The sequence below is a fragment of the Malania oleifera genome, chromosome 3 (assembly GCF_029873635.1).
Source record: "Malania oleifera isolate guangnan ecotype guangnan chromosome 3, ASM2987363v1, whole genome shotgun sequence".
Lineage (NCBI taxonomy): Eukaryota > Viridiplantae > Streptophyta > Magnoliopsida > Santalales > Ximeniaceae > Malania > Malania oleifera.
The window spans coordinates 24,750,387-24,822,475 of record NC_080419.1 but is presented as its reverse complement, the minus strand read 5'-3'; the positions used below and the strand labels follow the sequence as shown (position 1 = coordinate 24,822,475).

Sequence of the window (72,089 nt, the reverse complement as noted above, 5' to 3'; positions counted from 1 at the left end):
TCCAGGGAAGTTTTCAGTTATTATTATGAATGTACAGTTTTATAGAAATAGAGAATATACTTATATATATTAAAAGTATTATGTATAGAAACCTAAAATATAGATATGTTAAGCAACATGGAAGAAGGTGGTGGTTTATATTACTTATACTGCATTTACAGATTTAGTTATACATAATTATATATAAACAAATTTTCATAGTATTGTAACTCATTTGCCACACACTAGTAATAGCATATTTTTTCTTACTGAGCGTCGTCTCATCCCATTACTTTAACATTTTTCAGGTGATCGAGCTAGGCAAGTAGATCAGGCTCGCAAGTAGAGAGGCTTCAGTCTTGCCCTGTCAGTAGAGTAAGTATTTTTGGGAGATTGATTTCTGTATAGCCCTAGCCCAGTTGAGGGTATTTTGGGAAACAATCATATATGTATAGTTTGGGAACATTGTAGCTCTCTGGTATTGTACATATTTATATATGGTGGTGGTTGTGTGATTTTAGCTTCTTGCTGCTTAGGTGGATGACTAATTTTATATAGGAAGGTATTAGAGAAATGGAATTTCACAATAATTATTAAAAAAAAAACCCCGTTAATTTAGTAGGTCGTTTCATCTTAGTTCAGTTAATGTCATTCTATATGAAGTAGTTGACATAGGCTCCATTCCTAGCACTAGTTCAGTTAATGTCATTCTATATGAAGCAGTTGACATAGGCTCCATTCCTAGCACCAAGTCAATATTAACTTCAATCTCCTTTTGGGAGTAACCTTGATAAATCATTTGGGAAGAATATCTGAAAATTCATCACCTATGGGTAAAGAAGTTTGGGATTCTTTTACTCATATTTTTTTTTCATTTCTGCTACAAACCCCAGACATAAGCCCAAATTCTACCATTTCACAAGCACTCTAGATGTCAAATATGAAAGTTTGTTAGTTAGAAGGAAACCATCACTCCATTTGAATCTCCGAGTACTACTTCCTTTCGGAAACAATCAACTAGGTGTATGATCAATAGATAACCACCAATGGTTAACCTCATTTTAAACAGAAAACTTGCAATGATGACTCATACTCATCAAGGTTCATACCTGTTGAGACATCCCAGACCAGGATGTGTAATCATTAGCCTGTCAGGTCAAATGTATAAAAGGCACTTCAAACTCTCATCATAACTTTGTAATTCATTTGAGTAAAAATTATATGAACTCCCGAATATTCCCTCGAATTCTAGTCACCCAATTTCTTTTCAATGCCAAACCAATACACAGGCTTACATCTTTAAATCAGGGTCAAATATCATTTTCCTACCAAATTGGTTTCCTAGATTTTTCTTACTTCCAATAGTTTTAAGATTCCACTTCTAGCCTATGTTGGAAAATGTTGAATATCAAAATATAGTTGGAAGATATCCTTAATGAAAAACAAGGATTGCAATTATGGCAAGTCCAAGTCCTGGTATACTGATCCAAACCAACCCTGATCTTGTTCCAGCGACTAGATAAATATGCAATAAACACGTGTCTTCATTTTTGGTACATAATACAGTACTAAGGACGTTGTTTAGTCAGCTATGATCAGTGATTGGACATTGTTTGGTAGCATAAATCTTGTGTGAGAAGGACCAAGAAAGAAAGGGTGATATTCATTTGTACTAAAAAGTTGCTAATGGTAGAAGGATCAGATCATGAAGATGGCTTCAAAAGCTACAATGAACTGCAGATCACCACAAAAGATTTCACATTAAGTTGTATACGAATCAAATCCCAACCGAGCCAATGCCTAAGTAGTTAAATTGGTGTCCCATTGCCAAGTAGGATTCACAAAAGATAGAGTGAAAAGATAAAGCTCCAGGACCTAGCATGTATGATTTTCCTTCTAGATAGCAGAATGCTAAAAGTCCAAGTATCATTATGATTTTTCTTCTAGGTAAGTTACTAAAGATGATTCTGTTAAGTGTTATTTGGTTCATAGGATCCTTCGGAATAGTTGGCAATGTGATGCTCATGACATCTTGTTCTCCTAGTTGTTTTCAGGCTATGATGATAACATCACTTCCTAGGGAATAGAGAATTTCCCCAACACATAGGAGTCCAGTTGTTGCCCACTTAGTATCTTACATTCTTATGGGCACCTTAATTTTAGGATTAAACTGTTTCCACTATTTTGGCCGACTTATGAAAATATGAAAATATGTAGTCGATGCACATTCTCATCGACTCATCTTTCTTTTTCACATACAATATCGGCGCTTCTCAGGGTTACACATTGGGCCTAATAAACCCTTATCTAATAATTCTTGTAACTGTTCCTTTGACTCTTTTAGTCTGCCGGTGCCATTCTATACGACGCTTTAAAAATCAGCACTGTCCTCAGAACTAGATCAATAGTAACCTCTACCTCATGACCAGGAGGTGGTCCCAACAAATCCTCAGGGAATATATTGGGAAAATATTTCACTACCAGGATATCCTCTAATCTCAATTCCCATTTTGGTGACGCCCTCAGGGTGCCTGATTACCTCCTCGGTACTAATGCTGTAAAGATGGATAGTTCATTGTCGCACGACAGTCCTGCGCCATATGTTCAACCTGACCACACCGATAGCAGACAGTTGGTCGTCCCCTGTACTTGCCCCAATGCCTTTGCTGGCATCTAAAATAGATAGGACACTATGAACTCCCCTGACGAGCTTGAGATCTCGTATCTTGTCGCTGACTCGAAAAATTACCAGATTGCCTCCATGAGCCCTGACTAGTGCTAGTCTGAAACCCCTGAGGCATGGGCCTCTTCTTCTAGTTTGCGGCTCTCTCCTCCCCCAAAATACTAGCCTCAATTGGCATGGCCCTGTCCACTAGTTTAGAGAAACTATGAGTCAACAACACCTTCACCTGTGCACGTATTTTCTACCTCAGACCTCTCTCAAACATCCGAGTTTTCCTCAGCTCATCTGGGACCATATAAGGAGCAAAACGAGATAGCTCCAAAAACCTGGCCGCATACTACTGTACAGTCATAGGTCCTTGGCCAGATATAGGAAATCCTGAGCCTTCGCCTCTCGGGTGGCAATAAGGGAGTATCTGTTGAAGAAGACCTCCCTAATACAGTTCCAGGTGATAGATGTATGCCCTGGACGCTGTTCCTCAACCATCTTCACCGATCTCCACCACCTCTTCGATTCCCCTACTAATTTAAAGGTGGCATACTACACCTTCTGCTCCTTCATGCACTCCCACACATCCAGCAGTTCATCTATTTCCTGCTCTTCAGCAGCGACCGGGTTTGCTTCTCCTACAAAGATCGGAAGATTCATCCAGCTAAACTACTAAAAAGTGCAGCCCCGACTAATTGGTGGCTAATCCCACCCTTTAGAGTCCCTTCGGTTCTCCTTCCTAGCCTGCCAGGTTATACTTGGTAGCACTGCCGGAGCATCATCATCATCCTCACTGGAAGTATCCACGTGATTATCCCCTCCAGCTACGATGTTATTTCCCCTAAAATCCATCCCGAAGATAGGGGAGAAATCGACTTAAAAACTACTCATTTATCCTAACTGAAGCAAGTATGAAATGAAAAATTACTAATATGTATGAATTCGCAGTTTAAAGATTCATTCCCCTAGTTCTGTCACAAAATTGACAAGATACTAGTCTCCAACATAACACTGATTCCACACACGTACTCGACTGCCCTAACGTCCCAACCTAAATTTATGAGCTCCAGTCCCTCGACCCAAAAACGAAACCATCAATGGATTTACCATGGTTTTCCTAAAATCGTCATCCCAGAAAAACACAGAAAACCATCAAGGAACTCCGCCTCTAAGCTTCCAGACCAAAACTCAACCTAATCTACCCACTCTCATCCTTATGTTATCTCAACTTATACTCTGGTAATTATCAACCATCAATGTTTGCAGAACCTAGCAAACCTAGGCTCTGATACCACCTATAACGCCCCAACCCGCCACGTGGACTCGGGGTGCTACTTTAGTGATGTCTGTGTACCTAATACTAAACTCATTATATAAAATGCAGTGAAAAAAAAAAATACAATCTCCAAAAAATCCATTACCATAGTTCTATACTACTTTTATATACAAAAGGTTCCACAATCCTTAATACAAACCAACGTACTATACTTATGCAAAAACCAATTCAAACTACACTCACCACATACAAAAAACTATACTACCATCTCAGCCCCTCTAGCCTGCTAAGAACGTTTCCTGAAATTTCCTAAAAGATAGTTTGTAAAGTAGGGGTGAGACACAACTCAATAAAGGAAAGACTAAGATAATGTTAGTGTGTGACCAAAATGCATTTAGTGTACAAAAAATAACCAATTCATTAAATAGATAAACATATTTATGAAATTATTCTTATTTTATACTCACACACACAATTAGCCGAGGATAAGAAGATTACACGCTCATACAAGTAGCTTCCCTTTACTCTAGTACCATTACTGCTACCAGGACACTCACATTTCTCAGTAAGCCTTTAAAATTATCTTATTAATTAACTATATTAACATAAATTAACAAATATGCATATAAAACACTCCCTGTGACAAACACGCCATTTACTTCTCCATGGCAGGGGTTGTACGACCCAAAGGCTGGACTAATATCTTAAAGGATCCACTCAGACAATAGTCATCTATACTTTCCGCTAACATACTCTGCAGATGTAGTTCCAATTGCTGATCCAATTGCCCTCACCCAGGGGGTACATTCTCCTCGTGTAGGCAAATTGGACAAGGCCACCTTACACCTCTCAGCACAGGTGTGGGCGCACACAACCACATAACAATTCACTAGCAATGGTATCATGCTCACAATACACTGGTCTCCAGGGTTCCTAAAGCATATCATGCAATTTAGATAATAGAAATCACCATTTAAAACATTAATTCACATATATTTCCTGTTATTCCAAAAATCCAGCCCCTGGCCACAAATACAATCTGGCTCACACCATTTAAATAAAACTCCGGCCCTCGGCCGTTATATCAAATCCCTGCATTATTTACAAGCATTCCCAGTATTTCGCAAACAATTTCAGTATTTCACAAACAGTTCAGTATTTCAAAATCCTAAATCCAGATATATAATAATCTATACCAATTAAATCATCTACCACACGATTTCCACATCTTAACATAACCATATAAACAAACAAGTTTTCCACCGTTCATTTATTCAAAAATACCATACCATATCTTAGGTTTATAAAATCCATTTCGAACGGTTGGTTTTCAAAATAACCTTTAAATTCTTAAAAAAATAAATAAATGTATGTATATATATATATATATTAAATTCTTAAATAAATAAATAAATATATGTATATATATATATATATATATATATATATAAACATAACAATTAAATTGATTCAATTTCCATAAAATTACTAGCTTAACTTAATCCCCTTACCTGATTCTTGAAAAACCCGATAAAATCCCGACTTACGCCCCACGACATTCAAAGCCCCTGAAACCCTGAAATTTAAACTTTATCATATTATTCGTCACAATCCTTAGAGTAACTTTCCCTAAAATTCTCCTACGTTTTGAATACCCTAAATTAAAAGCCTAAATTGTTAAACTTACTCCTGATTTAGGATTTGTGCCCTGGAGCTCCAACTCGAAAACCCGCTCTAGTTAGATTGTAGAGAATCTCCCCACGAATTTCCTGATAATTTTCATTCGTTAATTGGCCTTAATATTTAAGAAAAATTGGGTAAGTGTGAAAATTAGCCTTACCCCATGAGATATGCCTACGCCACTCTCACGATAAATCCGTTCCAGTAAGAATGTCAGTGGTGGAGGTAGGAATCCAACGATATCTTCAAATTTTTGATCAGCCGAATATTGGAAAAGAAATTGAGGAGAATGAGAGAGGAGACGAAGAGAGACAAGAAAGTGAGACTGAGAGATACAGAGAGTGAGAATCAAGGGAGGCATACCTATTGCAAGATTGAAATTCAATCCTTCCTGAATCTTTAGGAAGGATTGATTTGTTATATATATACAGTTGGCCTTATAGGTCACACCTCGTTTTGATAATGACAAATACTTAGGTATTTGATGATTTTCAAGTGTATGTGCAGGTTTATATGAGCATTTCAATGAATGACACTTAAAGCAAGATATGAAGACCCTGAAGATTCTCATTCATATTGTAAATTCAATTAATGTAATATGAGTCTGTAATAGTAACTAGGTATATGGTATGTAATAATTACCTCCATGTCATGCATATAAGATATATTGTAAGCTCAGTAAAACCCTAGTATGACTCTAGGTCCCAACACTCATGCACATATATCATACAAAATTTAGGAGTGTTAAATATAAATTGAATTGAACATTATAGGGAAGTTTGAGAGAGCTTGAGTGACCGAACCCTAGGAGTTTAAAACTCCTCGGGCGCCCGAACTGTTGAAAAGTCAATAGTTGACCTAACTCTCGAGCGACCGAACACAATTTGAACATATCTTCCCTGGGCACCTAAATCCTCTGAAAGGGACCCCTCACCAACTTGGGCTACCGAGGAAAACAATTCAAAAACAGGCCCGGGTGACCGAACCTCTGAGTTCGGGCTACCAACCCACTGACTAGGCACCCAAATTTACGAATAGATGCTATTGACTTTTGTTCAGGCTACCGAACCAGGACTCAGGCTGTCGAACTATTTTAAAGAGTTTTTAAAAATGAATTTGTTCAGGCGACCAAACCTCGATTCAGCCACCCAAACCTTCTTGGGTTAAAATTATTTTACCCGAGGTAAACATAGGTTAATTTGGGATTAATATTTCCTAAGCATTTTAGAACTTTTCTAATAATACCCTGAATGTCCCAAACAGTTATATTTTTTACCTTGTCTATAAATATAGGCTTATTTGTGAGGATTATGATGTAATTAGCAAAACCATTAGCCAATAATCCTCTTTACTCCAAAAATCCTACTTTGCTCAAATACGCTCAAATACTCATTCCTTTGATACATCTTGGTATTGTAAGAGTTTAGTGAGTGTGCTTGTAATTGCTAGATAGTGCTAAAACTCCCATTTGCTTGATTGATTTTTTGATATTCTTTTTTGGGAGTTTGGCTAAGTTTTATCCCACTGATTTCATATTATAAATCTTTTGTTGGGATAGACTAGCAAGCTTAGGGGTCTTTGCATAGTTGTTGCAAGACTCCCATAGCTTTGATTTTTGTTGTACAAAAATATTTTCAACAAGTCAAAATATTTTTCAAACTAGTAGTGTGTTTATCTCATTGAAGAAAATTTTCTTGAGTTAGTTTGAATATCTGATTGATATCTTTGGAATCTTGATTAGCTATTAAAATTTTCTTTACCTAGTTTCAATAATATTGCTTGTATTGAACACTCTTGAACATTCCATTGATTATACCCTATTGAGTGTTGTTTGCACAACTATTTATATCACTTAGCTTACACTATATCCATATTATTGATGTGTATGTGACTGTTTATATTGCATATATATATGCTTTGCATGAAAAAATAATCACAGTATCAGTCTTATTGTGAACATACTATTGTATTCCCGGCGTGGCCTGAGGGGGCGATAATCCAGTTTGGTAAGGATTGTCTGAAAAGGTTGAGGTTAGCCCTATGCTAATTGACCTGTTTGTTTAGGTGCCACTCCACCCGCTTAAGTGAACATTATAGTGGTAATCCTTATGCTTGTTAGTTAAGGCGGGGATGTAGGCAGTTTACCAAACCTCGAGAACATTTTTGGGTGTCATCTTTATTTATAGCTTTCTCGTGCATGATTGGTTAATTTAATTGTGCTATTTAAATTCCACGGTACATTTAAATTGAGTTAATTTATTTGCACTAGATTGACCTTAAGCTAATGTAATATTGCTGCTAGGGGATTGACCTAAGGCATCAATTTTGAAAATCCTAAGTCACCCCCATCTTAGGATCACGGTAAAGCTAATATATACTTTATTATATTATAATATAATAATATATTATATTATGTTAATATATTATTATATTATATTATATTATTTAAGTAATAATAATTATTATTTAAAATTAAAAATTAATTAATTAATTTTTTAATTTTAATTTTATTTTTATTTTACTATTTTTATTTTTTTTTCATTTCCATGTTTATTATTTTTGGGTCATTACAAAACCTCTTTTATGGGTATAAGAGAAGCAATTTGGATTGAATTTGATTGATCAATCAATTTTAAATCAAAATGGTTAATCAAATTTATTATCCAATTTAAGATGATCAATCATATCAATTAGTTTTTATTTTTGATTTCTTAACTGTTACTCTTTCGTGCGTGTATGCAGATGCCAACATAGAATTGTAGCATTCAACCATCCCATTTTTTTTTTTTTCTTTTCAATGTAGAAGATTCAATTTCCATATATATTCTTGTATTTTCTCATTTATTGGTCGAATTTTTGTTATATAATCCTCGAACAAAATGGGGTGTCTAGAAATGCCAAAACTAAACCCAAAAGGATAACTAAAAACTAGAAACGCAAACTAAAAACCGAAAAGTAGCAACTTGGTTAGTTAATATTCCTAGAACTAAAACAAATTAAAAACTTGATAAGAAAAATTGTTCATTTTATTCTTGAATCAAATAACAATAAAAGAATATGATTAAAATAATAAAATCACAAGGTAATATAAATTAAAAATACTATAATAAAAAAAATTATTATAATTATTATTCTCCAATATTATATTTCAAAATTCACTTTTCAAGAACAATCTTATTGAACATATATGACAATTGAAATATAAAGAAAAATTGTGTAAATAACTTGTATTATTTTTAAATATTTTTTGAAGTTTTATGGATATTGTATTTTAATTATATTTTAAATTCATGTAATTATTTTATTTTAATTTTAAATAAGAGATAGGGATAAAATGAATGATTTAATTCAAAAAACTTAATTTTGAACACTAAGATATTTTGACAATACGTTGTCGAAACAATTAAAACAATCACTGAGATTATTGACAAATTAAGAGAGGTTACATCATTAAACCTAAAAAAGAAATTTCATAATTATTTAAATCATTTTAAAAACAACATTATCGACATAATAGAAATTAATATACATCAAAGTACTTAAATGTTGTATTTGATTTTAAGTAATATAACACTGTCATGATCTTCTTTACCATAACTAGCTGAATTTTTTTAATTACATTCCTTAATATTATATAATTTCCATGATTAATTTTAAGAAAAATCAATATTTTTATTTTATAAATAAAATAAAATAAAATAAAATAATTAATGAAATAAAGATTAACCGTTTAACCCAATTTGGTTCCTATGTATAGTCAAATTTGTGCAAATTTCCAAACCGAAGAGGGAGCACGGGAGAGGCAAAACACACCAGATTGACCATTTTGTTATAGACAACACGTGTTAACTTACCGTCTCGTGGGGGCACTTTTTGATAAATGTACCCCTGTTACGACCCGAAGAATAATGGTATTTAAATAATAAAAAGAAAGGGAAATGGAAACCGAAAATAGGAGGAGGCAGTCGACGACGTTGCATTTTGGAAAGGATAATCCTGAGAAATTTTTCAGCTCCTCGTCGACGAATACAGGGGACTCGTTGACAAGGGTATAAGAGGACCTCGTTGACGAAGGCAAGATTCGTTGACGAGATGACGTGGCTCGTCAACGAATCCAGTCCTATAAATATCAAAAACTTGGATTTTAACTTCAAAATTAAGAAAACCTCTCACTCTCTCTCTCTCCCTACGGTTTCTCTCTCTTCTCTCTTTGATTTCGGGTCAGATTTTCACCGGTTAAACGATCTGAAGCCACCACGACACTCCTAGGGAAGTTCTATCCAAATCTACCGGAGCAGATCGTTGGTGAAAGCAAGTTGGAAACTATCCCAAATCCAGGGTAAGACTTTCTACTCAGTATTTGGTTATTTGGCAGTTGTAAAAAGTATTATACGCGTAGAAATACTGAACTTTAGTTCTGGGAAATGCTATTTCCAGGGTGTTGAGTTGGGAACCCTACTGGTGCAGGACATATTTTCTTAGGGTTTTTCAAGAATCAGGTAAAGGGATCAACTAAGTTAGTTCTTTTTAAGAAAATGTATGTATACATAGCATTTGATTTCAAGAAGAGTAAATATGTCCGTATATATGATTTATATTTGAGAAAACGCTGTTGAAAATGATGGTACGTTAAATATATGAAAAACTTGTTCAGTGTGGCATGAGTAGAAATTATTATGAAATATTGCTTTCTAGAAATGTGATTATGATACGGATTTTTATAATGGAAAACCGGCGTATGGGCCGAGATTTTTATATATATTTGCCGGCGTACGGGGCGAGCTATATGTATGATTTGCCAACGTACGGGCTGAGCCATGGATAGGATATGCTAACGTATAGGCTGTGCTATATGCATGATTTGCCGGCGTACGGGCTGAACTATGGATGTGATTTGCCAGCGTACGGGCTGTGCTATGACATGATTTGCCGGCGTACGGGCCGAGCTATGGTAAAATGTGAAATACTGGCGTACGGGCCGATGATTTTTCATGATATACGTATATATACAAAATGATATGATTGATCTAATAATTAATGATATGAGATATCCATGTATCACAGCTTCAGTATATGTTATATGATATCAGAACCTGGTTGGCTTGGTCTAGGCTAGCACTTGCACGGTACCGTTGCTATGTGTCCATGGTTATCGTGATCATGATATTTGTGTTAATGCCACTGTACGGAGTGGTATGAGATTGGATGGTCGATATGGTTTTTAAGAAGTGTGTGAGCGCCCCTGGTGTACGGACCAGGTCAGGTAGACCCATCAGACTTACAGACTATACTTTTGATTTGGCAGTGGTCGGCCAACCATTGTTAGGTCCCTCTTTCGGGCCACACAACTCAGTCATGTGGGGGTAATACATGACAACAGCCAACTAACCTACTAGGAATGTTTTTATATTATTATTATATGAGATGATATATGTTTATGAAAATGCAGTATGTTCTGCCATGTTTTGATGATATATATGTTTTCTCAGATTTGACAAAACAGTTATTGAGTATGTTCTGTATGGTATATGTATATCATGGAATACTCATGTTGCCACACACTGGTATTAGTTTATTTCCCTTACTGAGAGGTGTCTCACCCCGAATTTCATAAATATTTCAAGAGCCCCTGATAGGAGAGTGGGTAAAGCCCTGCTAATCTAGTACGGTAGATCTGTTCTTCCAGAAGGGTAAGTATTTTGAAAGGGTCGGATGTATTTTTATGGAAATGACCCTAAAACATATTTTTTGGTTGAGTGTTGTGTATATATATACAGTAATTGTAGTAACTCTGGTATTGTGATGTATGATATAATAAGATGTTTATGATTGTATGTTTCCTGCTGCTTAGGCTTCTGCTATGTGTTCTGATGTATCCTTGGTACCCACGGGTTCAGGTGGATTATGATCTGCTGAGTTGAGATTTGTGATATTGATTTTATTTATTGTATAAAAAAAATGTGAAAATTAAGCAGGTCGTCACAACCCCACCCCTGCCTCACGCACGGAGCACGTGCCATGTCTCTCTTCCGCGCACCGCTCCAAACTCCCTCCACTCCTGCATAATTCAACAACTTTCCAACATTGATTTATATTTACAACTACTAAAAAGTGTAGAATTAATTTTAATTTATATTATTCAAAAATATAGAAATAGATACCGTATTACATTTTTGTTTGCATACATTATATACATTAAAAATAACATAAATGATTGAAATTATTTTTAAAATTCCATATAATACACACAATATAATACAATACAATTTTCTCCACTAAAATCATAGAATTAATTTTAATTGATGTTATTCAAAATTGTAGATATATATATATATATATATATATATATATAAACTATTATTTTTCTATTGCAAATAAATTTATATCATGCGTAAAATGTCCATAATATTTTTAAAATTTTATATACAAGATATAATTTTTACAAATATTATATTATTCATATGAATTTATCAATAGTTGTCAATTATGTTGAACAAATAACATAAAATAATGTATTTAATTGTGATATTATTATCTAAACTAATTATCAAACTACATATATATGACAATTAATCTCATACACAAAGAAGTTACACCGAAATATTATTTGTATTATGTGTTTTAAAAGTAATATTTAATGAAATAGTAAATTCCATATATATTTTTCTTATTCACCTTTACTAATGATAAAACTGTATTTACATTCAAATTTTATATTAAAATGATATATTATTATAATTTTATATTGTTATAATTTATTTTAATATTTGGATTCTCCAATAATCAGTATCTATTATCAAATTAAAGATTCTTATTATTTTTAAATAATTTTTATTTTTTAAAAAACATTTAATCATTTCAATTTCGGGAATATATAATTCAAACTTTCAATTTTTTTTTTCTTAAAACTTACCTCGTGTATTCGACAATCAGCCGCAACGCGCATGGCCGCGCCTAGTTAACCAAGAAACGAAAGCTGAGGGGTTTGGTTTGGCAACATCCAGAGATTAGGATAGCTTTGAAGCTCATCCGACGTCATTTTGATTTGGACTGTGCACGTTGCGAGGGGAGGCTACGGCAGCTTTTGTCCATAAATATACCCAACCACCCCTCTTCTCCGTCGCCGCTTCACTGGAAATAGTTCGCCGGAGAGAAATTGGGCATTTCAGACATGGGCAGTGCTGCAAAAGCTAGAACAACGGTGGAGGTTGGAGCTGATGGGGTCGCTCTCATCACCATTATCAACCCTCCCGTCAATTCCCTCGCTCTCGATGGTACTCCTTTTCCCAGACTTGTTCTCGCTTTACTAGTTCTTGTGCATCCACTTTACTTATTTCACCAGATAGGATTAATTGTATGCCTTAATTTGACTTTTCCTTTCTGGATTTTTGATTTGTTTGTTGGGTTTGTAACGAAGACATTAATTTTGCCCTCATGAGTGAAATTTTCGTGTTTTTCGCCTCAATTTGATCTTCTTTTTTTTGTTCATTATGTTCGCCTGCCTCGTTTTTGAATGACTTTAGTGGCAACTGTGGCATGGTTTTGTTCAATAGTTACAACACTACGAGAATCTGGAACTCTAGGTGAATGTGTATAGACGTAGAAATGACGGGGAAGAGTAAATTGTTAAATTTCATTAGCTGAGAAGAAGATCACAACTTGCCAAATGTTTGAAAGGGTCATCTGGATTCATTTAATTGCACCAGCAATTCAACGTTCGAGCTGTGCTCAAATCTTGCTTGATTTTAAAACCAGTGATTAATTTAATATTTTTGTTTTTTTTGTACTTCTTGCTGAGGGTTTTATTATAATTATCCCTAGCATGAGGCTTTTTTCCCCCCAAATTGCCAAAGATAAGTTTATTTCTCTTTATGCAAAATTTGCGAGACTTGTATAATAAAATGATTTGATATATTGGTACTTCTCTTCCAACACATGTTATGCATTTGACTTGTTCAATCTTCATATGATACAGTGAGTGTTCTTTTAAATTTGGTATCAAAATGTTACTTTGGCGAATTTAACTTTATTAACTGATGTATAAAATTGATAAGCAAAACTGATGAAATTAAAACAAAATATAAAAAAAGGGCAGCCTGGTGCACAAATGCTCCCGCGTATGCGGGATTTGGGAAAGGGGCGGACCACAATGGGTCTATAGTACGCAACCTTATCTTACATTTTTGTAAGAGGCTGTTTCCATGTCTCGAACCCATGACTTTCAGGTCACACAACGACAACCTTACCGTTGCGCCTAAGCTCCCCTTCAAATTAAATCAAAATATGAAATATTGTGCCCCCAGAGCGTAGCTTAGTTGGCAGGGCGGATCTTGTGGAGTGCCGCTTGACGGTTAGCAGAAATGCCTCCCGGGTTCGATTCCTGCGGCGGGCTCCTGAATTTACCCCCCTCGTGGTGATGTGGGGCCATCTCCATGGGGCGTGGGATTAGTCACGACCGGTGTGGACCGTAAAATGGACGTTGACAGGCGTGGACACCCGGCGATATTAAAAAAAAAAAAAAAAAAAGAAATATTTAATTGCAACAATTTTGAGAGGTTCATTATATAATTTGACTAGTAGAACTATGAAAACTGTTTGAGTGGGGTTAGGTCTAATAGTTAATAACACTGTTTAATAGTTTACATGACTACTTATGTAATGCAATTCATGACATTTGGAAATAATATCTGGACTATTTAATCAGGGTTTTGTTATCTTAAAATTGACAATGATAATTAACAAGCTGAACTTATTGAATTGGATGGATTAGACTAATCAAATTATTGAATGGTCAAATTGAATTAGCAAATTTAATCCGTTTAATTCATTTATTTTGTTGGCTTTAACTGAATAATGCTTGCCACTAGTATGTGATGTGGTGATTGTGTATGGTCCTAGGAAACTGCTGGGTTTTCATCAAGCTTTCTCATGTTCTTTATAAAACATGGTCGCTGTAATATAATTCATTTATTTTTCATTGTTTTAGAGCAATTTTTTTTTCCGAAGGATCAGTTTTATATATTTGTTTATTTGCCCCTTCTCCTTCTCCTTCTCCTTCTCCTTCTCCTTCTCCTTCTCCTTCTCCTCCTCCTCCTCAGTATTACAGAGCTTCAAAGACAATTATGAGGAAGCCCTACGTAGAAACGATGTGAAGGCTATTGTTATTACGGGTAAATATTAAGAGATTCCTGTTCTTCAAACTTTGTTGGGCATGGAGGTAACATTTTATGAATACTGGAGCAGGTGCCAATGGCAGGTTTTCTGGTGGTTTTGATATCTCAGCTTTTGGCTCACTCCAGGAGGGGAAGAGTATGTTTTCTGTTCTATGTGTTCTGTACTTTTGGTAATGCATTGCTTCATCCGTGCTAAAGTTCAAATTGCGCGTTTTCATAGTGGTGCAAGCAAAGCCTGGTTTTATATCGGTGGAGATTGTTACCGAGACTCTAGAAGGTATATGGTGCTCTTTGTTTTTCTTTTTAATTTTCTCTTGTTGATACTACTATCATTTATTTTTTTTGTATTTGCATGTTTTTTTTTTGTTTATGATTTACATGGTTAATTTGCTTTTCAGCTGCAAGAAAACCTGCAGTTGCTGCAATTGATGGCATTGCTTTAGGTGGAGGACTGGAAGTTGCAATGGTTAGTGCCATTATAAAGAGTTTATCATTGATGGCTTTTTTTAAAAAATATTTGTTGATTTGCTAGGCTTGTCATGCTCGGATTTCTACTTCTAGTGCCCAATTAGGTCTTCCCGAACTTCAGCTTGGAGTAATTCCTGGATTTGGAGGTATGAATACTTTTGTTTGAATATTAATGTGGAGGTATCATTGATATTGTTTTTGTTATTAGTTTATGAAGGGTTCTCAATGTAACAAAAAATCAATTTTTTTTTTTCTCTTGAAGAATAATTAATTTTCTCATGTTAAGTTATCTACTTGGCTATTTTTTACGCCCATAGCTATTCAATGTGGATATCAGGGGTGAATATTGTGTACACTGGTTTTATTGAGAGAAGTGTTTTTAAATTCACATATTTATCCAACATGTTGTGTAAAACCCCCAAATATGCACAGCGGAATACATATTTGTATAAGGATCAAACAAACAATGCAACAATCTAATGGTGAATACAGAACAATTCCACAACCACAGCAAGTAAATGAAAGCAATAACAATAACAATGACACCAGGAATTTACGTGGTTTGGCAATGCCTATATCCACGGGAGCAAACAGTAAGGATTCACTATCTTCTTAAGTAAATTACAAGAGCAATACAAGAATCGTCTCAATTCTCTCAACAACCATCAACTAACACTCTAAACACATCCAATAGGACATATAAATAGAGTTCCCAGAGGTTTTCCCTCCAAACCTCAACCATACTAACGTTCTCCATTCAAAATTTGAAATTTGCGCTGAGTGTCCTAAGTCAAACCGTTGACGGTTTCAGACAAAATGCAATTGTCTGAAAATCCTGCTTTAAACCGTCAACGGTTAGAGCCAATCCGTTGACGGTTTCCCTTGCTGCTTCTTGATTCCCTTCATGCTTTCCCTTTGTGTATGCTATCCACTCAGTATGTGAGCACAATTCACAACAATATCCACCTTGGCGAACGTACACCCCTTAGGAGAAACCGAAAACATGAACCCGTTGCTCCACTTTGAACTTGGGACATTAGGTTGGGACCGCCTCCCGTCTACAAATAGAGACAAACACCAAGTCCAAGCAACGCCGTTTGAACTTGCCGATGGCAGCTTCGACTTCTACCATCAACTCCGATACAGTTGTAGATGCAATATTTGAAGATTTCACTCTAGACTTCCAACAAGCCCTTCCCACAATAGTAAATACAAAAGTTGCTGCAAGCCTTCTATCACCAAAGCTGCTTGCATAGTTTTCAACAAATCTCACAACTGACGATCCATTCTGTTGCCTGTCGACACCCCATTGCACAATCATGGGGGACCTTTGACATATCCCGGACATCACAACCTGTTCTTGGGTATCGAGCGGTAGACATTTCATATTGATTCTCCACAGAACCTCCCTGAGATGGCAAACAAAGTCTCCCTGTAGTTCTGTCCATAAAGCCACCCTGACATAACACTAATCTCCCTACTGTCTTGTCCACAAAGCCACCTTGAGATAACATTAATCTCCCTGCTGCTCTGTCTATGCAAATCTTCAAACCAAGACCCTTCTTGGCCGTATCCAACATATTTATGTCAAAAATTTTCAACAGAGTTCCCAATTGATCAGCCTCAGTCAAAGCCTTTCCAACCAATAACATGTCATTCACACGCAACATATACACCACTCCCCTGCATCCTATCACCCTCTTCCACACTGGAAGCCTTACCAACTCTCACACCTGGTTCTTATGCAGTACCTTTATTTCCTGTGCCATGACACTTATCCGTCTATTTTTCCCTTTGCTGTGCACGAAAACTTGAAAAATAGTAGGAACCTTGCTGCTGGTAGCAATGAATGCATAAAATACTAGAATACCAAATTTATACCTGAGTGGTGGTCTGATAGTGCATCTGGGCCCACTGTAATCCTACTGGTCTTCCGAGCTGAAACTCCCTGCAATATGAACAATGTCATCTTTGCCCTGAGTCTGTAGCTGCACCTGCTTCACGTGCCCATTTATACTGTGACTCACAACTGAGTAGTCTACCGCAAAAAATTGCCCAGAATTCACCTGCAACTCTTCCATCTAGTGATACCTTTGGCGATCGGTAACACGAGAAACGTGCCATACCCATTGACTTCACTAAGAAGTACCCTGCAATTCCTGCATATAATCTGCCTTGCTCACAAAACTCCTTGAACAAAACTTGTGTACTCAATCCCAATGTCTGACTTGAGGATCTCTTTTCCGGTCTAGTACTCCACCTCAACCACAAGTTAAACCTGATAAACACATCAACATCAGGCTTGTGCCACATGAGATAAACCAAGACCTTTCGTGATACACCCATGAAAAAGATATGTCTGCCCCATGATGCGATCCTCACTGGTCCCCAAACATCTGAATACATCTAGTCACTCATATGCTCTAACCGCATATGCCACAGAACATCTGACTTAGATTCTATAGCTGCAGCTCCACCTACAACTGTAACACCCTGCAATGCATAAATATTTCCTCCTACTTTTTCTCCTTTCATCACTATCGAGTTGCCTTCACACACTTTTATTTCCCCACTTTTAGACTTGTAATTATATCCATTACAATCTAAAGTGCCCAATGAAATTACAGTCTTCCCTAGACCCGGTACATGCCTTACATCACATGTGGTTTTTACAACACCATCATACAGTTTGATTTGACACTTCCAATACCAAATATTTTGCATGAAATATCATTTCCCATCAAAGCACAACTAGTATTAACTGACCTGTAGGTGTCAAACTATTTTTTATTTGCTGTCATGTGATAAGAGCATTCGGTATCTAGGATTCAAGAATCATCCATAAGGCATTCGAACCCGATGAAACATATAACATATCACCATCACTGCTTCCTGAGTCTCCTTCCACTACATTTGCAGATTTTGAAAAACCCATAGACATGTATCGACTTTTCAGTTTTTGCCAAACTGATGTCGGAGATTCTTCATTCGTGACGTGATACAACACGTCATCAGCCAAACAAAGTCGGATGGTTGATACTATTGTTGCCCCCAATTCATTCCAAGTTGCTTCATGCATGCCTTCCGGTTGAATTCCGTATAAGTCCTTCACCATGCCTTACTATACTATAAGATCCTTCACATTGCTCTGTCACAAACCGAAATTTCCGGTTCCATCAAACTTGACAATGTCAAATTTCACAGTTAAAGATGCAGAGGCCATTACAACAATGCTCTGATGTCAATTTGTTGTGTAAAACCCCCAAATATGTATAGCGGAATATATATTTGTATGACGATCAAACAAACAATGCAACAATTTAATGGTGAATATAGAACAATTCCACAAGACAGCAAGTAAATGAAAGCAATAACAATAACAATGACAATATAGAACAATTCCACAACACAGCAAATAAATGAAAGCAATAACAATAACAATGACACTAAGAATTTATATGATTCAGAAATGCCTACATCCATGGGAGCAAACGGTAAGGATTCACTATCTTCTTGAGTAAATTACAAGAGCAATACAAGAATCCTCTCAATTCTCTCAACAACTATCAACCAACACTCTAAATACATCCAATAGGACATATAAATAGAGTTCTCGGAGGTTTTCCCTCCAAACCCCAACCATACTAACGTTCCTCATTCAAAATTTGAAATCTGCGCTGAGTGTCCCAAGCCAAACCGTCGACAGTTAGAGCCAATTCATCGACGGTTTCCCCTATTGCTACTTGATTTCATTCATGCTTTCCCTTTGTGTATGCTATCCACTCAGTATGTGAGCCACAATTCACAACACAACAAGATGCTTAAAATCCCATGTAAAAACTTAGACTTCCTTATTTTTTTTTTTTAAAAGAGGGCGGCACCTCCTAGCTTTATTAGAAAACCCCTCACTTATGGCGGAGGAATACCGTGGTTCTAATCTTGAGACTTTGGGACATCAAAAACACACTCCAAGACCCTAAAACTAACTTAACCAACATAATCAAAACCAATAAACCAATGACCAGCAACCAATCAAAAACTAAAAAACTAAAAAATTATAAAGTGGAAAACAAACAAAACTCCGAAAGATAAACACAAAACATTACGAGCGCATAGAAGGAAATCCCAACAAATCCAATCGAATCATTCCCCTGACTTGCCATGGAAGATCATCCTGACAACTATATGATCAAGAAATACCAGATTCACCCTGTTTGGCAAAGAAATCTGCACTTTTATTCACCTCCCTGTAAACATGATCCACTTTAAACTGTATGCCTCTCAAAGCTAGCATAAGCTCTTCTTACAAATCCCATAATTTCCAAACTGAGCACTTCCCAGAATTTAGCTACTGAACCAACAAAGCAGAGTCACATGCAATCTCCATTTGATCAAATCCGAGTTCTTTACATAAATTAATCCCTAAAATAATCGCCTTCAATTCAGCCATGTTATTTGTTCCATAACCCAATAATGTAAAAACTTAGACGTTAACGCAATATTTGTTATATAGGGATGGATGGAATTAAATATGTTAGTCCTGTTATGGCACCCAATTGAGCTGAATCTGGTGTGATTGAACACTTGTGCAAATATTAGTTTAAAAACAAACTATCAAAGCAGTCACCCTACCACTTACCAATCACCAGCAAGACACCAAAATTTTATAGTGATTCGGTCTCAGACTCTCTCATGATCTACGCCTGCTTCTCGAGAGACTAGTTTGCACTTAGCACACACATTGTCAATCCAATAAAACAGATAGCTATCCATCCCAAGGGACAACTAATACAATGGATATAGGATGCAACGGATGCTCAACCCAACACATTCTAATCCAACAATGGACAAGTAAATAGCAGAATTCAATAAATCAATAAATCTCACGATATAAACGATACTTACGAAGCTTAGAAGATGACATATTGTCTTAATGATGCTGGAGATCAACACCTTAACACTATTGTAGTGTGTTACATGATCTTCTTCATGAGTCGACTTATGGATGTAATGAGCTATGTGATGAATCGACTTTTTAGCAGCTTATGTTCTAAAGAAGTTTCAGTGTATTCAATCTCGAATGAATCACTCACGATCAAGTCTGCTTGTGAAGATGAAAAACACTGAATGGGTTTGCAAAGCTTGCTCTTTTAAATCACTCAAGATAAGATGCACAATGCAAGCTTGAGGCTTTGCATTGAAGAACACTTTCAGCACACTATGTTTGGTCTCCATTGTTTTCACTTGTGCACTTAATGCTGCAAAATGGAACTTAAATAGACAAGAGTGCTAGGGTTAGCTGTTAGACACAATAATGCTTCATTTCATGTCTGAATATAGGTTCCAAATCCTAGAAAATCATGGTTTCCCTGAATATATAGAAACTTCCAATAAAGATCGTGTTCCCTTTGTTTTAGGTAAGTAAGGGAAGATATTGCCCAAAAGCTAAGGTCAAATATATTTAAATTTAAATTGCACATGTTCATCAACAACCAAACAAATTTAAAAATCAACCATTTGAGGATCAAGAAATCTGCTTTAACCATATATATGATAAAATTCACATTCTTGTCATTTAAAAAACATACATAAATACATCCATATATATGCAAAAAGTTAGTGAAAAACAAGAAAAAGACAGTTTTACAAATCAGTTCTGTTGGTTTATGAATCTGCTCGGGTTCTGTCTGGATTGTCACAAGTTAGTTTATGCTTAGCATGAGTCTACTCATGCTTTACTGGCAAAAATTATACTAAAATGCAGATCTGTTTCAATTTTCACATTGGTCTCACGTATAATGAGCAACAAATACACATATAAATCATCACAACTAAATACTTTGGAAGCATTAAAACATCAACAAAAAAAAAATAATTCAACACAATATATAAGTTTTTTTTCATCAAAATCAATTCCTTAGGTCAACTTAATGGAATGGAATGGAACTGGTCACTCTATTTGCAAAATTTTAGGCTAATCTCTTGAACACTTGTGAATACCTGCGCATGTAATTTCACAATAACTTTTTAAATAAGAGACGATCCTATTATGCAAATGGTAGAGTGACATTGCTCTGTTTCATTGCCATTTTTAAATGAATTTTTTTTCCAATTTGTTGAGAATCTCATGTTCCTTAATTATCCTAGGGACGCAACGGCTTCCACGCCTTGTTGGCCTCACCAAGGCCCTTGAAATGATGCTGGTACATTTTTTTTTTTAATTTCTTTTGTACTTTTTTTCCTTTTGGGTATCTATAAATTTAGACATTGCAGCCTGATTAGTAAAACTACTCTCTCTCTCTCTCTCTCTCTCTCTCTCTCAATAGATGTCAAAACCAATTAAGGGGGAGGATGCTCTTAGTTCAGGCCTTGTGGATGCTGTAGTTTCACCAGATGACTTGGTCCGAACCGCTCGTCAGTGGGCCTTGGATATTTTGGATTGCAGAAGACCATGGGTTCGTAGTCTTTATAAGACTGACAAGTTAGAACCTCTTGGCGAGGCTAGGGAAGTGCTTAATTTCGCAAGAGCTCAGGCCCGAAAGCAAGCTCCCAATCTCAAACACCCGTTAGTTTGCATTGATGTCATTGAGGAGGGTATAATTTCTGGCCCTGTTGCTGGGCTTTTCAAGGTTATTATCCATCTGAAGTCTTCTTCTTTCTCTTCAACTTACCCCTGACAGCCAATCATGTGACAGCATGTTTGACAATTGCAGGAGGCTGAAGCTTTTCAAGAACTTTTGCACGCTGAGACCTGCAAAAGCTTGGTCCATGTCTTCTTTGCTCAACGTGGAACTTCAAAGGTGTGAATGAAATCTGAGTTGCTCAAACTGTTGCTGATTTATACAATATAATTTAACCAATGTTCTCGACAATAGGTTTCTTATTGGATGAATGATCTTAACTTGCTTTCAACTTGGTAATATGGTTGAAATCTTTAATTTTAAACGGGCATTGGTCTTTTGGTGTTGGTGAAATTAACCTGGGAGATGCATTGAATTTAAGAGGATAAAACACCTATATTATCATACATACAAGTTATTATGTTATGGCATTCATACATCTGTTGTTTGATCTTGTTTTATCTGTCATAAACAGGAATGGTGAATTTTCAGTTTAATTGAATTTTTACTTATATTGGAAATGGTGCCTTCCCTGTTGGTTCTGTATTTCTGCTGTGACTTCTGAGTTGAAATTCAGATGCTGATACGATAATCTGCATAATTATGGGTATAGTTATCTTAGTTGATCTAAATTTTTGTTACAAATTAGTGATTAATGTTTTGATTGGTTAATCTGTTTCCTAGGGTTTAGGCTAATTCAAATTAAGATTTTTGAAGCTGAAATTTTGATTCAGCCTCATTGTCACCTTCATGCCTTCACCATTTGACTCCCCTAACACTTGCTGTCCCAATTATAATCAGGTTCCTGGCATCACTAACCTGGGTTTGGTGCCAAGACGAATAAATAAGGTTGCCATTGTTGGTGGAGGTTTAATGGGCTCTGGGATAGCAACAGCATTGATTCTCTGTAACTATCCTGTCATCTTGAAAGAAGTAAATGAGAAGTTCTTGCAAGCTGGAATTGATAGAGTCAGAGGTGAGGGTTGAATCTTGCCGACATTACTGTTTGAAAATTTTCTCTTTGCGCTAGGGGTGGGCTTTTTAAGTTTAATTATGAATATTACAATCTGATGACTATTTTTTTTTTAAAAATTTATGTGATTTTGAATTTATGTTCCTTTTTTTTAGCCAATTTGCAAAGCCGATTAAAGAAAGGGAAAATGACTAAAGAGAAGTTTGAAAAAACTCTCTCTCTTCTTAAGGGAGTCCTTGATTATGAAAGTTTTAGAGGTGTTGACATGGTCATAGAGGTAGTACTGCATTTTAATTCTGTTTATCACACTTTCATTTTTCATTTTAAAGCTGATGAAAAAAGACTCATTTGTTTCTGGGCTTTGTGAACAGGCTGTTATTGAGAATGTCTCTTTAAAGCAACAAATATTTGCTGATCTTGAAAAATATTGCCCACCGCATTGTGTACTTGCAAGCAACACTTCTACCATTGACTTGAATCTAATTGGTGAGAGGACCAAGTCACAAGACCGGATTGTTGGGGGCCATTTCTTTAGGTAATAATTGGTTCTTATGTTGTTTTTCACCTTTTCTTTGATACCTCTCTCTATTCCCTCTCCCCCTCCCCCACCCTTTTTTTTTTCTTCTCTTTGATACTAGTGTTGCTTTGTGCTTTTGATGCAGTCCGGCTCATGTTATGCCGTTACTGGAAATTGTTCGCACTCAGAAAACATCTCCCCAAGTTATTGTTGACTTACTAGACGTTGGGAAAAAGATAAAGAAAACCCCAATTGTAGTTGGGAATTGCACAGGCTTTGCTGTAAACAGGATGTTCTTTCCATACACACAAGCTGGTCTTTTGCTTGTCGAGCACGGTGCAGACATCTACCAGATTGATAAGGCAATTAACAAATTTGGAATGCCTATGGGTCCATTCAGGTGCTTTACGCATCAACTGTATTCTATTTTATCTAGATATCAACAGTGCTTTTAAAAGTTAGAATGGTCCATTTTTTGACATTAAACTGGCTACAACACCCTATCTCGCAGATTGGTTGACCTTGTTGGTTTTGGTGTGGCAATTGCAACTGGCGTGCAATTTATTGAGAATTTTCCTGAGAGGACTTATAAGTCGATGCTAATACCACTTCTGCAAGAGGACAAAAGAGCAGGTAGAATGTTCTGTCCTTCCGAACTTCAATGAATGTTGAAAAAATTTTACCAGCATGAACTGAACTCATGCAGATACTTGAGAATTTTTTGTTCCACCCTGGTACTTGTTTCAGGTGAAGCTACTCGCAAAGGGTTCTACATTTATAATGATAAACGTAAAGCAAGCCCAGATCCTGAAATGAAGAAGTATATCGAGAAGGCAAGGAACATTTCTGGCGTAAAAGTTGACCCTAAGGTTTCTCTCTCTCTCTCTCTCTCTCTCTGATTTCTGGCCATGACCATCTGTGACTCTTGCCAAGCTAAGCTCAAGGAGGATCTCGATGCCTAAGGGCAAGGTCAAAGGACAGCTTTGAGGTTCCAAGTGTCTCTGAAAATATAACTTTTAAGCGAGAAAACATTTAAATTTAAATCTTCGACTCTTTCCAACCTGCGTTTCTGTACATGTATTATTTATACATTTTTATATATTTGGGGTCTACTGTTGCTTTTTACCCTGAAAAAGGCTGTAATGATTTCTAAGTTTGCATGCCCAAGTAAAGTGTGTTTTGCACTACAATTATTTAATCTCTCTCTCTCTCACAAATTGGTGGTTAAATGTGAACACAGCTAATGAAGTTATCAGAGAAGGACATTGTGGAAATGATATTCTTCCCTGTGGTGAATGAGGCCTGCCGAGTTCTTGCTGAAGGGATTGCAGTCAAAGCAGCAGACCTTGATATAGCTGCTGTTATGGGCATGGGTTTCCCGCCCTACAGGTTTGTGGGTTTAGTTGATTGACATATTTCCGAACTCCCTGAATTTCTCTGTAATTTATAGAGGTACTTGCCTTTTTCAGGGGAGGGATTATTTTCTGGGCTGATTCTCTAGGGTCTAAATACATTTACTCAAGACTGAAGGAATGGTCGAATGTGTTTGGAGGATTCTTCAAGCCCTGCCCCTATCTGGCTGAAAGAGCTGCCAGGGGTGCTCCTCTGGTGAGAGAACTTTTGGTGCATTTTATAATTTGAGTATGACGATGCGGATTATTCATTTTGGAATCGTGTGGATTTTGATAAAATGCAATTTGAATTACATTCTGTCAAATCCTCACAATTCTAAATTCAAGGCTCAAACACCGAACATCATTTTACCCTATCACAAAGAACTGTTCTTGCAATTAGATAGTTTTATGGGGTTTCTTGGGTAGTCTTTAATAGCAAACCAGATGGCATGGAAATGTCTGTGTGATTACATGCTTCCTGATCTTATGGCAGCTTATTCTTAAAAATGGGGGTAGATTATTCAACCAACCGTAGCTTGTCTTATAGCTGCTATTGCTTTTCTGATGTGTTTTGGTTCCATCAATTGCAGAGTTTGGTGGAGCAAGTGAAATCTAAGCTCTGAGACTTGAGTTGCTCCTCGTGTTATCCTCTCAGATAAACTCTCTTCCTATATATCATCTGTTTCCCCCCCTCATCTTTCTTGCTCTGATGGTGCAAGGGAAGGGTCAAGAGGAGCTAAATAATGCATGGGATGGAAATTTGAGTCTATCAAAGAGGGTTTGGCATGCCAGAACTTCGATGGTAACTCACCACCATCATAATGTGAAGTCTATTCTGCCATTCTCAAGAATCTGTATGTGCACTTTTTAAAGCCCTTGTGATTTTTTTTTTTTTAAAATTACAATATGGAAATGACCTTCAGAATTGTGCATGGTGTGCGATCGACACATGAAATTAAAATAAGAGTAACACAAAAGAAGCATTTAGGAAGGTGAGGATATGTTTGTGCCTTTCAATTATATCAAAAGAAAAAGAAAATTAAAAGAGCAGAGTAATTTGTACGATTTGGTTATGACATTGTCTTTGAGTTTTAATTCTCGGTTATGATATAAGAAAATGTTTGATGATATGGGCTTCGGTTACCACGGGCCATGTGTCACGCTCTGAGTGGAGGCAGGTCCTGTCACGTGGGTCTATGGTGATATGAGCTAGCGCCATTTAGCATCATTGACAAAAATGATTAATTAAAAAAATTTTCTGGAATTGCAAAAATTTAAAACTCAACAGTTCATATGGTCTGGATGAAACCTCTTTGCTGTAATCACAAAATGAGACAATTCTATTAATAGTCTAAATTGTAATAAATTTAGCAAAGCCTTAGGCATAATTGTATTGTGTTTGTTCAAATTCACACACAAGCAGTATACGGTCTTGAAATGATGAATGAAGAATGGCAAAATGTAATGACTAAATATATGATTTTTTTTTGAAGTTTTTAAATTTTTTTTAGATCTTTAGGGTTCATTTGGATTAAAAACTACTTGCGGAATGGAAAGAAAAGAAAATTAAGGAAAACAAACTCATTTTTTCTTATATTTTACTTATCTATTAAATACTTTCAAAAATTAAAGTTTGTTTTAATATGACTAAAAATTAGGAAAACCTAAATATCACTACCGTGTAAAATTAAAATTTTGTTCATGGATTTAGTATATTTTTTTTATTTTCTTTTGTACGACAACTAAACTTAAAATTGTGAATCCCTTGAAATTTTTTTTCCTTTTATTAATATTTTTTGAATTCCAAATGGGTCTTAAGACTTGGTAAAAATTATTTCCTTGACATTTTAAAAAAAATTAATGATTTTTTTTTAGATTTGATTAATAAAAAATGTAAATTTTTCTTGATATTTTCAAAAAGATAAGATTGGAGTGGAAATATTTTTTTACATGAAACCAACACGTGACATACATTAAGAAGATATTAATTTATTATATTTCAATTATATAAGACACCCTTTTACACAATAAAATTCCAAAATTTAATTAATCAAAACTGATTGAACTTTTAAAAAGTTAAATGTTTAAAATTAAAATACTTTTATCCTATGTTTGGCTGAGGATTTGCATTTGGATATGTATAGATTTGAACAAAATTTAGTATAAAATTGTATTGAATTTTGTCCAAACTTATTCAAATGTAAATCGAAGAATTGAAATAAATGCTCCCAAACATAGCGTTAAAAAATAAAATAAATTTTTAAAATTATTTTACATATATTAATGTAATTTATAACGGCTCACCATTTTTTAAAACTTTTGGGTTTTTTTTTTTTAAATCAAAAAATTTTACTAAATTGACACCCTACGCAATTCATCATGCACTCCATATGGGCTCTTACGCTCCGCTTGGATCAAAGATTTTAGCTCAGAAAAGAAAATGAAAAAGGAGAGGAAGAAACTCATTTTCCCTAATTACATATATATATTTGCAAGTGGGAAAAATAAAAACAATAAAAATTGAAGTTCAAATCTTTGGGTGGATGTGGTGACTAGGGGGACCCTTTCACTTTCAACTCATTCAATGAAGCTCAACAAACTTCAACTACCATGCATCTGGCTTTCAAAATTATTATTAATAAATAAATAACAAAGAAATTAACAAATAATATTTTTGACAAGTATAAATATTTTAAATTATTTTTAAATTATTTTTTCAGTATTTGTGTTAAAAAGGTAGAAAATAAAGACTTCCTATTTTACAAAATAATTTTTCATTTTTATTTCTGGATCTCAAAGTAGTTATAAAAATACATTTTATTTTTTATTTTTAAAAAATTATATAATCTAATATTTGAGATCATAGGTTTTGGGATATAGATTTGAATTTATGTGAATTTTAAAAAAATCAATATATTTAATATTATATTTTGTCATAATATATATAAATCCAAATTTAAGATTCAAATTCCATTCTATTTAACACGAGTAAGAATTAGAAATCTACAAAACAATGGAAACATATTTTTTTTTCAAATTTGTTTTCATATAAATTTAGAAAATTAAGAAACAAGATGATTTTAAATTATTTAAAAGTAAAAAATAAAAATAAAACTATATTCACAAGCAAATAGAGTCAAGTTTTTCTTTTCATTTTTTAATTTTTTGCAAATAAATGTCATAAAAATGAAAAATTGGAAGAAAAATTAAAATTATTTTACACTGCTAAATGATTTTGAAATATTTTTTACCTATATCTCATGGTTAAAGTGGAAGATGGGCTGCCTAGCTCTCGTATATGTGTAGTTCCAGTCTAATTTGAACTCCCAATTGATGAAATAATAAAAATAAAAAGTAAATTTTTTTATAAAAAAAACTGGTCCTATATTTAAGAGCCTTGAGTTTTGATATTAAATTTAAATTTACATAGATTTTAATAAAATGGAGTATAAAATTATACTATTTTTTTAAAAATTTTATAAAAATTCTAAAAATAAATATGTAATGGTCTTAGTCCAACTCTAGTGAGATATTTATATAAATTTAAAGTTAATAACTTTAAAATTCAAGCTAACAAACACTATATTAGAGTTATTTTCATTTTAGTGGTTTGTCCAAAATCATCTCATTTTATATGATACGATAAGAAAATTAGTTGATCAAAATAAAAAAAAAATCTGAAAAAATTAAAATAAATTTATAAATTTTGTTTCTAAATTTAAATAAAATTTTTCTAAATTTATATAAAATTAGTTTAAATTATGAATTTTATGTTCTCGAACGTATGGTCATATGTGCTTGGCTGTGAGATATAGAAACGAATGGTTCACCTGAGAGGAGACATGATGATGTTAAATGGGTCAGCAGCTGACCCGCTGCCCGGAAACATTATCACGATTCAGGGGAGGCACCCACTTTGTGGTAACTAATTGGGTTACCCTATTTGCCTGTCGGATCCATCTCCCTTAAGTCCCATCTCACGTCATATATAAAATTATTTAAATTTAGGCACGTGACTGATTTGGGACCCATCCACCTACCCAAATTAACACCTCAAATAATTTAGACTATGTTTGATTGGCCGGATATCGAATCCCAATAATAGATTAATTTTACTAGGCCTTAGAAAACTAATAATATAAAACATTAAATTTTACAAATAAAATAAAAATAAAACTACGATTCACAAATATGATGAGAGACAGATATCTCGCTCTCTTTAAGGAGATTCAAGTTTTCTTCATTTTTCATGTACTTAATAAATAAGATACATATATATATATATATATATATATATATATTAAGTAGATACAACCCTAAATTCAAAGTACATTCATATAATTAATCTTTTGCATTTATGAGATACATAAATGTCTTCTTTTCCAAGATAACAATCAAATAATAATATTATTATAATTCATAAACAATATAATAATAATATTAAAATACACTAACATTAAGTTAATTATAATTAGTAATATAAAAAATTATATTATTACTATGAATCAAATAATGATGTGAAACATTTTATAAGTTGGTAATAAGGTTTAGATAAAGAATAATCATCCTAAAATTTTATTATAGCGATATATATATATATATTCATTTCTTATTACATGTTGAATACAATAATTAAAAATATATATAAAAAATAATAATTTTCTTTATTTTCAAAATTTAAACTATATTCTATTTTATTCCGATGAGTGGCTATTCTACTGAATCAATTTTCAATTTTCAAGTTCCAAGTTCCAAGTTTCAAGTTCTAAATTTTTAGGATTTTTAGAAAGGAAATAGAAGAGTTGTAGAGATAATTGAAGAGGATATTTGGCATGTAATTTTTTTAAATGTTATTTTTTAATTGCTTGTTAATTAACAATTTAATTTGATGTTTAAAATTTGAGAATCAGAATTTTAGATTCAACTTATTTTAGGAAGAACGAGGTGAAAAAAATATTCAGGATGAAAATGATTCCTTCTTTTTAATCAATACCTAATTACACACATACATTATGTATGCTCTCTACATTTTCAAGTTTAATATTTAAGTTTAATTCAATTTATTAAATTACTTATATATTCAAATATTTATAAATACTATAATTGAAAACAACTTTTATATATATATATATATATATATAAAAGATAAAAGACATTTTAAGAACAATTAATAAGAAGAAAAATATATACATGCAATCAAAATTTGTTTCGTGTTCTCTTACACTATATTTGGAGAGATATTAGATTTGGATTTGTATTCAATTTTAATAAAGTGTAATATAAAATTATATTAAAATTTACTTTTAATCCATTCAAATCCAAATTTAAGTTCCAAAATTCATACTTTCAAACACAATGTTTGGTCCATTTTCGACTAAAAATTTTGATTGGGGAAAGAAAAGGAAAGAAAAATAAGAAGTAAATTCATTTGTAACTATGTTTTCTCCCAATATCAAACACTATTAAAAATGAAAAAAATAATATGATTAGAATTTAAAAAATGTAAAAATTAAAATTTTGTTCATTAATAATTTTTTATATATTTTTTTCCACTTTGCTTAATAATCAAAAGTAAAATCTTTCCTTTTTTTTTTTTTATAAAAAAAATAATATTTTTCAAGTTCAAATAGGCAATGTGATGGATTTCTCATCGGCAAAATAAGGAGAGCATTGACCCCCAGGGTGTGGTTTAGGTGGTAATATGAGCTGTGGGAGAGCCTCTCATGAGGTCAGGTGTTCAAATCCTCCTGAACTCATTTCCACCACTGAAATCCTAAATTTATCCTCTCTTTGGAGTTGTGGGGTCAACTTTAAGGGGCATAGGATTAGTCACGTGGACCGTAAAAAGGACACGTGGATACCCGGTGCGTAATCCAAAAAAAAAAAAAAAAAGGAGAGCATTGAAGCGAAAGCTACGTGCAGAAGCAGACAAGAAGGGCACTCAGTGCAGTGCTGGTTGAATAATAATTCATGATCGGGTCAATTCCTACTTTGTAAAAGCACAGTGGCCAGGGCTGGCTCTTGACAATATGGGGCCCTAGGCGAATAATTTATTCAAGGACCCTTAATATTTTGTTTAATTTTTATTTTTATTTAAAATTAATTTTTCTAACTTTTTGAGATGCAAAATCACTAATTAAAGTTTTATATTCAGGATTTTCAAGTATTAGCTAGTAGTTGGTTATTTAATTTTTGACCAAATAACTTACAACAAAAACAAAATACTCTATCTAAATCTTTAGAATATATAAGCCATTTTCTATCATGTTTCTCTCCATTTGATAATTTTCGAATATAATACATATTTGAAAAATATCTTGAATTTTCATCTTTTGGAAAAATTAAATCATTATCCCTAATAGGACATTTTTCAACTAGTAAATTTCGTAATTTGATATCTATATTTTCCCAATATTTTGGATCATAAATATTATCATCATTATTTATTTATTATTTCTTCTATATTGTTAAAATGTCTTTCAAAAGAAATATCATTAATGAACATTTCCTGTATATCAATGTTATCTTTATCACTATTATTATTATTATTATTATTATTATTACTATTATTATTCCATCTCTGAAATTGATTGCTCGTTTTTTGGAGGATTTTCATCTTGCTCATTTATATTTTACTTAGAATTAAAAATAAATTTATCAAGAGCTTCCTTTTGAGATAACACTAATTTTTTTTTTTTTTTCTTTCTTCGTTTTTCATATCTGGAGTCATATTTTCTCGTTGACATAATTAAATTTCAAAATTAACACTAACTATAAATTGACAAATTATGTAAACAAATAAAAATAAATTTAATAAATCTATAGAAATAGTAGATTGAAACAATATAACTTGATTATTATTATTGCAAATCGATCGGTGAGCAAGACTTTAGAGATATCGGATTCTTGCCGGATACAACGCTATAATCTCAAAGCTTCCAAAATCTAAGAAAAAATAGAAAAAAAAAAAAAAATTCAGAGTGAAAATAATAGAAAAATAATATACAAACATTAAAATAAAAATTAGAGTTGATGAAAATTACATAGAATCGGAGGGCTGAATATGATGAACACAATAGTTTGAGCAAAAATCATAGAAAAACCAAGAGATGAGAGTGTGAGAGATGAAAAAAATTTTTTAGAGAGACTAAGAGAGAGAGATGAGAGTAATAGATAATTTGAAATACAATAAAATTGTTAGTTGAGAAATATAAGACTTGAAAAAAAAGAATTAAATTGTATTTATTTTATATTTTAAAATATAATTTTATTTTTTAATAATTAATTGGGAAGTCAATTATGGGAATAGAGTATAATAAATAATATTAATATTATTTAATTAAAAAAAATTTTGGAATACAAAAATAATATTATTATATTAAAAAAATTGAAGGGTCCTAAAAATTTGGGGCTAGGCGCCTGCCTCAATTGCCTAAAGGCAGGGCCGCCCCCGACAGCGGCCCTGGGATTTTCCATTCAGCACAAAACAAATATCCTTTCTGATCCCTTCAAACGATCCTATCTTCTGTATGTTAGATGATCATTCCCCTACGTGGCTCTTCCTAGCTAGCTTGCTTCTCCATCAGTTCATAATAACTAGTAGTAATCATATAGCTACTAGCTACTGAAGATGGAAGATCTGTTGAGCTTTCTCATGGGAGTCATTGGTGAGATCCATCGGTCTCCACCCATCATCATTTAGACTACCACTGCATTCATTCGTTTTCCCTTTATTCATATCATGAACAGCTTCTCTTGACTATTCGGGTTTATATATTAACCTGCAGCGATTTACGTGCATGTATATATGCTTAATTTCAATTCTTCTTGCTGCAGGCAACATCATCTCAGTGCTGGTCTTTCTCTCTCCCCTGTAAGCTTCTCTTTCTCTTTCTCTCTCTCTCTCTCTCTCTCAAATATGGATATGAGATCGAAAAAGAGAGATAGAGAGGGAGCTTGAATTATACATGAATTAACAATATAATCCATACATCCCATCATATATAATTATATTGTTCTACAATATTATGAATGAGCTAGCTATGTGTGTGTATATATATATATATATATATATATATATGTAGAAAGACGTTTTGGCGAATAGTGAAGCAGAGATCGACAGAGGAATTTGAGAGCGTGCCATACATATGCTCACTGCTGTGTTCATCCCTATGGGCTTACTACGCCCTCACCAAGTCCGGCGAACTCCTGGTGGCCACCATCAATGGCTTCGGCATTGTCGTTGAAACTACCTACCTCATCTTGTTCCTCATCTTTTCACCTCGCAGGATGAGGGTATCTAATTTTTTTTATTCGTCACAGTTTATTGATTAATTAGTTAATAATAATTACTGAATTGATCATTATAATTAAACTTAACGTGCCTCTGTGCGTGCATTATATATGTATGTATATATATGCATATAGATGAAGACTGGGATTCTGGTGGGAATATTGGATGTGGGGATTTTAGCAGCGGCAATAGGAGTAACCAAGATGACTTTGCAAGGAGAAAAACGTACTGAGGCATTAGGCTTCATCTGTGCTGCCCTAAACATCCTCATGTATGCTGCCCCTCTATCTGCCATGGTATGTACCTAATTAAGCTTAATTAATTGTCTTTATTATCAGTAGCTAGAGGCTTCCAGCAGTATTTTTTTTTTTGTGGCCCGAAATCCCAACTTGGGCAAGCCTTTTAGACCCACCCAAGCAGCACCAAATCAGAGTATGAAAACATTACTGATACATCCTTCGTAATTTAATAAATAACCCACAAGCCAGCAATCGAAACCGAAACCCTAGGGGATTGGAGCTTGAGGCCTTTTATTGTATTTATGCATGCACAATGCTAAATCACATAAAAATTCACACCAAATCGTAACCTCTCACTTGTGTGATTGCCGACCATCCCCTAAAGTCTTTTTTTTTTTTTTTTAATCTTGAACAATATGATTCGCTAATTAATAAAATTGATCTTGATCAATAGAGACAAATCTTGATGTTGAAAGTTTGTCTCATGGCCTAAAATAGAAATTGTCTAATTTACCTCATGGGCCTCACAGATGCTGACTTATTCATAAGGAAAAATTTTCCTTTACTGAATCTCAAAATCGAGCAAAATCAATTTTGAAGCCCTCTTTTCACCCATCACCCTAACCCCTGATCTAGATGTGCTTGTGATGTTTATTTGGTTCAAACCATTTATCTTAGATATTACATACGGTACGTATTCTCCTTAATTTAGTTCATGCATCTCGTACCCTTTCAAAATTATTCAAGTTGGAGCTCCAATCTTATAAATAAAAAATTTTCAGACTCTCAATTAAGATTTCCCACCTTACTTTTTACATCATTTGATTCAAATCCAAAACCCCAGTTGTAAATTATTAATTAATGGCATGTCAAGCAAACGCACTTTTTGAATGATTATTTTTATATGGTTAGCCTAAGTGACAGATGTTATTTTGAAAGTGTCTTAAATATTTTTCTTTTTGCTCCTAAGAAAACAGTGGTGACGACCAAAAGTGTGGAGTACATGCCATTCCTTCTCTCATTCTTCCTTTCCATAAATGGAGGGGTTTGGACTTTCTATTCTCTCCTCCTTCCTGATTACTTTCTTATGGTAAGTCCCCCCCACCCCTTCCTACCTGTATAATCATATATATAATGATCAGTCCATTGCTAATTATATACAATTTTATTCCTTGCATACATTATATTATATTATATTGTCGAGGCTTCATTAATTACTATAATTGCACATCAGATTCAACTATGCGTATTACTTGCACAATAGAAATGTGATAGGCACGGTAATTAATCTCCTTAATGCTCCAGTAACCAGTTAATTAGTGAATTTAATTAATACCCCCCAAAAAATATCTTCAGGCTCAAATATGTTATTATTAATTATTATTTAAAAAAAAAAAAAGTCAATGGAGTAAGATATGGTGTTGGAAGGGTAGGACCCTTCCCAGCAGAGAATACTTATTGGATGGGCCAACTGGCCAAGTTAAGTCGGCCAGCCCAAAAAAAATCTACTATTAATGATTCGCGTATGATTACCATTCAATTATTGGAGGTGGGCCTTTTGAAGACTTTGCTGATGAACACGGGCCCGTTTGTTGGGCCCATCAAAATTTTCAACTGACCACCTTGACTCTTTTTTTTTTTTTTTTGTCTTTTTCTCTTTTAAATTTTTTTTGAAAGCCTACTTCTACTTCTATTTCATATTTATTTTCAATTTTCAAAATTTGAATATGACATTTGTAACATGCAAATTTTATGTTTTACTTATTAGAATAGTTTTGTTTCCTCTTATGTGACATCGTGCCTTATATTTATTGTTCAATACATATGCGCATGTGTACACACACACTCACATATATATATATATATATACTATTCAGTACGGGTAGACACATAAAAAAAGGGTTCACAATGACAATATAATTTTTTTAATAATACTCCAATATATTGTGATATATATTGTAGTGCAAATCAATGCGCAACGGAAACAAACAAGCTGTTCAGATCATACAATGCAACAACCAATGATGAATAATACGAAAATACAATCACATAGATTGTATGAAAGTAATTAATCAATGACACAAATAATTTACGTGGTTCGGTAATACCTACGTCCAAGGGAGTAAACAATTGTAATTTTCACTATCTTGTGTTCAAAAGACAAGAGTTACAACATACAACATTATATATATGCTAACCCTCTTCAACCCCCGAAGGTTTTCCCCTTGAAATCCCAATCTATTCAACTTTCCAATTCAAAATTTGAAAAACAACACTGAGTAACTGAGCAAAACCGTTGACAGTTTCAGACATACCATCGACGGTTTATTCCAGAGACCAACCCGTCGATATAACCGTCGAAGGTCTTTGCAAAACCATCAATGGTTTTCTTCCTGAGTCTGACTCCGTCGATGAAGCTTTGCAAATTGTTGATGGTTTCCTTTACAAACCAGCTTCTTTCTTTTCTCACCATGTTTTCTTTGTACATGTGTTCCACTCAATATATGAGCCACATATTACAACAATCTTTACCTTGGCGAATATACACCCCTTAGGAGAAAAATGAAAACATAACCCGCGACTCTACCTAGGATAATAGGTTAGGACGCCTCCCATCTAGCATTTGGATACGTTAAGGAAGTCCAAAAAAATGCTTGAACTTATTCGTGGTAACAGACTTTGTCAACACGTTTGCTGCATTCTTAGAAGTGTGAACATTTTTAAGCAAGAGTTCACCAAAAGAAACCAATTCCAGGATCCTATGAAACCTCACATCTATGTGCTTGATCCTCGCAACTCTAACTATCACGACCCAGCTGAAGTCCACATTACTGAATACCTAACTCCTTGACCAATCCTGTAAGCCACAATGCTTCCTTGGTAGCTTCGGCCATCGCCATATACTCCGACTCAGTTTTAGATAGTGCAACTAGAGACTGTATGATGTAGGACGGGAATGGTCAACCTATGTCCCACGGTTCTGCCCTCACACAAGCACACACACTTAAACACTTTAAATTAAGAATTTAATTATCCGAACATAAACACAATAAATCATGCTTTATTTCATATGCTCAAGGATTTTGAAAATGTGTATGACTTGTTTAGCAATTAAGTTCCAATTGGTTCTTTCACAAAGAAATCAAGTTATATGCTGAAAAGTTGCTATTTCAAAGATTCAAGAATAGAAGTTCTATGTTAGCAAACTAATATTCATACAATTGATTTTAACTAGCAAGTACCAATATTGCAATCTATGGATCAAATGGATTATTCAAAGATGTGATTTTAATCTACTAGCAAGGGTTCACAAGATATAGCAAAGGATTCAAACACAAGTACTGAAGTTACTAAGGGATTGATTTGGATGTCTTGATGTTGTTCCACATGTAGTTAGGTCACACTGTAGGTCCTTCGTACAAGCTTTGAATCACAAGATGAACGCAGCAATGAAGTGTAGATGATGATCGTCGTGTGGTGTATGAAGGTGCTAGCCGTGTGGTGTTGATGTGGGCCGTGAGAGTATTAGATGGAGGAGGGGTTGATGGAGTTGTTGGATAGTTTAGTGGTCTCTCATCACTTGATCTCTAGAGAGAACGCCGTAGCCTCACACTAACTCACAAGGAGAAGGACAAGCTTTACAAGCTCAAGCAAAGAAATGTTTCTTCTATATTCAACTTCAACTTCCTCTTCATATCTTGTTCTTACAATAAGAAAACTATTTATAGACATAGCCTAGGAGACAAAGCATTAAACACTTAACAACTCTTAGCAACTTTCAACAACAACTCTCAATAACTTTCAACAACTATTAACCTAACACAATTAATACTTACTAAAAAAATAAGGAATTCCAACTCATAAGCATACAAGTCAAGTTTAGTTGTCTTGCATTATTATAATTCAAATTTGAAATTTAAATATATTTCAAAAGGAAGGCCAAAATCGTGTGGGGCCCAAAATCCATGTGGGGCCCACATGGGTTTTGCGTTGGACTTTACTTCAATACTTCACTTTGGTCTTCAAGCATGATCTTCAAGCACCTAATAATCTAAATAACATATCCACGAAAATATAAATTAACACAATAACAAAGTCTTCACATAAAAAAAGTCTTCCATCAAAGAAGTCGAAGATCTTCAATTGATCCCATGTGTTCCTGCAAAACAAATATAAACAATAGTAGACATCTGGAGGTCATCCACGTGTCACCATGTCAGAAAAGGAGTGGACATTGGGAGGTTCTCCATGTGTTATCATATCAGTAAAAGGGATACATAAGGTATGTTGATCCCCATTATCTCTCCCAGGCCCAAAAGAATTCTTCTCCGAAGAATTAGAGGTGATGTACTGGGAATACAACTCCGAGGTGTGATGAAGGAGGTCTTCTTTAAGTATCCAACTCCTCTCCGAAAGTGGCTTGTCTCTCCACTTGACAAAGAACTTTTGATATGATCCTACTCGTGTGAACGTTGCCTTATCATCCAAGATCTCTTCGATCTCATCAAGGTTTTTTGGTATGGGTAAAGGTGGAGACAAAGATAACTCTAGAGTTTCTAGTTCAAGAGGATTAGGGAATGAAGTAGGATCACCTGCCTGGTTAAAATTTGAAGGCTCCACAAAAGTTGCTGCTTCAAGAAAAGGGGTTAGATTTTTAACATTAAACAATCAATAGGAATATTAAGGATGTAATCATTAGAACTAATTTTCTTTAAAACTTTGAAATGTTCCATGTTTTTAGTATGCAACTTTCTTACCCTTTTTAATGGAATCCACTTAGGACGAATGTGGAACATAACCATATCGCCTTCTGAAATTTTTTGTAACTTGCGATATATGTCAGCACTAGATTTATAATGTTCATTATTCAAATTAATTTTCATTATTATGTCAGAGTGTAGATCATGTATGTTCTTTGAAAATGTTTCAGACTACTCTCGCACTTTGGACTTAGATGGTAGATTAGGCAGAGATGAATAAGGAACAAGTGACATGTTGAATCTCTTTTATGGAAGGTAATTCACTAGGTGGCTTAAAGATGACATCCTCAAACTTGAAAAGTATAGGTGATACTTCCAGTGGTGTTTCCTTATCAGGTTGGGGTATCCCAGTCTCCTTAGTAACAACCACAGACACTTCCTGTGTATCTTGACTTTCCTACTCAAATGGCTCTTCACTTATGATATTCAAGGTTTCTCCACTAGTTTCTTTCTTTTCCTTGTTCTTTTTCTCACCATCTTCCTTATCAAGTGCCAAGTTCCTAGTGGGACATTGTTTGGGAAAGTGTCCTTGTTTATGGCACTTGAAGCACACTGCACTGCCAGAACTTGTGTGAGAGGATCCAGTCATGGGTGCTTTCCCTTTGTCCATAGGTTTTTGGACCGTGGGATTGCTCCCTCAGGAAGCAACTTGACCTGATTGTGTTGGTTGAGACTTGTTATGGCTCTGTACCCTTTTAGAGTGTGGCTCATTTGAAGGGTGGCCAAATCGTTTTCCTAGAGGCCCTTTATTCATTTGCTCAAAGTCATGAGCTAAATTATAGGCTTGTTCAAGGGATTCAATGTGATGGAGAAACAGTTCTCTCCTTAGTTTAGGCTTTAATCCTCTACAAAATCGAGATATCTGTTGACTAACAGTCTCATAGACACCATATCTTATAGACAACTCATAAGATTGACTCATTTATTCTAAAACAGTCATGATACCCTGTTGCAAGCTGTAAAGCGTATCCATAAGGTGTTCTCTATAACTAAGGGGCACACACTTCTCCCTTAACCTACCCTTCATTAGATTCCAATGCTCAATGGGTCTATGATCTAACCTCGCTTCTTGTCTCTCAACATTCATCCAATGGAGCTTGACTTGCCCTGTTAACCTCATTTTTGCAAACTTAACCCGATGAGGGTCAGTCATTTTATACCAATCAAAATAGGAATCTATCCCAGTCAACCAATATTGGAAGAATTGAGGGTCCATCTGCCCATCATAGGTGGGGGCTTGTATCTTTACTTGCTTCATTACATCCTCGTAAGGATCACAATGGTCCCTTAGGTAAGATCTCTTAACATGAAGGTCATCAACGTCATAGTCCTCATCATCCCAATGTTGGGCATAAAGCTCATGACGTGGGGGGTATCCTAGCAATGTCATATTGGCGAATCACTCGCCTTTGTGGAGGGAGGGAAGGTCTTTCTCTAGGAGTCATAAGTGGCTCTCTCTCAACATGAATCCTATGACCTCGGTAAGGATTCCTGACTTGAGTAGACATCCTAGGGGTTGGGAAAGGATTCAGAGAGCACTAGAACAGCCCTTTGGAATGGTGTTTGGTTATAAAAGGTAAGGTAAAGTGTAAACCTAACATAACTAAGACCCAAATATCCAAAATTCAGAGTATAGGTGGGCTGTTTTGTGCAAAATCATCGCCCTTTTTTCTGGAAACCCGAGAGCTGCTAATGGATTTTTACCCGCAAATACCTTTCAGTATTTAAGGCATAACTTTTGCTACGAAACTCCAAATAAGATGATCTTGGTGTCAAAAGAAAGCTAAGACAATTCCACAACTTTTGGCTTTAACGTTTTTGAATATGGGAAGGTTTTGATAGTGAAAATCGCACATAAATTTGGCAGATGGAAAATGAAGATGTTGGGACTTAGAGGGTTCGCCTAATTTGAACTAGTCTTTGATACCAAGATGATGTAGGATTGGAATGGTCAACTTATGTCCTACGGTTCTACCCTCACACAAGCACATACACTTAAACATTTTAAATTAGGTATTTAATTATCTGAACATAAACACAATAAATCATGCTTTATTTCACATGTTCAAGGATTTTGAAAAGACGTATGACTTGTCTAGCAATTAAGTCCCAATTGGTTCTTTCACAAAAGAATCAAGTTGTATGCTGAAAATTTGCTATTTCAAAGATTAAAGAATATAAGTTCTATGTTAATAAAATAATATTCATACAATTGATTTTAACTAGCAAGTACCAATTTTGCAATCTATGGATCAAATGGGTTAGTCAAAGATGTGATTTTAATCTACTAGTAAGGGTTCACAAGATATAGCAAAGGATTCAAACACAAGTACCAAAGTTACCAACGGATTGATTTGGATGACTTGATGTTGTTCCACACGTAGTTAGGTCACACTGTAGGTTTTTCGTACAAGCTTTGAATCACAAGATGAACGCAGCAATGAAGTGTAGATGATGATCGTCGTGTGGGTGTATGAAGATGCTGGCCGTGTGGTGTTGATGGGGGCCATGAGAGTATTAGATGGAGGAGGGTTGATGGAGTTGTTGGATAGTTTTGTGGTCTTTCACCACTTGATCTTCGAAGAGAACGCTGTAGCCTCACACCACTCACTCACAAGGAGAGGGACAAACTTTACAAGCTCAAGCAAAGAAATGTTTCTTCTATGTTCAACTTCAACTTCCTCTTCATATCTTGTTCTTATAATAAGAAGACTATTTATAGGCATAGCCTGGGAGACAAAGCATTAAATACTTAACAACTCTCAACAACAACTCTCAACAACTTTCAACAACTATTAACCTAACACAATTAATACTTACTAAAAAACAAAGAACTCCAACTCATAAGCACACAAGTCAAGCTTAGTTGTCTTGCATTATTACAATTCAAATTTGAAATTTAAACATATTTCAAAAAGAAGGCCAAAACCGTGTGGGGCACATTGGAGCCATATGGGGCCCACATGGGTTTTTAGTTGGACTTTACTTCAATACTTCACTTGGGTCTTCAAGCACCTAATAATCTTAAAATAACATATCCACGAAAAATATAAATTAACACAATAACAAAGTCTTCACATAAAAAAAAGTCTTCCATCAAAGAAGTAGAAGATCTTCAATTGATCCCATGTGTTCCTGCAAAACAAATATAAATATTAGTGGACATTTGGAGGTCATCCACGTGTCACCATGTCAGCAAAGAAGTGGACATCGGGAGATCGTTCATGTGTCATCATATCAGTAAAAGGGGTACATAAGGCATGTTGATCCGCATCACTGTACCATGGACCTCCAACAAATAGGCCCTCACACAAGGGCGAATGCATACGCTGTTGTAGACCTCCCATAATCCAAGTCCCTGACATAGTCTGCATCCATATATCCCACAATTGACGGATCACTCTGTTGCCTTTCGAACATGATGTCATAATCCTCAAGTATCTAAAAATCCACTTGACTGCATCCCAAAGTTGTCAACCTGGATTTGAAAGAAACTTGCTCACCAAACTGACAGCTTGTACCAGATTCGGTCTTGTACATGTCATAGCATACATCAAGCACCCTATTGCACTAGCATATGTGACCTTTGACATGTCACGAACATCATCATCCATCTTTGGGCATTGTGCGGTAGCTAATCTAAAATGATTCGCCAATGGTGTAGTTATTGGTTTTGCATTATCCAAGCTAAACCTCTTCAGTACCCTCTTAACATAGCTACCTTAAGATAACCATAATCTCCCTGCAGCTCTGTCCCTACGAATCTCCATCCCAAGAATCTTTTTGGCTACGCCCAAATCCTTCATGTTAACCTCTTTGCTCAACAGAGTTTTCAACTGATTAACCTTAATCATAATTTTCGCAGCAATGAACATGTAATCCATATAAAGCAATAGAAAAATTAAGTGAACCATCATCAAAACTCTTTACATAAATGCAGAAAAAATAAGTGAATCATATAAATCAGCTTCTCCAAATCACCATGGAGAAACACTGTCTTTACGTCCATCTGCTCCAAATGCATATTAAAATGCGCCACCAATCCCAACACTACCTTGATGGAAGTTGACTCACTCTGAAATGAGCAACACAAAGGCTATTCCAAGTATCAAAGTTATGTCGTGTAATAATTAGTCCAAAAGGCCAGATCATCTCTTCAGGGAATGTAGATCAGTTTCAAACTCGCGTTAAAACAAAAAGAAGAAAATAAGAAACTAATTTTACTAAACACAGTTCAGATTCGTATTTTTGGATTGTTGAGAGTTTGTGACTAAATTAAAATAATGTAAAGCATAAACTAAAAACCTAACACGCATAAGATAAATGACAAGAAAAGAATAACGATAAATAATCGCCTGCACGTAAACGACAAAAACTTAATAATTGGACTTAACGACAATAATAAACTAACTCAACACCTTAATAACTTATATAAAATAAATAGATCCAATAATATCTAAACATAAACTGAACTTAATAATGACTCAACTAAATGAAAACAAACTAAACTTAACAATAAATAAAGCTCAACTAAATAAATAAATTAAACTTAACAATGAATAAACTCAACCAAACTCTTTAAAAAAAATAACTTAATTTAAACTAATGAAATACCCAACAAGATATTTAAAATACAATGAAGTAGAATAATAAATAACAAAGCTCCAACAAAGTATTTAAAATGACATTAAATTAAAATAAAACAACTAAATAACAATAAAAGAAAGGGTGAGAATGGCCCCCAGGGCTAAGCTCAGGTGGTGGAGCGATTTCCAGGGTGTGCCTCTCACGAGGTCAGCAATGAGCCACCCGGGATCGATTCCGCTCTGAGCTCCTGGTTTACCCTCCTCGTGGTGATGTGGGGCCGGATCCACGGGGCGTGGGATTAGTCGCTGGCCGGTGCAGTGGACAGTAAAACTGACACTGTTGACGGTAGGCGGATACCCGGACGAATCCAAAAAAAAAAAAGAAAGGGTGAGAATGAAAGAGAGAAGGAGAGAGTGGTCGTGGAGTATGGAGAGTTGCAGCTCCTGCGGCGCAAACCCCAACACCCCAGTTGCGACTACCCTCTTTTGCTGCCCCTCCTTCCAACCCTATGCCAAAAAGCAACCCTAAAAGCTAATTAAAACCCTTTTTCCATAAATGCCTTGGCAGACCTTCATTCTAGTGCATGCCTCCCATGCGCATGGGCCTCTCCGAGTATGCATAGGCTGGCCATCCTTCAAAGCTTCTCATGCACGGGCCTCAAGTCCTTCCTTGTTCACGCATGCACACACAGCTCTCTAGTCTAATTTCTTCTTGTGCAACTCCAGGCGTTCTCACGCATGGACCATGCACACATCCTTCATGTTCACGTGAATGACTCATGCAACCGACATGCCTAGTTCCTTGAATGCTCACAGATTGCATGCATGACAGTTGACGCACGGCCCAGTTCCCAAGGAGAAGTCCACAAGCATGCATTTGCAACCCATTTCGCATGGCTTCTTTGATGAAGCTTGCGGCCAAAGCTCGTGGCCATGGCTCATGTAATTTCATGCATGTTACATGCACACACGACTCCCGTAGCTCACAATCCCTTCACGTGCATGGTTCCTTGGTTCTTTTTCACGCACATGGCTCGCGTACACAACCTTCTTTGCATGCATGACCTGGTTTCTCTCACGCACGATTCACGTACATTTTAATTTTGACTTTAATTTTCAAAAATTATCCTATAATAATAAAATATGAATATCTGTAAATTTATGAAAAAAATAGGATAATTATCTTAAAATTATCAAATGAGCTCAATGATTAAAATATTGGACATAATTAAGTATTTACTTAAAATTATAACACTTAATTGGTGCATTTAAATACTTAATTATGCAACTTTGATGCGTAATCACACCCTCCAACTAACGTTTTGCTAGTCTCTAGCAAGTAACGTGAATGCATTCAAACCAAGGGAGTAGCAACCATAATTCCAGTACTTTTAAAAATCACATGCCATGAAATAAGCTTAGTGAATTTAGGAACATAGGAAATAGATTAACCCAAGTTAAACATCAGCTGAGAGACTTATACACCTTTTAGTAAACCAACCAAGGTAATGGAATGTAACAAAGCTCACGTGCATGAGAATAAGACTAGAATTCCAAGATTGATTACCAAACGATATTAACGGTTTCAATTACAACAATTAATCTGAGACAACAGCACGGTCTTACTCTAATTCAAAACCATTGTATTGGCGGCTTCCACATTATTACACTTTAAAAGGCACCCACTTTCTTGTTTAGTTAGGATCTTGGTAGTAGGTAGTCATTTCCAATGCATGAATATACAATGGTGGTTTTCACGCTACTACACTTAAGAAGGCACCCACTTTTTTTATTTAGTTATGACCCCGATAATAGGTAGCCCTTTCCAATACACAATTGTTTCCTCTATGTATTTCTTTTCTTATTCTTTCCTCTCTTTTTCTTCTTTTCTTTTTGCAATTGATTCCAGACTTGTTTCTTATTTTCATCTGCTTCAAAATTTTTCTTTCTCTCTTTTTCTATGCCATTAGTATATGGTTCATTAGAGTCTCAAATAACTGAAGTATATATCAACCAAAAATAATCTAAGATAGTCTTTCTAAGTCTTCTGACTTGTGTTGTGTGTGTAGAAAAACTATCAATGTCCTTCCCTTGGTTGAGACTAAGTGAAATGAATAAATTTCTCCTTTGATTTAAATTTTGATTTGCACTACATCCTATATGTTCCATGTCCTAAAAAGGAAAAAAAAATTGGCATGAAACGTTCACAAATAAGGAATTCAGCATGCTCTGAGCTCAATACCAGCATTTCCTAAGGGTGGACTAAATTGACATGAAAACATCACATGCAAATATCATATTAAACTCTATCATATGACGACACTTAATATCACATACAAATGCTTTCCCTCTAACTAAAATGTAACATTGTCCTCAATGGTTGAAAAGAGAAGCAAAAGAATGATACTAAGGGAAGTAGAAGCGTACCTGGGTAGAGAAGTAAGGGAAAAGAAAGACTGATACTAAGGGAAAATATACCTGAAAATAAACTAAAAATAAAAAAAGAAAAAAAAATGAAAATAAAGGAAAGAAAAACATCATAGTATGTCTTAAGGAGGTTCGAGAGGAATTTCATCTGGTGGGTGTAGGTTTATAAATTGAACTGGCGAGTCTCCAAATTTGAGTCGCCACAATGAATTAGTTTTGTTACTTACATAGAAGTTAGCCTCAAATAAATCTTTGCTCTTCAAACTCGCAAACAAAACATTTGTAGATTGACTTCCTTGTATTAACAAGAAAGGATCTTTATTCAGTAATTCACTTTTTTAATAACCAGTCTCTAAGGAAAAGGTGTCGGAACAGTTACCTTCGGTTCCTCAGAAACATCAACATTAGAATTTTTACCTGGTTCTTTAAAAGTTAAACTCTTACCATTCTGTTCAACCTCCCTATCTGGTATACCAGTCACCTTACCACTGCGGAGATTTGCTTTTGTATTGCCATCCTTGACATTTACTCCAATAGAGGATGATGGTTCCAAGATTGCAGCTTGCACTTGAGTATCTAGTTGGGCTTGAAATGAGATTCATCTTTCTCTAATGCACTTAATGTTGTGTTCGGCCTAGCCAAATCAGTCCTAATCTCGTTGATGGCTTGAGAAGTCTACGTATTGGTTATGGCCTGCATAAATTGCTGAAGTGTATTTGCCATATGTGCCATACTATCCTCAAAGACTTCTTCGATGGAGCGAGTGTTGCTGAAGAATAGATTTGAAAAATCTGATGTGGCTGATACTGATGTTGAAAGGCAGCCTGATGATATGTCGGCTGAGAAGGTGGTGCATAGGACTAGGGAGGTTGATTCCAAGGTTGCTCTGTACTATTCTTCTTTTCCATCTCCATAACATCCAATCTTCTAGTGATTTCAGTCAGATGTGCCTGAACATCAACATCATCCTTCAGTTCATAGTTCATACTGCCCTCCACCAGGTATTACTCTTAATGGTTGAACTGTAATTGATCTTTTGTCAATCCTAATGTTCCACTGCTGAGCATTTTCAACTAAATAATTCAGAAAACCTAGTGCGTCATCAAGTTCCTTGTCAAATAAATCTCCTGAACACATAGTATGGACAAACTGTTTCGATTTAGAAGTCAACACAGTGTAGAAATAGTTGACCAGGCCCTATGATTCAAATCCATGGTGGGGCACATGTTAACTAGATCTCTAAATCTCTCCCAGCTTGCATGAAATGTCTCATTAGGTCTTTGTAGGAATCGACTGATCTGTTCCTGCAAAAATTGAGTTCTTTGTAAGGGAAAAAAATTTATGCAGAAATTCACGGTCCATATCAGTCCAATTAGAGACAAAATTAGGCCTCAAAGAATTAAACCACATCTTCGCTTTATCCTTTAAAGAGAAAAGAAATAAACGAAGTTTAGTATATTCATTAGTTCCAGATCTAGCAATAAAAGTAGTGCAAGCCAACTTAAAGTCCGTCAAGTGCTGGTAAGGACTCTCAGAATCCATCCCGTGGAACTGAGGTGTCACCAACATCATCTTATGATTAATCGTGAAATTATGTGCATCATTAGGTAAAGCAGTGTAAGTTGGTGCAGTGGTTCGTATGGGTTGCAAAAGATCCATAAGAGTGCGGGGTGTAGGTGCAGCCATATTTTCTTCAAAACTCTTTTTTTTTTCTCTTTTTTTTTTTCATGGAAAAAAAATCAAAATAACGAGAAAAAACACTAGTTTGAAACAAAATCAGATATTACCCGACAACGGTGCAAGAAACTTAACTCACTCTGAAATGAGCAACACAAATGCTATCCCAAGTATAGAAGTTATGTTGTGTAACAATTAGCCCAAAAGGCCAGATCGTCTCCTTAGGGAATGCAGATCAGTTTCAAACTCTCGTTAAAAAAGAGAGAAGAAAATAAGAAAACAATTTTACTGAACACAGTTCAAATTCTCATTTCTGAATTGTTGAGAGTTTGTGACTAAATTCAAATAACGCAAAACATAAACTAAGAACCTAACACACATAAGATAAATGACAAGAAAAGAATAACGATAAATAATCGCCTGCAAGTAAACGACAAAAACTTAATAACTGGACTCAACGACAATAATAAACTAACTCAACACAATAATAGTTTAAATAAAATAAATAGATCCAACAATATCTAAACATAAACTGAACTTAACAATGACTCAACTAAATGAAAAAAAACTAAACTTAACAATAAATAAAGCTTAACTAAATAAATAAATTAAACTTAACAATGAATAAACTCAACCAAACTCTTAAATAAAAATAACTGAATTTAAACTAATGAAAGGCTCCAACAAGATATTTAAAATGCATTGAAGTAGAATAATAAATAAAAAAGCTCAAACAAAGTATTTAAAATGACATTAAGTTAAAATAAAATAACTAAATAACAATAAAAGAAAGAGAGAGAATGAAAGAGAGAAGGAGAGAGTGGCCGTAGAGTATGGAGAGTTGCAGCTCGTGTGGCGCAAACCCCAACACTCCAGTTGCAACTCCCCCCTTTTGCTGCCCCTCCTTCCAACCCTATGCCAAAAAGCAACCCTAAAAGCTAATTAAAACCCCTTTTTTCATATATGCCCTGGCAGCCTTTCATTCCAACGCATGCCTCCCATGTGCATGGGCCTCCAATGTGGTCTTGTCAAAGCGCATGGGCCTCTCCAAGTATGCATGGGCCGACCATCCTTCAAAGCTTCTCATGCACAGGCCTCAAGTCCTTCCTTGTTCACGCATGCACACACGACTCTCCACTTTAATTTCTTCTTGTGCAGCTACAAGCCTTCTCACGCATGGCCCATACACACGTCCTTCATGTTCACGTGAATGACTCATGCAACCAGCAGGCTCAATTCCTTGAATGCTCACGGACTGCATGCATGATAGTTCACGCACCACCTAGTTCCTAAGGAGAACTCCATAAGTGTAATAACCCTAAAAAGGGATATAGAAGATTAGTGGAGTGATTCCAATAATAATAATAATAATAAATAAATAAATAAATTAATTAATTAAATTTTTTTGGGGGAATCACTCCACTAATCTTCTATATCCCTTTTTGATGTTATTATATCTATACTGAGCATCACCACTTCAATTTATACACCACACAGGCCTTCAACATTAGTATAGACTTCACACATAATTTTTATACTGAGTATCACCACTTCAATTTATACATCACACAGGCCTTCGGCATGAGTATAGACTTCACACAGAGTTTCTATACTGTGCATCACCATTTCAATTTATACGCCACACAGGCCTTCGACATCATTATAAACTTCACACAGAGTTTCTATACTGAGCATCACCATTTCATATTTCTTAATCAAATGCAAAATCTATCTTACCATAAAACATAATTAAATGGTCATATCCCCATATCCATATCAAACCTGTTATTTTATAATTTCACAGTAATCTCACTATATACATATATCCATAAACTAGTATTACGTCATATACTCACAATATCATACCATAACAATTTCAACAAATTTATATAAAATTATTTGTTAATTAATCTCATGCCACACGGTTATATGTTAAAATTTTCATTTAAGTAAGTCGACACTCCAATTTTAACCAGGCTACCCCAAAGAAACCTAGCGAAACAGGAGTTGACTTTAAGCCCTGAATGACCCCGAGTTCTTAAATTAAGGCCCTGACCTTTCACTCGAGTCCTCTTGATCTCAATCAAGTCTCTAAAAAATGGTTTAAAGTTGAGTTGCATAAATGGCCGATCCAAGTTTTGTTTTTGTTCTTGAGCCAAGTATTAGGTTGTGTTGTTGGAAAGTTTAATTAATTCCTCTTAGTTGCAAGATTAATCTTCATTCCTATACAGGACCCCTATAGTTCCAAAGATAATTCCCCCTTTTAGGGTATTAGGGTTTAGAGTCTTGGGAATTGTTGATCCCGTCTAAGTCAAGTACCTCTAAATTAGTTGATCTCAAAAACAATTTTCTTTAATTGGAGTCCCCGAAGTTTTCCAAACTCATTGCGGGCTAGTCTTTAAAGTTCTTGGATTTTTGGATTATTGAAGTTGGCAATTTTAAAATCCAAGTCCTAAAGTCTAGCCAAGAATCTCCAAATTAAGAGGGGTCATTCCATTTCAAAATCTCTGTTCCTCTTAATAGGTTTGGGATTTCAAAATTTAAAACCCAAGATTTTGAGTTGAAGCCCTCATAATAAATTGAGTCATCTGTTAATTCCAAAATTCGGTCTCGTCCTTTAAGGTTTGAATTTAATCTTCTAAGAGCTAATTTAGTTGATTGAGTCCTTTTAAGTTTCCATAAGTTCGAAAACTCTGGAATTTGGAGTTAATTGATCAGAATCTTAATTCATTCTCGGATCGGGTCTTGTTCTTAAAAGATGGTTTCATTTGAGGATTAAAGTCATATCCTATTTTATTTGACTGAAGTTGGTCAACTACTTTGGTCAAATTAAGTCGAAATGAATGGTCAAAATTGGTCAAGGGGACGTGTGACTTGGGAGTATGAACAACAGCACAGAGTATACATGTGTGCATAGGAGCATGCACGAATATAAACATGCCAAAGGAATAATGCAGGGGGCATATGAGATAATAAATGTTGCAAATACAAAAGAATGTTCAAAAAGATAATTCAGGGAGTATACATCAGTACACATACATCAGAAAGGAAATACAAGATAAAAATCAAAATAAAAATGTTGAGCCTATCCCTGCCAGCCATCTGGAAGTTTCTTCTCATCCCCCGCCAATCTCAACACTCCACCTGGAACCCTTAAAAACCCTCCTCTCTTTGGTCGCCACTTGGCCAAACCAAGAGTCACCTACATACAGAAGAAAGAAGCAGGTGAGTTAGTTAGCGGAGAGAAATCACAGAATAAAAATGAAAAAAATAAAATCAAAATAACAAGATACTTGGCCATCCATTCTCAGGATGCCACCTAGGGGCACCCAAAAAACACTCCATTCCTCATCTGCTATTTAGACCTTCAGGGTCACCTGTGCACAAAAAAAAGGAGAATTGGTTAGCCGAGAATCTGCAAAATCAAATCAGGAAAAATCAGTCCCACGTGCAAGAAAAATTATTCCTTGACACAGTTGGTTGCAAGGGAATGGCCATGGAATTGGCGCCAAAGGCCCTCTCGGACTCCCTATAAATAGGGAGTCCCATTACTGGAGCAGGCAACCCCGAAGATCTTAGAAAAACTCTGCAAAATTAGGAAGAAATACCTACCGGGGGGGGGGGGGGAGAGTGAAGTAGAGAAACCTTGAAAAAATTGAGGGAAGAGAAAGCAGTTGAGAGGAGTGAGGAAACCCTGCAAAGAATACAAGATCTAGAGAGAGTGAGAGTGAAGCTCTGTGGAATTGCAGAGCTGGGTAGAGGTGCAGGTTTCGTCTATTCACTCAGTGCAGAACCCAGAGCACAGAGGTTTCAGTAGTTGATTCAGAACCACACCAAGCCACAGACTCTAAACCGGGCAAGCTTAGACACACACAGGTATTGGAGAATAAGGCCGGAGGAGAATAGGAGAAAAGGTAAATAAATTAAAGCCCCTTCCTCTATTTTTGGTTAATGTGATACTTGTGTGTGCATGTGACTGCAGGTACACCCCCTCTTCTCTCAGGTCTTGAACCTGAGTCCAAACCTATATCCAAATTGAATCCATTTGCCCAAACCTGAATCCAGGTTTTAAGCTTTTGACCCATTGCAGAACCTCTAGCCTGAAGCCAAAGGACTCGGAACCCTTAGCCCATTTTGAAATACCTTGAACTCTCAGCTTATTTTAAAACACCCCCGACCCAAAACCTGTTTTGAACAAGACCCAACTCATTTTTTCTAAAAGAAAACCTGGCCTGCTTGTGTTTTAACCCAGGCCTAGCTCACTTTTAAGACAATCTCGGCCCATCTAAATACCCATGCCCATTTGAAATCAACTCGGGCCCTGATTTTAAAAGACCCCGGGCCTTGTTTTAAAAGAAAAAAGGAAGTGGGCGGCCTTGATTTTAAAAGACCCAGGCCCTTTTTTGAAAAAAAGTGAAGTTGGGCCGATCCTGATTTTAAAAGACCCTAGGCCCTTGTTTTAAAACTGACTCGGGCCAGGCCCAATTTCAAAATACCTCAGGCCCGTTTCAAAATTTTTATCAGCCTAGCCAATTCTCAAATTTAAACTCTTTTTTAAAATTGAACCCTAGGCCTTGTTTTTAAAATCCAACCAAAGCCCAAAAACCTTTTTAAAACCCTTAGGCCCGATTTACTTTTAAAATAAACCCTAAGCCCATTCTCTAAAACCCAAAGCCTAATATGGTTCCAACTCGCCCCAGTCCTCATGTGACAACCCCCACGTGACTAGGCCCACCTGAGCCAACAAGCTTGACTCGGGCTAAACCGAGTTCCCAAAGTCCTGGGTTGACTCGTGCGAGTCAACCCTGTCACCCACTCATTGGGTTGAGATGATTCCACTAATCTTCAACTCGGGACCTGCAAAGCAAACCCTAGCCCCAATTCCCAAATCGCACAACAGAAGCAACAGTATTCAGATCTCATACATCATTCATCAATAAAAAAAAATAATAATGAAAAGGGGAAGAAGGTTCGAAGATACTCAGTTGGTGGTTTTTTCTTCAAATGGTCTGATCAATTGAACCTCCCTCTCAGACCTTGTGATCGACCTTACTCTTGGGACCACCCTTTGGTGTTCGGGTTATAAACTCCAGCTTCACATCTCAGAAGGATACAAGGGGAAGAACCAGGGTTTGGGCTGTAGGAGATTCAGAGAAGAACAGAGGAGAGAAAAGAAAAGAAAAGAGAGTAAAGAGAGATGGAACATAGATAAACTAAGAGAAAAGAGAAAGGGTGAGAGCGAGAGAACAGGGAGAGTAAGGAGACAGAAAGGGTTTCTGCCAGAGAGAGAAGAGAAAGGGTGAGAAACTGAGAGAAACAAGAGAAAGAAGGGAGAAGAATAGAGAGGGTGAAAGAAGGAAAGAAGAGAGCAAGGAGAGAGTGCACTTGCAAAACTGAAAGAATGAAAATGGGTAGATAGAAAAAAATTTAGCTTAAGTATGTCTGCCTTTGAAGTCGTAGGATGTTGCCACGTGGAACCTTCATGACCCTTAGATCCAATTCGTGCACGACCAAAATGAGGACCATTTGTCTGAGATTTGTTTTGAACGATCCAGATGAAGCCGCCTTGACGACAAGTCTGCCATTGTTTGATCTAGTTCTGCTTGAAGGGCCACGATTTTACTGATCAATATCTCTGACTTGTTCAACCATCGCCGTTTGATCCATGTGGAGCATCAACGGCCCTGATCGTCTGCGTCAGAGGCATCAATTTCAACCCGCTCCTCCAAATGGCACGTGGTGAGCCAGTCACCTCCGTTATCAATGTTGGGAGGCGCTTCGTCTCCCAACCATTCGATCTTCAACACATCAACGGCCAGAGATTCGTGCACGTAAGAGGATATTTATTGCACTGATCCCTTTCATTCGCCCGTCGCCATGTGGCATGAATGTCCCCTCATGTTTAATGTTTACAGTAAGCCGTGGGATCTCTTTTCTCCATGAGCGGCTATGATGAGGCCACATCACCAATCCTCACCCATGTGCGCTCTCACCCACCATGTGACACGTGGCCACCCTGTTCCCCTCAGCCATTTGATCATTGCTGTTCAGTGGACGCCTAAGATTGAGCCACGCTAGGGATCTAACCCACACGGTCTCATCCACTTGCAGCCCACCACGTGGCACCGTTGGCCTTGACTAGCCTTAAACCCATCTCTCTTGGGCCAGTCAAAGTTTGATTGGTCCTGAACCCCTTCCCAAACCGGCCCTCAACCGGTTTGTTTTACGTTTACTTTGAGTGATTCATTTTAAAATTCCTAAAAATTCAAATAAAAAATTATAAAAAAATACATAAAAATCCAAAAAAATTCCCAAAAAAAATGCAAAAGTGCTTTAAAGTTTTAAGATGGATCTAAACATGGAAAGTTTGAAAAAAACATAATAAAGTTCGAGGAAAATTTTCAAAATGTTTTCCAAAGTCAATGTCTTCTTATATTCAAAGAAAATTTTCACAAGATATGTTTTGAACTTCAAGTTGTTTTGAAAAAGTTCCGGAGAAATTCTCAAACTTTGACTCTAAGGGTTTTTGTGTCAATTTTATTTGGTGCTACTTTGGAGTTCGGGAAAAATATCAAAAAATCACCAAAATATTTTCACACTTAGGGAAAAGTCACAAAAATATTTTATAGCCATTTCCTTCTTGAACAAATTCTAAAAACCTCTCGGAATAGTATTTTCCTACTTAGAAAAACCCTATGAGATTTCAAAACCCTGGGAGTGTATTTTTGCAAATTATTTTCTCGATTTTCCATCCTAATGATTGCAACAAAGGGCATGGACTCTTCGGAGTATTGGATTGCCCCGGTTATGAGGGAATACCTATATAGTATCTATTTTGTGCATTTTCTTCGATTTTTGGAAGGGGATAATTTTGAAAGGCTTGTTAAATTTATTTTGGGATAATTTTCGATTAATTTGGTACCGTTCGTAAGAACGGGCATGTAGGGGGTACTAATACTTTCCCCTTGTGTAACTATACTCCCGAGCCCAATTCTGGTGATGCAAACTGATTCTACCCCTAACAGGGTAGAAATCAAGTGTTTTAACCGCACTTCAAAAGGTTAGTGGTGACTCCATACACCATGTTTTCCTCAGTTTGTAGTCGTGCCCATTTTTCCAGTGTGGTTTCTGGTGGGTCCGGAATGTCACGACAGTTTGGCGACTCTACTGGGGACGCTTGAGAGTCGAGCTAATGATTAATTGAGGATTATCCCAAACTCCAAATCTAATGAGCCTTCTTAATTGCTCCTTCCCTGTTTTGTACACATTGTTCATATGATTATTTTGTTTGCAGGTACTTCGTGAATAAACCACAGTAAGTAATTAAATAAATGCTCAACTTTGTTTGTGTTTTCATTATATACGAAATAAGCATGCGATTAACTGTGAATGCCTTGATTTAACATGAGATGATAAGCATATAACTACTTGTTTCCATGACTTGTGTGAATAAAGCATGTGTTTAATTTTGAATAATGGATGGATGTGGGGTGAGGGTGTAGGCTGAAACTGTTAAACTCATACACCTTCACAGCTCTATACCCGGGCTTTCCCTTTTAGGATTAGATAGTAGTGTAATAGTGTCAGTCCCCATGTGGCAGGGCCTGTGGGGACCCGTGAACCATTCCGCTCAGTGCGAGCTTTGTTTGAACATCTATGAGGGAGGATGGAGTTTCAATCTGGGGACCTTTTGTTTATAGGGATTAGAGTTTAACCACACATGATTGTCTATAATCCCTTGCATAGTGCAGAGCCTTAAAGAACGCTATGTACATACCTTCCCTTGGGTTGGGACAAGAGCCACATCCTTCTCCACATGTTGTAATCCATATCTGTTGTATATATGTTTTGAAATGCTTTGTGTTGTACATCCTGCATCCATCTCAGGCATCCATATCACTTGACCAATGTTTCGAGAAAAACCTAATTCATTTATGAAAAAGTCAAAGTTTATCTCTTAAAGTACCCTGCGTAGGGGAAAATGGATCATTCATGGGATCATTAAGGTTTTTTTTTGGAATTCTAGCCGAATGGTTATTTAGGTTGCATTGCATGCATCCATGCAAAATCCATGCATGAAATTTCCTCTCCAATGGGCCGGTAATCACGTTCCAACATCCTATCAAGCCAAATTAAAACCCAGAATTCCAAGATTGATCCCACCTCTGCCCACCCTTACTATACCAGAAGTAAGGCAATGATTATGGAAGAACAGTTGGAGGGTAGAGTCTTGGGAATAGAACTGGGACAAGAAGAGCTGAATAACAAGATGAGTAAGCTCTTGGACCTACTAATGGGTAAAGGGAAAACAGTGTAGTGGCAAGATGATGAGGATGATTTAGACCCCACTCATCCTCCAGGGTTCACCCTGGTCCACGGGCAAACATGAGCACAACCTCCAGTTGCCGTAGGAAACCCCCTTTCGAATAGTGCTGCATTCATTCCCAGCGCACCAATGCCAGGAATCCCAGCAGTGGGGGTACCCCCGATAACAGTGATAGAGAAGGGGGCAAGTAAGATTGCAACCGAGTGTCGTTGTGACGCGCTTGAAGAATGGTTGGGAGCCATTAAAGGCTCAAATTCACTCATTTCTGTTAATCCAGAGAACCTCTACCTAGTATTGAAAGTGGTCCTACCACCAAAATTCAAGATTCCAGACTTCGAAAATTTTGATGGGACCTAGTGTCCACGAACTCATCTCCGGTTGTATTTCCATGCAATGGTGGCCCACTCTAATAACAAACAACTGATGATGCACTGCTTCCAGAGCAGTCTGACCGAAACGGCAGCTAGGTGGTATATCCACCAGGATAGAGCATGGGTCTGTACATGGGGAGACCTAGCCAAAGCTTTCGAAGCTCAATATCGTCATGTTATGGAGATGGCTCTAGATTGGATGACCCTATTGGAAATGGAGAAGAAACCCATAGAGACCTTTAGGGAGTACGCCTATAGGTGGAGGGATATGGCGATCCAAGTGGACCCCCCAGTAGGCGACCGGGAAGCTATCACGTTATTCGTAAGTACACTAAAAGACCCCTACTGCGGGCATCTTCGGGGAGCAACTCCCCATGACTTCATGGACATTATGGCTTCGAGAGGTAGGATTGAGGCCGACATCAAGGCAGGCCTGGTCAAAGACACTGGAAATAAGACTGGTCCAGGCAAGAAGTGGACTAACAAGAAGAAAGACGAAGAAGCTCACATGATTCACGCCACACGGTTATATGTTAAAATTTTCATTTAAGTAATCCGCTGGGAAAAAGTGCGTATTTCTAAAATCTGGTCTGGTTATTTTTTGAAAATTCTATTTAATTTAAACATGCAATTTTTCCTAAAATGAGGGCACACGAACCACACTCCTAGTTATTCCCAAATATGTATAACACTTAAAAATGACCATTCCATACGCCCAAATCGTACAGAAATTCAAATACGGAGTATATATATAATATACTGAAATTTAATTAGTTCAAAAATCTTTAAAAAACTGACATAATGTATCCCCTTACCTGATTCCTAGAGAAATACCTGTAGGGATCCTAAGGCAGTGCCTGATGCATTCGCACAAATCCCTGTATTCATATATTTTAGCTTAGTAAGTTAAATCTTGGAATAATTACTATCGTTCATACACTCCCATTAACCGGTTAAATTCTAAAAACGTGGGTATGATCCATTTTCCATATTTAAGTTTAATTTCTAACATATTTAAAAAAACCAATATGATCAAATTCCCGCAGTTTAACCTAATTTTAAAATATTCTCAGAAATCTAATTTAATCAAATCCCAGCAGTTTAATTTAATCCCAGGAATATTTCTAAAAATCTTATATAATCCAATTCTGCAGTTTAATTTAATCCCAGAGATAATTTCAAAAATCTAATATAATCCAATTCTTTAGTTTAATTTAATCCCAAGAATATTTCCAAAAATCTAATATACTCAAATACTATAATTTAATAATTAAATACTACAATTTAAATGGTTAAAATTTTAAAACAACAAACATATTTTGTACTCCTCACCTTAGCCTTAGAGTAGTGTGTAGGATCCCCAAATCAAGAATTTGCTCTGATTAACTTGTTCAGAATCGAACCTGAGACCCTGTGGTGGTGTCTGATCGTCAATTTGGCTGAAAATTGAGGAGAAATTGAAGAGAGAGAGAGAGTGGGTTTACCTTATTCTAGGAGTGGTGCCTATGACATTCCTACGACAAATCCACTTCGGTTAAAATATTGGTGACCGAATTTGGAACCCAAGGGTTTTGATTGGCGCACGTTTGGTCGAGAAAATCGAGGAGAGAGAGAGAGAGAGAGAGAGAGAGAGAGAGAGAGAGAGAGAGAGAGAGAGAGAGAGAGAGAGAGAGAGAGAGAGAGAGAGAGAGAGGCGGATGGCTCTCTGGATTGAATCAAATTTCAATCCCCAGCAAAGCTTAAGTGTTAAGCTTATAAATATATATAATACTTATTACGTTACTTTATTATATTATATTACCATTATATATATATATATATATATATATATACACATGTATACTTTTATATCCATCATATTATCTATTTAGTTAATTTAATTTAATAATGTTTAATTAATTAATTAATTAATAATAATTTTTTTCCGAGTTACTACACTTTTGCAGTGACTCTATCTCCTCCACCATAACACCATCCATCTACTTTTCTCTTGGCTATGCATTGCCTCTTGAAAAGTAGTAGAATCCTTGCTACTAGTGATAAGTGCATGAGACACAAAATCATCAAATCCATACCTGGGCGGTGGCCTGATAGTGCATCTAGGTTTGTGTATAGCTATACTGTGATGCTGCTGGTCTCATGAGCTAGAACTCCCTGCCTCTACCCAGAGGTTCTTTGCAAGCCTTGCATTCAACTTGAGACACCAAACTTTTTCAGCTATAGTTTAATTCATTCTTTTTGCCACACTATAGTTATGGTGTCTTGCGTATTGTGAAATGTCTCCTTATGCCATGCTGCTCGCATAACTCCATGAACCTCAAATCATCGTACTCAATTCCATTGTCTGACCTAAGGCATTAAATCTTCCTCTCGGTTTGGTTTTCCACCCCAGATTTCCACAATTTGAACCTGGCAAGTGTCTCTGACTTGTGCCGCATGAGGTACACCCATATCTTTTGTGAGTAATCATATATAAAACTCATAAAGAACATATGTCCACCCCATGATGCTACCCTTACTAGCCCCAAAACATCTTAATGAATATAGTTGAGAATCCCCTCCATCTTGTGTGTGGCTGTTTTGAACTGCACCCTATTCTGTTTCCTAATAACAAGATCCCTGTAGAAATTTAGCCTGGATATTTTGACACCTTTCAAAAGATTTCTCTTATAAAGCTCCATCATCCCATGCTCACCTATATGCCCTAACCGCATATGCCACAAGACAGTATTATCTTACTCAGACTCTGCAGCTGCAGCTCCACCTACGTACAATTGTGGTACCCAACAGTCCATAGATATTTTATGCTAATTTCTCTCCCTTCATTACCGTTAAGGCACCTTTACACACCTTTATTACCCCACTTTCATAATTGTAACTAAACACATTACAATCTAAGTGCTCAATGAAATCAAATTCTCCCATAGATGCAGTATATGCCTAACATCATATAATGTTCTCACAACACCATCAAACATTTTAATTCTGATATTCCCTATTCTAACAATTTTGCATGAAGCATCATTTCCCATTAGAACAGAACTAAAATTTACTAACCTGTAGGAGCTGAACCAATCTTTATTTGGTATCATGTGATAAGAACACGCCGAATTAAGGATCCAAGAATCCATAAGGCGATTTGAACGTGATGAAAAAAAAATAATATCACCATCGCCACTCTCTGAGTCTCCTTCTTGCACTAACTTCGCATATTTTGATGAACCCTCTTGATTTTCTGCATTCCCCTTCTTCCTCTTCGGACACTTCGACTTTATGTTCCCCTTTTTCCCGCTCTTAAAATGTTGTATGTCCTTATTCTTCTTGGATTGGGACTGAGATTTATTGTTACTTGATCCGCTCCAGAACTTGCTTCTCCCACGTACCTCATTACCCTTCACCACAAGCCCTTCACCTTGTAAAATCTCATCTCTAGCTTTCTTCCTCTGATGAAAACCTAACAAAACACTTGTGACCTCCAAATTTAGGGAATTCAGAGTTGTAACTAGATTTTCATACATATGAGACGCAAGTAGGGAATTCAGTAGAATCAACTCATTGTCTTCTTTCTCGAACTTCATATCAACCCTCATCAAATAACTGATAATCTGATTGAATACATTGATGTGTTGGTTCATATCCGAACCCTCTGCCATCTTATGCCAATACAATTTATGTTTAAGATACAACTTGATCGTCAAAGATTTGGACATATACCAACTTTCCAGTTTCTACCAAACAATCGTCGAAGATTCCTCATGCATGACATGATACAACATGTCATCAACTAGACAAAGCCTGATCGTCACCACAACCTTTACTTCCGAATCCTTCCAACTTGTTTCATCCACGCCTTTTGGTTGACTTCTGTATAATGTCTTCACCATACCCTGCTGCACAAATAGACCCTTAACCCTCATTTGTCGAACTTGACAACATTGAACTTTGCAGAAGGAATCCCAAAAGCCATTGTAACCAGTTACTTTGATACCAATTTGTTGTGCAAATCAATGCGCAGCGGAAACAAACAAAACATTCAGATCGTACAATGCAAAAACCAACGATGAATAATAGGAAAACACAATCACACAGATTATATGAAAGCAATAAAACAATGACACTTTCGGCAATGCTTACGTCCATGGGAGCAAATGACTGTAATTTTCATTATCTTGTGTCCAAAAGACAAGAGTTACAACATATAACATTGTATATATGCTAACCTTCTTCAACTCCCAAAGGTTTTCCTCCCAAAATCCTAATCTATTCAACTTTATAATTCAAAATTCAAAAAACGGCGTTGAGTAATCGAGCAAAACCATCGACGTTTTATTCTCGAGACCAAACCGTTGATGTAATCGTCGAAAGTCTTTGCCAAACTGTCGACGATTTTCTTCTTGAGCCCGACTCCAATAATGCAGCTTTGCAAATCGTTGACGATTTCCTCTACAAACTAGTTCTCTATTTTCTCACCATGTTTTCTTTGTACATGTGTTCCACTCAATATATGAGCCATATATTACAACATATATATATATATATATATATATATATATATATATATATAATTTTATTATATAAGATATATTTTTATGTTATGTTAATGATCTTACATAAAATCGGGACATATTTATTGTTTATGTTAAAAATTGAACCTATCTCCTAAATCGGGACATCTTTCTTCTTTATTTTTCCTATATAGTAACTTTAAGGGTCTGTTTAGATTAAGGATTTTGGGTAGGAAAGCAAAAGGAAATAAAAATAATTAGAAAACCTATTTTTTTAGTATATTTTCCCTCCACATCAAATACTATTAGAATGGAAATTTATTTTAATGTGGTTAAAAATTAAGAAAAATTAAATGCAAATAGTTTCTAAAATCATATTTTTGTTCATTAATTTGAAATATTTTTTATTTTTCTTTCTTACTTTCCTTGACATCCAAACATAAAAAAATAAATTCTTCCATATTTTCCTTTCCATTCCTTAAGGTTTTTTAAGTTCCAAATGAAGCTTAAGTCACATTTTTCTAATATCATGTTGCATCTTCTATATCTAAGTGCCTCTTGGGCTTTCTTAAATATTTTATATACCATCAATAATCTAATCGCAAACTAATATTTCTTTATAAAGGATTGTGAAGACAAATTTTAGTCGAAAAAATAAAAAGAAATCAAAGCAAATAAGTGAAGGTATTTTTAATTTAGCATATCATTTTATAGCAGAAAACTACCCACATTGTAGACACCCCATTTTGTCTAGGGGCCAAGTATAATAAGAATATATTTTTTATTATTACACTGTTTGTACAAATATAGCAGCGAAAAATAAAAAAAAAGGGGGAATACATCAGAAAAGTACAAAAAGTGGACTATAATAGAACATAAATGCAAAAATAAATGCAAAATAAGGGAGAAGACAAGAGTCTTGGAACATTGTTGGCACTTGCACACCTACACACTTGCACAGAGAAGATTGGTTAAAATTAAATGGGTTGTAGTTAATAGAGGGTTAGTTGTTGAGAATTAAATGTGTTAATCATACCAGCTGGGAGTATGTAGTCTAGAGAGGGGGTGAATAGACTCTTTTCGCGGAATGCATATTTTTCCATAAAATAGAATACTTGGCAAGATATAAGTAAGTATATCACAATATATGAAATATAAATCATGCACAAGACAAATAAAAGAGTGAAGGGAGAGAAAACTTAACACCGGAGATTTAACGTAGTTCGACACCAAGCCTACGTCCACGCCTTAGCACCAAGTTAAGGATTCCACAATCCACTATGAGTACTCCTTCACCGGCGGAGCAAGCCTTATAACTCGGGTATCAAACCCTACACTCGGGAGCAAATCCCTGCCGCGCTCACTAAGAGCCTTCACTTCGGTTCACAACAAAGCTTCACCAAATGGTTCACAAAGAACCTTACATGCAACCTTACAAAAAGATGGAAATGCAACACAATGCTCCTTAAATGAGCAAATATAAATTACAACCAAAACCTCACACTATTCTCTCAAGAATTGAAATAAACACAATAAGTGAGTAAGAGAGAATGAGCACATGTAATGAAGAAGTAATATGCAATGTGTTAGGTTTTGTATAAAATAATTTTTCACTAAGAATGATCAAAGACCTTCAAAACCATATTAATACAAGTCTAATAGCTTGTATTTATAACGTAAGAGCCAAATGAGCCGTTAACTAGCCGTTGGGGGGAAGAAAAGATATTTTATTTGGTAAACTAGCAGTTTTCCGCCCGTTGGAGTAGTTCTACCCGTTGGACTCGTCAACTAACCCCCTGTATTCGTCGACTAGTGTTGACTAGTGACTCGTCGACGAATTCCCTGTTCTCATCGATGAGTGCCTTGAATAAGAAAAAGTCATCAACATAAAAGTTGTGAGGATTTTTCTTAGCTTTCCAAAGACACTAAGATAATCATTTTTGGATTTTTATAACAAAAGTTATGCCCTAAATACTGAAAGGTTTTTAGGACTCAAAGCTACACTACGTTAGTCGACGATTGCTCTATTTTTCCTTATCAAAGTCTTTTAATGACTTAAAACATTTTTTGGACAAAATATAAGAAAGATATTAAGTCTAATGAAGTTTAAAACTTGTCCAAGTGAGTTTTTCCTCAAATATAAGATATCTTGATTTATGAAAACATATTTGAAAGTTCATTTGATATCTTATATGCTTAGTATGTCCTTTATAAAAATATGCTTGACTTTCTTTGAACATTTAGGACATAAAGCTTGTGTTGACACAATTGGGACCACGTATGAAAATATTTATAAAACCAAGATGTTTGAAAACTTGTCCCTTTAGAAAACATATTTGAGTTTAAGATTTATTTGACAAACTTTTTAAATTAACTTTGAAAACCATGAAAATTAAGTTTGTGACTTAAGGTGAAATCCTATAAACTCATGTGTCTTAATATGCATGTGTTTGCTCAACTCTTGCTTAGAAATCATGTAAGAAAAAAAACGCAAGAGTTACAATATAAACTACCTCAAACACACACCCCATTACATATAATACAACATTAAGCTTCCTTGGATGTGCTTGAGTCCTTTCCAAGTATGTGTCCATTTGATCTTCCTATTCAAACGTCAACTCGGTCCGATCTTTGCCTCTGATCTTAGTACTTCATGTAATTTTCACTGAACCTATACTAAACATGATCTACAAAGATGGAAAACACTAGAAACCATATATAGGTTAATATCATCGAAACAAATAAGACCATGATAGTGTAGCCAACAAGGCTACAAAATGCATCCCTAGACCTATAAATTGAGGTTCATAGGGAGGAATAAAGGGAGAAAAAAAAAAAGAGTAACAACAATAGCAGTATTGAGCAATTCACATAGGCAGAGTAATTCACAGAGGTAGAGCAATTCATAGAGTAGAGCAATTCACAAGAAGAGAGGTTCTGATATTCAAAGACATACAATTGAAAGGGGCACATTATTCTGTTTAAAGATTGACGGAGTAGAAGACAGCAGGAAGGTATTTTGAGTTATTATTCTTTGTTATTTATTCAATATTCATTTAAAAACAAGAACATAAACATTATGAAATCAATCAAATTCAACCCGTTGACTTGACCCATTAACCCGACCTGTGGACCTGACCCAGGACCCAGATCCACCTGGACCTAGGTTCATTTATCTAGTCAACTGTTTAATAGAGACCCAAAGCCCACATTTTAAAAACAGAGGCCCAGGGCCTAATTTTTTTAAACCTACATTTTTTTAAAAAAAAAAATGATGGGCCTTAGGCCCATTTTTTTTAAAAAACCCATTTTTTAAAACAAAAAGATCCAGGGCTCAATTTTTAAACCCATGGCCTAGTTTTTAAAACCCAAACTCCATTTTTTAAAACAAAATGGACCAGGGCGCAATTATTAAACTCATGCCCTGTTTTTTTTTAAAAAACAAATAAGCCCAGGGACCAATTTTTTAAACCCATAGCTTTCTTAAAAAAAAAAAAAAATGGGCCTTGGGCCCATTTTTAAAACAACCTAGGCCCAATTTTTTTTAAAAAGCCAAAAACACCCCTAGCCCAAACAGAACCTAGCCTAAACAGTGGACTGAGCTCCAAGTCAACCAACCCCCCACTCAGTGGGTTGACTTACCCTCGAGTCAACCCAAAACCTAACTCAGTAACCAAACCAAATAGTGAAAATTTCAAATCCAAAACACAGATCAATCAAAATTGATGAAATCTTGCAAAAATAAAGAAAACAAAGAATATTAGGGGAAAGGGAACTCATCTGTGAGGATTTGAGCAATTCAAGGATCTTTGATCCTTAAAAATTAACCTATAAACACAAAACAAAGAAAATTAGAGAAATTAGAGGAGAGAAGAAAAAGGAGATGCGAAAAGAGCAGAGAGAAGAGAAGAAAGAAGAAAGAACAGAGGGGAGAGAAGAGATCTTTGCACAGAGAAGGAAGAAGGGGAGAGAAGAGAGAACAAAAGGGAGATGAGAGAGAGAGAGAGAGAGAGGAGAGAGAAAAAAGTGTTTTAATATGAGAGGTTAGTGGGACATGTGTCACCATCATGGGGTGACACGTGACATGTTTTGGTTTTAGTTCCTTTATGGGCGACATGACCTCATCTGGACCGTCCAATCTATGTTTCTTTGGAGGGTTGGATTGCTTCCACGTTAGCAATCCCAGTCACTTTTTCCGAGTTCCTTAGAGGCTGCCACATGGCAGGGTGATGTCACCCCTCTAGAAGAAAATAAAAAAATTGAAAAAAAAATATAAAATAATAAAGTGGGACACATGTTACCATTCGTACGGTGACATGTATCACAATCTCAACCGTTAGATTTGTGTTTTCTCTGGACGGTTGGATTGCTGCCACATTAACAATCCCTGTCATCCGTCCAGAGCCATGTGTTACCACTCTTGGTTGACATGTCCCACTTCTTGAACCAGTTGATTCGATTCAGACCGGCCGAATCAGTTTGTTTCCCGAACTGTTTTATTTGTTTATTTATTTTAATAATTTAATTTTAAAATAGTTTTCTAATAAAAAATCCTAAAATTTAGAATTTTTTTGGAAAAATAAAGAAAAAATTGTGAAGGTAAAAAAATATATTTATTTTTGGGTTGTTTCAAGCCTAAAAAATGAGAAAAAGTCTTTAAAAATCCCAAAAAAAAATAGAAAAATGTTAAAAAATTTTAGAAAATTTCTACAAAAATTTTGAAAAATCTAAAGATGTTTTTAAAGATTCTTTTGCTTATAATTTGACATTTTCTCTAGTTTTTTTCCTGCGTGTGTATCCTTATGATTTGAAAAATAACAATGAGGTAATTTAGACCTCACACATATTAGCTCTGAAGGGGGATTTATCTAACAATATCCTCTCGTTTGGAGGTCTTATTAGACATTTTTCTAAATCATAATGAGATTTTTAATCTTCTGTTAATTTTATTTATTTATTTATTTATTTTTTTGTTCATTGGTTTGTTGATTTTAAAAGGAGTTAATAAAAGTTTATTAAGTTTATTTTGGTGATAATTCATAATTAATTAGGTACTGTTCGTCAAACGGGCGTGTAGAGGGTGCGAATAACTTCCTCTCGCATAACTGAGCTCCTGATCCCAACTCTAGTAAAAACAGACTGAGACTATTGATTCCTTAACCTAAGATTAGTTTAGAGACCAATCAAATGAATAGTAATTAGGTGTTCTAATCGCGACTAGGTAAATAATAACCTAGTGGCGACTGCATCAAATTTCAATATTATTATTTCTCGCCGTTCCTAGAGACCCTTCTCTAGGACATTGCAACACAGATGAAAGTGAAAGTTTTTAAAATAGCTAGTTATCGAATTTTATGGCCAAGACCACCTATTTTTATAAAATTTATTTAAGTTAATTTCATTAATTTTCCTAAAAATTTTGTGAATTACTATTGCATCCTAAAAAGAGAATCACTTGTTTATTTATGCTTTCTCCCTTCTATGATTATGCTTTTTTAATTTTTTGCTAGTGTGCGTCATTTATCCTCTTTCAAGATTTGATATATTAATTAACATCACAGAAATTCTATTTTATGGGAACATAAGTTTAATAGTTGAAGGTATAAATGCCACTTTATGATAGGTGATGCAATACTTATTATTATTATTATTATTATTATTATTATGTAAAACAAACCATGCAACCTTGAATTCATCATTAAAGTTGTATATTTTTTTAGATGTATTTTTTTATAATTTTATTATGTCCAACAATCATTTTTATATTATTATTAAATTCTATAAAAATTGATCCTTTATTTTTTTTTTTATATAAATTTTTAGGACTTGTTAAATGTCGTTGTTGTTTTCAATTTTTAATTTTCGTTTTTATATAATTAAAAATAGATTATGAAAATGTGTTTGTTTATATTGCTGACTTTTTATTTGTATTGATGCTTTTCAATTGTGTTTGAAAAAAATTGAAAACTAGATGTTATAATTTTCAATTGTTTTGGCAACTTATTACCAAAATATTATAGTATTCAAAATTAATTTTTTGAGTTAAATAATCCATTTTATCAATATTGTTAAAATAAAATTATTATATAAATTTAAAATATAATTTCAAATAAAAATGCCCATAACATTTTAAAAAAAGAAAAAGTAATAAAAAGTCGTTACAAAATTTTTTGCTATATTTTAACTCTCATATATAGTAAGATTTTGTAAATTGAAATTTGACTCATAATAATTTAGTAAAATAATTGTAATAGTTTATATTTTTATTATAATATAATATAATTTATATTACTTTGTAATTTTATTATTTTAATAATTTATTTTATAATTGTTATTTAATCCAAAGACAAAAATTAGTTTTCAATTTTTAGTTTTTTCCCCTAATTTTTAGTTTTCATTTATGATTTTTATTTTCATAATTATCTCATAGTGATATCAAACTGCCGCTTAGTTATTTAGTGATAAATTTTTGCAAATAACTTAAAATACTATTATCGAATCAAATGTCATTTTAACTACATAACCACTATATATGTGTGAAATGTGTGATTATTATTAAGTCATCGCCCATTAAAATCAATTAATTTTAGATATTATTAAAAAATAAAAATAACACAAAATTTACAAAGAGGGAAAAAAATAGTAAGACTATATTCACTTGTGAAAAATAGTATTAATTTACATTTACTAGTTTTATAAATAATTAAAAATTTTGCTTTAGTTTTAAATTTTCCAAATTTGTATGAAAAATTTTGAAAATATATTTTTATTTTAAATTTTTTATATAAGTCTTAAAAAATTTAAAACAATATGATATTTTTTAATTGTTGAAAATTGTGGATTTTAATTGTGGCGTATGAACAGGTACCAAATGGGGCAGGATTCGTACTTGGAGTGGTGCAGCTGGTGCTGTATGCAATTTACAGAAATCCAAAGTCCTTGAAGAAAAACAACGTTTCAGATGCAGGACTGGTGGAGGAGCCCCTCATCTCCTCTTATTCAATTACTGCCCCGGACCATTCATAATCATGCGGAAGAAGCAATTGAAGAATTCACAAAAAATACCCCAATCATTTGTTTATTTTCAAGAGAATAAAACTATCTTATTATTTATTAGTTTAATTATTTGTGAAAAAGTTCCTAAAAATGAAAAAAAAATAAATTTTCTGATGGGGAAATATAACAACACAGCAATAACGAGCCTTAAATTTTATTAGGTGGGATTAGCGGTCGGAGAATCGTCAAAAAGTCGGCTCATCTGATGAGCATGGTTCAGGGAGAACGGGAGACACTAAACAAGTTCATGCATTGTTTCTTACCGCGACCCTGGAGATTCACAACCTAGACATGGGGGTGGCTTTAGTAGCTCTGACCACGACCCTTCAGCCGGATAATTTCTTGTACTCATTGGGGATGAAGCCGCTAGCTGACATAAGATAACTGATGGCTAGAGCACAAAAGTATGTCAACCTGGAAGAGATGATGGATATAAGAGGAAATCGGATCGAGTTGAAAAGGAAGGGTAACAGAGAGATTGACGAACCTTCCAGACCCATGAAAGGGCAAGAGAACAACACGCTGCATGCCAGCTCTAAGGCGAGAGGACACACTAGTAAGTTTCAAACTTATACTCCCTTAAACACACCACGAATCGATGTGTTGATGCACATAAGAAAGAAGGAGTATGTGTCATGGCACGAACCTACGCGAACACCCTCATAAAAACGGAACATGTCAAAGTTCTGTTAGTTCCATAGGGATCATGGGCATGACATAGAAGAGTGTATTCAACTAAAGAATGAAATTGAAGCCTTGATAAAAAAAGGCCACCTGTCGAGGTTCATAAAGAAAGGGGATCGTCAAGGGGAAGCTTATGGGCAAAAAAGGCCAAACAAGGATAAAAAAGAGGAACAGATCGTAGGAGAAATTGCTATGATCTTTGGAGGATCCGCTAGTGGTGGAGACAACGGAGGTACTTGAAAGAGGTATGCTAAGTAGGTACTCTTAGCGGAGAAAAGGGAGCCAAGAAACTGGTGACAAAAACAAGACGATGGTATCACCTTTGATAGCAAAAATGAAGAAGGGGTACAACAATCCCATGATGACGCTTTAGTAGTCTCTCTTCAAGTGGCTAATTACAAAGTGAGGCGCGTGCTGATAGACAACAGGAGCTTGACCAACATAAAATTTTGGTTAGTGCTCGAGGGAATGAAGATAAATAAGGAACACCTCAAATCGATCTCCACCCCCTTGGTCGAATTTGAAGGAGACATAGTACATCCCATGGGAACAATTACACTCTCGGTAACAATAAGGACAGCCCCACAACAAATCACTTCGTTGATAGACTTCCTGGTGGTTGATCAACCATCAGTATACAACATCATACTAGGCCGCCCCTCACTCCATGCGGTCTAAGCCATAACGTCCACGTATCACCTAAAGATGAAATTCCTTACCCCGTATGGGACAGGAATGATCAAGGGAGATCAAGCAGCAGCTCATAATTGCTACGTGATGGCATTAAAAGGTCAGACGAAAGCAAGAGAGACCTTGACTGTTGAAGATCTAGAGATGAGGGGAGATTACCCCTTAAATTAGCACACTAGATGATGACCTCACATGTATACCCATAAACGGTAATCAAGAGAAGTGTGTGTAGATCGAGAGTCTCTTGCTCGATACTTTGAGAGCAGAACTAAGTGAGCTATTGAACAAATTTGTAGATGTGTTTGCCTGGTCAGCCGAAGATATGCTTGAGATTGATCCTGCAATCATGGAGCATAGGTTCCAGGTAAACTCCAACCATAAGCCCATAAAGCAGAAGAAGAGGAGCTTTGCGTTGGAGCGAATCAAGGTGGTAGATGAAGAAGTGATGAAATCGGTGCATGCCAAATTCGTTAGGGAGGTCAACTATCCAGAGTGGTTGAGCAATGTAGTTTTGGTAAAGAAATTGAATGGAAAGTGGTGAACGTGTATTGATTTCACAGACTTGAATAAGGCGTGTCCAAAAGATAGCTTTCCCTTTCCTCGAATTGATCGGATGGTGGACTCGACGTCTGAGCATGAGCTCCTGAGCTTTATGGATGTGTACTCGAGATATAATCAAATCCGAATGCACCGAGTAGATGAGGAGAAAACATCTTTCATCACAGAAAGAGGGCTCTACCACTACCGAGTAATGCCCTTCAGGTTGAAGAACGCGGGGGCAACATATCAGAGGCTGGTGAACAAGATGTTCAAAGACTAGCTTGGAAAATGATGGAGGCGTATGTAGATGACATTTTGGTAAAGAGCCTGAAAGAAGGGAAGCACTGCAAGGATTTGAATGAAACATTCGAATTGCTGCGTAGGTATCAAATGAAATTGAATCCTTCAAAATGCGTGTTTGGTGTCTCTGTAGGGAAGTTCCTATGCTTCATAGTGACGCACAGAGGGATAGAAGCCAACCCTGACAAGATAAGGGCACTTCTGGAGACGAAGGCCCCTTGAATAGAGAAGGAGATCCAAATATTGACAGGAAGGATAGCCTCCCTCAGCAGATTTGTCTCCTACTCGGGAGACAAAGGTCTACCCTTCTTCAAGGTGTTGAGAAAGAAAGAGTGATTTGAATGGGGGAGGAGAAAAGTAAAGCCTTTGGATAGCTCAAGCTGTACCTTGGCTCCCCCCACTACTAACAAAGGCGAAAGCAGGAGAAGACCTATATAGGTGAAGGGAGAGTTTGAGGCTAGGGATCAGAAAATGAAGAAATACCTGGCTAAAGCCCAAGGACACATCAAAGCATTCACTCATTTTGATATAGAGCACGTGCCATGGTTGAAGAATGCGATGGCTGATGCGCTGGCAAGATTAGCCTCAGCTACAAAGCCAGATTGGAAGAACGCCATCTACTTGGAGTGAGTCAAAAAATCGTCATATGAGGAGGTCAGTATTAACCTAGTGAAAGCTAAAGTTAGCGAAGGGGATTGGAGAGCTCCTCTGATGCAATACCTTCGTGACGGATCCCTACTAGAGGACAAGAAGGGGTCTTTAAAGGTAAAGAGGAGGGCGGTAAAGTACACACTCGTAGACAAAGAATTGTACAGGCGATCCCTAACATTGCCATACCTACGGTGCCTGAGTATCGAAGAGGGAGAATATATGCTAAGGGAAATTCATGAAGGAGTATGTGGAAATCATCTAGCCAGCAGAGCTTTAGCTGACAAGGCCCTACAACAAGGATTCTATTAGCCCACCATGAGGAAGGATGCACTCGAGATAGTCAAGTGGTGCGACAGATGCCAGCGGTGCGCGGGAATACTACACTTGCCGTCCAGCCTTCTCTCCCGTTGAATAGTCCTTGTCCCTTTTGCCCAATGGGGATTGGATATCTTGGGACCATTGCCTCAAGCGATTAGGCAAAGGAAGTTTTTGTGGGTGGCGATTGATTACTTCACCAAGTGGGTAGAGGTTGAAGCCCTAGCTCACATAATCGAGCGAAACATCACCCGGTTTGTGTGGGCGTCGGTGGTTTGCCGTTTTAAAATCCCGTCGGCCATAGTCACAGACCACGAAAGACTGTTCGACAATGAGTGCTTCAAGAAATTTTGCTCCGACCTGTCCATAAAACTTCTATTCGCATCGGTTGTGCATCCCCAAAGCAATGGTCAGGTGGAGGACATGAACCGTACGATACTGCATAGTTTGAGGACGCGACTCGAATTGTCATAGGGCAGATGGGTGGAAGAGCTTCTGTCCATAATTTGGGCTTACCACACAACCTGACGAGCAGCAATAGGTGAAACCCCATTCATCCTCACTTTCGAAGCAGAAGCAGTCATTCCTGTTGAGGTCGGGATCTTCTCCTGGCGAAGGCATCATTTCGACGAAAAGAATAATGGTGAAGAACTAAGGGCGGAATTAGACCTCCTTAAGAAGAGACAAAAGCAAGCACATATGATAATTTTCGCATACCAATAGAAGGTGGCTAGGTACTACAATAGTTGTGTTAGAGTACGGACATTCCTCCCAGGAGAGCTGGTCCTCAGGAAGATGTGAGCAAACCCAGTAGAGCTTGGAGTGAACAAACTGAAGCCAAACTGGGAGGGACCTTACCGAGTCGCAATAGAAATAAAGCCAGGAACATACACATTAGAGGATGTAGAGGGAAGGGAGATAAAAAACACATGAAACTTTGACATGTTGAAAAAATACTACTCTTGAAATTTCATTCCCCCAAAATGTTATACAACAAAATTGAAATCCCAACATTCATAAGGTTGTACCATGAATAAATTCAAAAGTACATTATTAATGTTAAATAAAACCACAAGATGGACTATTCGATCATCAATCAAGCTTTAATTCCTTCCACAATCTCCTCCTCCTCAGGCTCATCCTCCTCATCCATTTCATTCCCGGACTCTGGACTTTCACCATCATACTCATGTGAGCACACACCAACCAGAGAAAGGTCAAGGTGCATTGTCTTGACCTACTCTCGGCACCTTATAAAACCAACACAATAAGTCTTGGCAGTGTCAAAAATAAACCGTTTGGAATCTTTGTACTCTTTTACCACAACTTTAGTGGCATTAGCAGCAGATGCAGTAGTAGCAGCAGGAATCTCCTCCCTTTGGATTTTATCTATTTCCTCCCAAAGGGCCCTCTCGCGAAGTTTGGCTTCGTGAAGTTCGTTTTGAGAAACAACGTACTTATCTTTGGCCTCCAAGGTCTGCCGGTACATCTCGGTTACCTTCTCCTCCTGAGCCAGAACCATGGTCTCCAATTGAGAACCACAAGAGGATAAAGGGAGTTAAAAGTAATAAAAAGAAAAGGGGCAGGAGGGGACACAAACAAACAAACGGGTTTCAAAGGTACTTGGTACGTAGTGTGTTGTATGGTTGCAGACAAGTGATCTAGAAGGGAACACTGAGTTGCCACTAGATCTTCCATGTGTACTGCTCGATGTAGGGCAGGACTAGAAAGAGTCGGTTCGTGAAAGATGGCTCCACTAAAAAATTCTGAACCAGGTGCATTCATTGCAGGAGGGGGCTCGCTCTCAGCTACAAGAACTGCCCCCTCTAGGAAGACCCCCTTTAAGTTCCCTTCTTTTCTTTTTGCTCCTACTCGATCTCTGCTTCTTTGCTTCACTTAGTAGGGACTCATACTTGTT

General features: G+C 35.8%; 2 protein-coding genes across 3 annotated transcripts; both read left to right on the top strand.

The window, feature by feature from the left end:
• Positions 1-12,531: 12,531 nt before the first annotated feature.
• Positions 12,532-25,879, top strand: LOC131150774 (glyoxysomal fatty acid beta-oxidation multifunctional protein MFP-a). Its single transcript, XM_058101714.1, has 18 exons — positions 12,532-12,880; positions 14,705-14,776; positions 14,850-14,915; positions 15,000-15,056; positions 15,178-15,245; positions 15,312-15,393; positions 21,395-21,450; positions 21,574-21,876; positions 21,961-22,047; positions 22,669-22,843; positions 22,996-23,117; positions 23,212-23,375; positions 23,503-23,757; positions 23,869-23,990; positions 24,105-24,226; positions 24,598-24,746; positions 24,827-24,965; positions 25,342-25,879. Exons 1-18 carry the CDS (start codon positions 12,778-12,780, stop codon positions 25,372-25,374), a joined length of 2,175 nt encoding a protein of 724 aa, XP_057957697.1. The 5' UTR covers positions 12,532-12,777; the 3' UTR covers positions 25,375-25,879.
• Positions 25,880-32,140: 6,261 nt separating this feature from the next.
• LOC131150773 (bidirectional sugar transporter SWEET17) lies at positions 32,141-67,105 on the top strand. Of its 2 annotated transcripts, XM_058101712.1 has the most exons (6): positions 32,141-32,418; positions 32,588-32,624; positions 32,836-33,046; positions 33,179-33,340; positions 34,254-34,373; positions 66,800-67,105. In XM_058101712.1, the coding sequence occupies exons 1-6, from the start codon at positions 32,382-32,384 to the stop codon at positions 66,959-66,961; spliced, it is 729 nt and encodes a 242-aa protein (XP_057957695.1). In that variant the 5' UTR covers positions 32,141-32,381; the 3' UTR covers positions 66,962-67,105. The 2 variants fall into 2 exon arrangements, with proteins under 2 accessions (XP_057957695.1, XP_057957696.1); XM_058101713.1 differs by lacking the exon at positions 34,254-34,373 and having other exon boundaries at positions 32,157-32,418.
• Positions 67,106-72,089: the final 4,984 nt, after the last annotated feature.

Coding starts and splice junctions, on each gene's coding strand:
- LOC131150774 (XM_058101714.1), top strand. CDS start 12,778: ATGGGCAGTGCTGCAAAAGCTAGAACAACGGTGGAGGTTGGAGCTGAT. Junction 15,057..15,177: donor TGTTACCGAGACTCTAGAAG/GTATATGGTGCT, acceptor TTTGCTTTTCAG/CTGCAAGAAAACCTGCAGTT. Junction 23,991..24,104: donor GCAAGAGGACAAAAGAGCAG/GTAGAATGTTCT, acceptor TACTTGTTTCAG/GTGAAGCTACTCGCAAAGGG.
- LOC131150773 (XM_058101712.1), top strand. CDS start 32,382: ATGGAAGATCTGTTGAGCTTTCTCATGGGAGTCATTG. Junction 32,625..32,835: donor CTGGTCTTTCTCTCTCCCCT/GTAAGCTTCTCT, acceptor ATATATATGTAG/AAAGACGTTTTGGCGAATAG. Junction 33,047..33,178: donor TTTCACCTCGCAGGATGAGG/GTATCTAATTTT, acceptor ATATGCATATAG/ATGAAGACTGGGATTCTGGT.